The following is a 72,089-nucleotide window of genomic DNA, read 5'->3' on the forward strand; positions in this document are numbered from 1 at the left end:
CACGTAAATTCCTATTTTTCCAGATGACGGAGGGAGCCAGAAGAGGAAGAAGAGGGGAGCCAAGGTGGGCCCAGACCACAGGCCGGCGCGGCCCATGGCCTGGCCGCGCCACCCTGTGGTGTGGGGGCCCCACGGCCCCTCTCGCCTCCTTTTCTTCGCGTACTCCTTCGTCCCGAAAACCTAAGCCACGAGAGAGGACCTCACGAAGGGTTACGGCCGCCTCGCGGGGCGGAGAACACCGAGAGAGAAAGAGCTCTCCGGCGGGCAGGAATCCGTCGGGGAAATTCCCTCCCGGAGGGGGAAATCGACGCCATCGCCATCGTCATCGAGCTGGACATCATCTCCACCATCATCATCATCATCTCCACCATCTACACCGCCATCATCACCGCAGCACCTCGTCACCGCTGTAACAATTTGGGTTTGATCTTGATTGTTTGATAGGGGAAACTCTCCCGGTGTTAATTTCTACTTGTTGTAGATCCTATTGAGTGAAACCATTGAACCAAGGTTTATGTTCAGATTGTTATTCATCATCATATCACCTCTGATTGTATTCCATATGATGTCTCGTGAGTAGTTCGTTTAGTTCTTGAGGACATGGGTGAAGTCTAAATGCTAGTAGTGAATTATGGTTGAGTAATATTCAATGTTATGATATTTAAGTTGTGGTGTCATTCTTCTAGTGGTGTCGTGTGAACGTCGACTACATGATACTTCACCATTTATGGGCCTAGGGGAGTGCATCTTGTATTCGGTTGCTAATTGCGGGGTTGCCGGAGTGACGAAACACTGAGCCCCGTTAGTATATCGATGCAAGAGGGATCGCGGGATCTCGAGTTTAAGGACTGTGGTTAGATTTATCTTAATTACTTTCTTGTAGTTGAGGATGCTTGCAAGGGGTATAATCACAAGTATGTATTAGTCCTAGGAAGGGCGGTGCATTAGCATAGGTTCACCCACACAACACTTATCAAAACAATGAAGATTATTTAGCTACATGAAGCGAAAGCACTAGACTAAAATCCCCGTGTGTCCTCAAGAACGTTTGGTCATTATAAGTAAACAAACCGGCTTGTCCTTTGTGCTAAAAAGGATTGGGCCACTCGCTGCAATTATTTCTCTCGCATTTTACTTACTCGTACTTTATTCATCTGTTACATCAAAACCCCTTGAATACTTGTTTGTGAGCATTTACGGTGAATCCTTCATCAAAGCTACTTGCCAACACTTTCTGCTCCTCGTTGGGATCGACATTCTTACTTATCGAAGATACTACGATACACCCCCTATACTTGTGGGTCATCAGTCACCTCTGAACATGTGAATTTTTGATTGTGCACTAACCCTCTAATGAGTTTGCTTAAAGTTTGGTGTGGAAGAAGTTTTCAAGGGTCAAGAGAGGAGGATGATATACTATGATCAAGAAGAGTGAAGAGTCTAAGCTTGGGGATGCCCCCGTGGTTCATCCCTGCATATTTTAAGAAGACTCAAGCATCTAAGCTTGGGGATGCCCAAGGCATCCCCTTCTTCATCGACAACTTATCAGGTTTCTTCTCTTGAAACTATATTTTTATTCGGTCACATCTTATGTACTTTACTTGGAGCGTCTGTTTGTTTTTATTTTTTGTTTTGTTTGAATAAGTTCATCCTTGTGTGGGAGAGAGACACGCTCCGCTGGTTCGTATGAACACATGTGTTCTTAGCTTTTAATGTTCATGGCGAAGGTTGAAACTGCTTCGTTCATTGTTATTCGGTTGGTTAAGGAAATGTTGCATGTGGTAGTGGTATAATGAAACACTTGCATAATCTTGTAGATCATTGAGCTTTGATAACTTGATTATTTGCAAACATTTTGAGGTATTTATATGGTAGAGCTTGCTGGATAAATAAGTTAAAATTAGTAGTGGATTGTTGTCTTTAAGCTTGTGCCGTACTACAAACTCTATTTAATAGTTGAAGGCGTAGTTGGACTTGATAGCTTTCCATGTCTAAAGGTTCATCGTAATAACTAAGTTGTGCTGAATGTCAGTGAAATTTTAATCATGCTCTTAATGTTGAACCTGCTAGTTGTTTGCAATAAGCTTGTGAGTTCTTTTTGACTAATGTTAAGCTACGGTTTTTGGCACTTCCACCATCCATATTTGCTTGCCTCTTCGATGCTCGTGCATTGCCTTTTGCTCACATTGAGAATTGTGCATACTTCGCCGGTACATCCAAACCCGTGGGAGGACTTTCTCTTGTTCTCCTACACATAAGCCTATACATCTCCTCAAAACAGCCACCATACCTACCTACCACGGCATTTCCATAGCTGTTCCGAGATATATTGCCATGCAACTTCCATTTTACATTACATGCCATGTTGTCATTTATTATTTGTATATTGCTTTGCATGATTCTATACAGCTGATGTGTGGTTTACCCATGTTACGCTAGATCATTGCACATCCTGCTACACTGGCAGAGGCATACAATTTCATACATCATGTTTTGTTCGTTATGAGTTATTTGTACCAAAAAGTGTGTTGTCATATTAGGATGTTGCCCCTAAAAGTGAAAAGAGCCATGGAGGCCATCAAAAAGAAAGAAAAAAATATAGAAAAGAAAAAGAAAAAGAAAAAAAAAGAGAATAAAGAAAAAGGGGCAGCATTACTATCTTTTATCCACACTTGTGCTCATGTTTTAGCACCTGCATATTCATAGTCATCATTTGTGCTCATGTTTAGCGCCTACACTTCATATGAGAGAGTTGTCATGTTTTACTAGTATAACTATGTGGGGAATTTACACTATAGAACTTGGGTTGTATATTCCAATGATGAGCCTCCTCAAAAGTGCTCTAGGTCTTCGTGAGCAACCAAGTTGGATGCACCCCCACTAGTTCCATTGGAGAGCTTTCATACACATATAGCTCTATGTGCATCCGTTGCATGGCAATCACTACTCCTTGCATAGCTTCGATTATAAGACTTCCTCTTGTCTAGTAATCACTTATAGCTTTGTGAGACTTTCTCTCATTGGCCTTCCAAACCCCCATTAAATTTCTTTATGCCATAACATCCTGGTGCTAATACCAAATGCTTGCGCTCACCGGTTGAGTAGACTTCGAAACAGTTGATTCATGACGTTCATGTTTATGTTTACTTGACTGAATCCTTCTTATGTTGTGAAAATTTACTTGATGCTTGGAATGAAGGATAGAACTTCTACGCTGAATACTTAACACATCTTTAATGAACTTTGTACGGTTTCATGTCTTTGAAGCAATAGTTCATGAAAACTTCTAGCTTGTTTAACTCTTGCATTATCATCTCTTATATCAATATAGACATTTGCTTTGAGTGATTTGATCTCGGTTCACATGCTTTACATCATTATTGGATCAAGATTGTGTTGGTAGCATGTCACTTCAGAAATTATCCTTGTTATCGTTTACCTACTCGAGGGCGAGTAGGAACTAAGCTTGGGGATGCTTGATACGTCTCAAACGTATCTATAATTTCTTATGTTCCATGCTTGTTTTATGACAACTAGCAGGGTGGCCCGCGCAAATTGCGCGGCTAGCAATGAGAGATGATTTGAATCTTTGGGTGTTTGATATTATATGGACATTATAGTTTGTTGTCTCATTTTTGTAATTTGTATTAAATATATACATTTTTTTTAGTTTTAGATGTTTGTCGCATTTGTTAACTTATACTAAGGTCATGTTTGGATTATCGGTTATAAGATCTGAAATGTTTCTTCTGTGCTTTGGTTATTCTGGATGTTTGTTATGGGAAATATGACCTCGTTCATGAAATCCTACCTGTCTGGCATGCAGCCAATTTACCGGCGTTATAAACAGTCCGAGAGATGAAAAAGGGCGAACCAAATGATAATGCTGGAAATTAGTAAGTGTTTTATTGCCTTTTTAAATCTTTAAAATGGTATAGCAAGCGTCGTCGTTATATGTAATATGTTTCGAACACTAAATTGGTTTGACGTTTTGTATGGTCTTTTTTCTTATGTTTTATTTAAAATACTTATGTGTACCCCTTTTTTACTCACCTATTTATTCGTTATGTACATTCTCTTGGTCCACTTAGTAATTAGAGCAATGCGACCAGTCATTATTACATCACTGTTGTTGAGAAATCCCCTTTGTATTCTGTATCCTTGAGCCACTCTCCCGACAGTTCTAATCGATCTGGTTTTCTATCCATCTTCCAAGCTTGCCAAGCCATGCTGTTGAGGTCGAATGCTGTCCAAGGCATTGACTCGTGCTGGAGCCTTTGATATGGCGGTTCCCAACCGGGGAGGCCGCACTTTGAGTTTGCATCTTCAGCCCGCAGCTTGGCCATCTTCAGCCCGCAGTTTGCTTCATCGGCAGTTCGGCGCAGGTACTTGAGGCCCCAAGGTCCATGGCCGATTTGTTCATCTGATTACTTTTAAATTTAGCTTTGGCGCATGAGGTGGCAATTTTATGTATTCCCATCATCCCCTTTCGATGGAATAATTTGTTTTGAGAGTTTATATAATACTGTATAGATTAGGATTTTGTGACTATCCGTGATAGATATTATTTTCAGATTTTTAACAGGACAGGGGAGTAGTTACACAGTTTTACTTCTACTTCATACGCTGTCAGACCAAGTACATGTGCAACTACGATTCCAGTAGTGGAAACTAAATCTGGAAAACATAGTTGGCATGGAAAATGGTTAACCAACCAAGATTCAGACATGAATCGCAGTCTTTTAAATTCATTTGTTCTAGAGCAATTCAGTCTTTCTTTAGTGAGATGTAACTCTAGGTAGTTTTTTTACCAATGAATACTAATATGTTCATCACAGACATTTGGTGTTCTTTTTAAACTTTTGTGTCTGCTGCGTCAAATTATTCCACATGTACATAGATAATATTTTTTTAATAGTTCCTAAATACATCTAAATTTATACCAAATTAAGACAGTCTTCATGGGATGGAAGGAGATTGACCCTTGTCTAGAAACATTATAACCTATATAAAAGCTAACCTGGTTTGCTCAAACCATAATTATTTGAGTACAGTTGATGGTAACTCCCTCTCCAATCAGGATTTGCCACGACACTATTTTTTCCTGTAGATGGAACCAGGACTCCGTAGGTGCAAGGATTTGATTCCGTCTCGTGTCTTTTTTTTTACGTGCTAAATCCCTAATTACCGGCAGCCTCCCGTTACTTTCCATTTATCGTGCTGGGTTGTAGCCGGTTGCCACACACTGTTCGTGTGGAGTCGTTTCAGGAAACCGGCCACCGCTTGAGTGCTAATTGGATAAGCATCAGGCCTATCTCGAACCGCCCCGTGCCCCCTCCTCTCCAAATCAATTTCTCTCGCTTTTCCTCTTCTCTCGAACCAACCGATGGGGGCTCCTCCTCACCGCCACCGGCAGCCGCACGACGCCGGCTGAGATCTTCTCCTTCCCAAGCCAACCACCCTCCTATAATCTATGCCGATCCCATGCGAGCGCCCTGGGGAGGAGGCGGTTTGGTGCTTGCCGTCATTGTGACGCCGGTGATGGGGAATCGGCGGGGATTGACCGCCGGCTAGCAAGCTGGAGCGTAGGAGGAGGTTCGAGCTGGCCGGATGCGTGGTGCATAGGCTTCTGGACAAGGACCATCTAGGCGTCAAGGTCATCTCCCCATTTGCAAAGTTTGAGGCCATCGTTGTTCTTGATCCAAAGCTAGGAGGAGGTGGAGGCATGGGAGATGCGTATTGAGGCTGCGGGTCTTCATCCAGAAGAATCATTTGCGTCCCACATAGTGCACCACGAAGAGGACGATCAAGAAGCTGGCCATCTCCTTGCAGGCGGGATGACCTGGGATCTGGCCTTACGCATCGGCAGCTGCCTCCAGCGCTCCTCGGCGGAGTCCATACCCGACGAGTAGGCGCCTTGCATCACGCCCGATGGCTCCATGCTAGCCGCCTCCACGGAGAAGTACAGCAGGCTCTCCCTCGCCGCCAGAAACGCACGTCCGCCGGCTTCCCCACCCCACCAGGTCGCATGAGTAGGAGCCCAGCGAGTCAGGTCTAAGCCCCACCGCGACATCAGGTACTGCGTCAACACATGGAAAGAAGCATCCAATTTCTTTGTGTCAACTATTTTTTTAATATTTCTGTTAGTTTTTGGCTGCTTGGTTGTCTGGATTTTAATGCAACTCTTTACGTTTTGCTTCACTGAATACTCTAATTCCAGCACAATATTTACTTCTTTAGATTTTGCTTGCTGACATTGCATTCTAGCAAGCAAGATATTTTTTTTTGTGCTGAATAGATCCGTGATTGTGCTAGATTGGTCCGTGTGTAATATTCTTCTCACTTCAAATAGGTGCTCGGTCTGTATTGGCTCAGGATTTCAAGTAAATCATTTTTTCTGCCCCTCACAGTAAAGACTTCAGAATACATTACTGGTATGTACTAACCTCACTGTTTCAAGTTAACCATTATTGGAATTTGAATAAGAAGGATGAGAATTAGAAATCCTAGCGTATTTATCATATGTAGTACCTATGGGCTAATATTATATTGCTGCTTAGTGTATCTATGTCAGAATGTACTACTTATTTAGATTCATTAACATCAGTGGTACTTATGGGCAAATATTTCACTGATGTCAGCTTTCTTTGTTCCTTCATGTGCGTATAATTTCAATGCATCTACAGAAATTGAACAAATTCACGTTCTGTATAGGTATGGGTTCGACTGTGTGTCCATGGATCTAAAATCTAATATTATGCACCTTGTTTGTGATGTGGATGGCTGGCGTGAGTAAGTTGGCCCTTCAAGTGTGCTGCTCCCTGTTGTGCTGAAAGATTCTTCTGTTCTCTCTTAGACGCATCAGTTTAGCCTGCCAGTGATGAGGGTCGGTGGCTGGGTGCCCTAGAGCCGCACCGGCTCCTTCGCTCTGGAAGGCGAGCTATTGCCAGTGATGAGGGTCGGTCGCTGGGTCACGAGAGAGACCCTCCACTATTGGTAACTTAGTTTCTGATTCTACTCTGTTTACATTAAAAAATTCAGTATCTCAATTCCAGTTCAAGTTTGTTGCCTATTATGCAAACCATCCGTAAGAGGTGCTTTCAAGTCTCTGATTCTTGGGAGGTGGGAATCAATGGGGCAGGTTCTGTGGCTGGGGAGACTATGGTGCTCAAGCTTATGAGCAGTCCCGTACGGGTGCTGCAGGTGCAGGGGAAGCCAATGGAACAAGCGACATCAGTGATGGTAAAAAGCTTTATTTCAGAAATGTAGAACAAAGAGAATGAGGATAAATAAATGGGTGCACATGCTAGGTCACCTACCCCAGTAATTTTTGTAGTTAGAGTTTAATAGTTTACTAGATGAGAATGACATGTACAATGACTGGAGGCAATTCAATATATCAATTTGAGATAAAGTATCCAACTATTGAGCCCTTGCCATGTTTTACAAGCTTAGTAAAGATCTGTGGACTTTTGACAACACGCCGACTCTGTTGGCAAATCATTAGATGTGTACCTCTGGTGGCTAATTCCTTTGTGCCTAATTACTAAGAGAAACTACATTGCTTTTCTGGAGAGATAGGTTGATATCGCCTGATCTTATCCTACTTATCTGAATATTGCATAGCTAGGTTTACTAGACAAATTAATTCCTTCTTTTTATGTAAATAAATCTACAATCGCATTGAAAAATCTGCAGATATAATTATAAGGAAAAACAACTTCTGCAGTAGGTTTGTACATATAATTAAAGTAATTCTTGCGTAAATGGAATTGTTTTCTGCAAAAGTCAATTGAAATGTTACCTTTCCTATTTTTGGCAAATTTTGTCCTATTTTTGGACTGGACAACAGAGGTTTAGGTAAACAGTTCACTGAACTCTTCCTTTTATGTAGTACATTTCAGGTCTACCAGAAAGGCCTTTGTTTGGTATTGAGTCAAATGCTAGACAATCCATATCTAGCAGCTGCTTGAATAAAATTATTTGATAGATCTTGATGTCATAAAAAATACCACTAGGAGATGACTGACAATCAGGATCTTCTCTTTATGATTATTCCTTTTAAAATTGACCAAAAGGAGTTTTCCCCCTTTTTCTAAGCCGTCGGCTGAAGCCTTCTTTCCCCTATTACTGCCTGGTAATGCGATTTGTGTATGCCAATTAGCTCCTGATCGTAGGATAGTTTGCTAATCTACAACACTATTTTTTTTTTCAGTCGTAACCTATGATCTTAAGGAGGAAAGGTTTGCACAGTTGCACAGGTCTGTCACTCGGATTGTTCAGCCAGGGTGCGATGGAACCTCTCTCCAGGTACATACCCGACCCAATGACTCAATGAGTACACCCATTATTTAGGTTCTGCTACTAGCTTAATTCAAAAGCTATTTATACAACCTCTCAGAATAGAAGTATTGGCCTGCTTTCACGCATGATGTCAAAAAGATGATTTGCTATTTCAACTAGGCGATATCCATCATAACTTATTTTATGTATTTCTTTTCATATTAACGATCATATTAGTGTATGTATTCTTACTTATTGCGCTTCTTGCTCCTATATAGGGCTTTATATTTGCCAGTTTTGTATCATTATTTATATAGTTTCTATCGTTTCTGTAGAGTTTTCCGTCTTTACCATCTTCCAATACTCCGGGATTCCGACTATTAAATAACAGTGTACCACATGGGACTATTAAATAGGTTGATGTGAACTACCAATTGGTGTACATGTATGACCGCTCTTTCAATTGGAGCAATGTATTCCATTAGCAAAGATTGTTGGTTCTCCTTGGTTCTCCTCTTGCTACGCGTGGCCTGCAGGGTAGGTCTTCATGTCTTTGTTTGGATCTATTTGTTGGCCTAGATTGTTCATATCCTCAGCATCCATCCACTCAAATTGATCAATTTACATTTGATTTGCGCGTTCTTGGAACTGGGATCTCTACCTATGTTCGTAGCTATGCAGACATCCTTGGTGAAAGATTTGTCGCCTCATGTGTACAGATACATTGGAAGATCATTGGAGTACAGAAATCAAGTGGCCCAGATAAATTTGTTCGAGCTTGACTTCATTGTCATTGAAGGTACCTTCTAAATGTTTAGGGCCTTAATTCAGATATTATAGCTTATAAACACAAGGCATGCTGTTAACTCAAGCTATCCATCTTATTCTCTATCGATACCCACTCTATTATCAAAGAATAGTGCATAAATACATAAACATTATGATTTTTTTGCCTACAAGCATGCCTACACATTCACTTGCTACACTTACATTTCAACTGACTAAATTTTTACAATATAGCTAACAGATGCTAGATTTCGGTCTACCGTATGACTACTTGCTAGGAAAATTAGTTGTTTTCCACATTGGCATTTTCTCTGACACCTTGAGCGTGACTAAGAAACCACCCAAGATATCCTATTTCCTCTAGATGGGGGCAAAACGAAATGCACTATTGCATCAATATATATACTTGGAATCCTATTTCCTCTAAATGGGGGAAAAATAATAGGGAAGTTTGAACAACATTTGGAATCCTGCGATCCATTGCATACAATTTAGTATCTCCCAGATTTCTTTCTAATGTACTCCACATGAGTTTCTTGAGGGAGCTTAACTGACATGCATGACAAATGCCCTGGGTCTATTGAAGAACCATGATGTAAAACTAGGTGTCATACCTGATTCCACTCGATCCGGTGGGGTGGCGGAGAGCACAGGGGCACGACACCGATGCTCAGCTGAGACTCTGATTTCTGGTGGCCGAGAGCAGGCTTATGATTTCTGAACTCTGGTTTGTGAAGGCGTCAGTGTCCAGGTCGCAGAGTAGCTGGACCTGTGCAAGATGGGAGCCGAAAAAGGAGAAAGAAAAAAAAAGGGATGCTCATGCTTCAGCGTGAGCTCTCCACCAAGCATGAGCTCTCTGGCAAACTGATTCGTGCCACCCATGGCGAAGTACCACAAAAAATTTATCTCAAGGCTTACGAATTTCAGAAGTTCGAAGGGAATTGGAAAAACAGAAAGAAGGTAGGTGTCTTGGGTGAAGAAGAGGGAGAAGAGATGGGGATTGGAAATACTCAGCGGTGGCCTAAAATAATACAATATTATGTGGAGACCAAGGCCTAGGTAGAGCAATGCATGTGCGTGCTGAGAAGACAGCGGATCAGAGTGTGTGTTCGTTACACGTGTATATGTGTACATGTATAACACATACGTCTGGTAGTGTATTTTAGACGTAAATAATAAAGAATACACCTCATGCATTGTATTATTTTATCGTGTTCATTTTTCATCTGTCAGACATTTATTTGCGGTACAATCTTATCACATAGTTATAAAATTTAGCTAGACATATGGTAGTTTTGTGTTGATGCTACTAATTAAACTCTTCTTTATTTGGATCTTACACATCATTACCTATCGCCTGACCGTAATGTAACAAAATCCTTCGTCTCACGGGCGAGCGGAATAATCAGGTACAGTAAAATCTTATTAATTTCTGTTTTATCTATGATCTGATCAACTAAAATCTTATTAATTTAATTATACATATAACATCTATCAGCGGTATAATCAAGTACAGTAAACAAATAAACATCCATGTTAGTACATGTCTGTGTTCCTTGCAAGAGCACTGAAATTTCAACAAGCTGTTATGCTGAATTTATTTCAACTGTGCCTACTTGGCCAACGAATAAATAGCTAGCTTTGAGAGATCCGAGTGAAACACAATGGAAGACTATATACCAAGAAACCGCATCGATCAATTGAGAGAACAATTAAAAGAAGGATTAACCCATACATTTGAGACCTTCATGATACATGCGATTGATCGTGCGGATGCTTCCAGCTAAATTGCTACATTTTGCCAAACTTCTTGACATGGCGGAATTCACAAGCACCTCAGTAGTAATCTTGCATCACTCTGACATGTTATACTGAAGTAAATATGCATTATTATCTATGAGTCAAGCTGTTAAATACTAGAGCATTCCTGTTATACTTTATTTAAGAGTGTCCATACATTCATGTACAAACTATTATATATTTCGTTTAAAAGATGGATTTATAGTGAACTGCGTACAATATACTTACTTAGCTCCTTTTGCTTTTGTCAAGACACATATTTCAACAACCGATAAAAGTGATTCAGGTTTAGGTAATGCAGTTACTACTTACGAATGCTCGGTATGGTATATAGCTGTGTCGGACTATTGCATATATGGTCACTGATGCATCGTAGTCACCCTACGGGTGCGGCGTGCCGCCGCGCCATATATAAAAGCTGAGAGCTTCTGCTCTCACCTCATTCGTTTGAGCACTCTTCACGTGCATGAGCAGTGTATTTTTTTTTCTTTTTTGGATTTTTTGAAAATTCCTCATACTATTTTTTAGAGAATCTGATGGTAATTCCTCGCAGTGGATCATCGGTTTTCGTAACAATTTGTCACGCTAACAATATTTAAACTCTGATGGTAATTTCTCGCAGTAGATTATCGGTTCAAATAGTTAGTTTTCGTAATAATTTGTCGCGTTAACGATATATCAGTGATTTTTTGCAAGGCGGTGACTACCTATAATTTCCCAAAAATAATTTCTCGGTGCAATCCTTGAACGTCAACATCAATTTTCCGGTGTCAACTACGAAATAGATCGTTGATTACCTGATATTTAATTATTTGAGAGCGCATATTCCAGCTACGATAACTTCTCAACGATGCAACAACGTGGTTCTTTCAACCTCAAGTTTAGTTTCGGCAGTAATTTTTCGTGAGGCGGCAACTACCTATATTCTTCTAAAAAGCAATTTCTGAGAAGACAACTTAAATATTGCCGATGTCAACTAAGAAACACGCCGTTAACTACCTTTTAAGGCCACATATTTCTCTGTCGGTCATTTTGCAACGAGGCACAAGGGTATTAACTTTTACACGAACCTTCAACCTCAACCGTTGATCTGGATAGTAATTACCCACCGATATTTCTTTAGTAGTGCATAATTCCTCAACGACGATTCAAATAAAATCCAACATCCGCCCCTCTTTTACTCAGGAAATAATGTTGTGTTCTTCTACGGTAACATCGAAAAAATATACTTACTCTATCACCTGTCACGTTTTCACCTGGGATGTACTTCTTCTACGGTAACTTTAGAAAGATAGATTTATGCCATCACCTGTTGCCTCTTTCGGCCGGAGAAATACTACCATTTCCTTTTGTAGTAACACCGAAAATTAAAGCACTCTACCATCCGCCACCTATTTCACCGGCGCTTCTGCGGTACTTCAACAACCCATATATTGTTTTATTTCTACAATATTTTAATCAACGATCTAGAAACAAAAACACTTCACCATCTGCCGCCTATTTCACTTTCACTTCCGCGGTACTTCAGCAACCCCGATATTGTAATTTCTACAAAATTTTAACCAACAACCCTGATACCAACAGCACGGTCAAATTTTTGATTTTTCTTTAGCTGTTTTTTTAAATCCCGCACTTTTAAACCTAAAACACGTTGTTTTTTAAAAATAATGCCGCATCGTATAAAATAAGGGCGCGGCGTGCGCCGCGCCGCAAACTTCCTAGTGAAAGTTACTTGCACGTAGCTTAGGAAAAGTTCTTTGTCCTGCTTACATTTATAAATATCTTCTATTCGTTTGTTTATTACAATATCTCCTTATAAACAATATTCTTTGCTCTGTCTTCACTTGGACATTATTTGTCATCGATCAGGAGCTTTAATCCTTCTTTGCTTGTGACTATTGATAATGCCACATATAATTGCCCATGGCAGAATACTTGCTTATTCAAGTATATTCCTACCTTGTTCAAGGATTGACCTTGGCTCTTATTTATGGTCATTGTGAAGCATACGGATAATGGATATTAATTGCCTTCGTTTCACCACGAATGGCCATTTTGATTCGCTAGGTGACATGATCGATCCGAGGTATGTATACCTTTTCGCCAACATGTGTTCCAGTAATAATTTGTGCCTCGATGTACTTGTTTCCAAGTTGTGTTATTGTCATTCTTGTACCATTGCATAAACCTGCAGCTTGGTTGATATTGCGTAGACCATCACTGGCAAACCTACCTTCAGTTTTAGCTGATGGTCTGGGATTTCTGGGAACTTCAAGTTGTTTAGGAACTCAGTAGGACACATGTTCTCCATTCTACTGTTGCTAGTAGTTGTCTTGCACACAGTATCCAGGCTTCGGTATATCACCTCTTCACCTTGTATCTGTGTCATAAACACTTTTCTTGATTTTTGGCAGTGCTTTTTCTGCTGTTTTGGATTGACTATTTTCATTTCCTTCATCTTCCGAGCCATCAGATACTACAATAGATCTTCGCCTCCTCTTTCTGGCATTGACACTTGTTGATAACTTTTTATATTGATGCTCTTTTCCGTGGCTTTTATCTTGTGGCTCTTCTTTCACACGGACCAGCTCAACTGTGCTTTTTTTAGTTTGGTATTTGTTGTTCTGTACCTGCAAATATACAATACATTGATTTAGTAAGAGACTTGTTCATAAAAAGTTCATATTGTCAAGTATTACGTCACCTGATTAGCTTGCTCATCCAATTTGATTGTTCCCTGTTTTAACATGCTGTCCACTTCTTCGTCCATCAAATCCTATTTTACACAATAATGAAGATTTTTAAATATTTTTCTTTAGAAAATTAAGCAATATTTAATATTAAACTTTTAAGATTCACCATTACCTCTTCTTCTTTATCAACCAAGTTTTGTATCTCAAGCTTATCATCAGGAATAAATGTTTTCTTTACCGCATAGTTTTGCATACCTAGAGTGAGATTCTTATTGTTTAGCTTGAATCGAAAGATTAGTCTTCGTCCACATAATTGTTGAATAACCTTTGGAACTTCCTGGGATTTTCCATCTAAAGAGTCCAGCAACATTGAGACTGTTGTATTGAGCATTCTTTTGGCCTCTTCATCAAATAAAGTGCAACTTGTAGTAGTTGTATGATCACTAATCTGGAGCCGAATGCGGTACCTAATATCCAATTTTATTAGTGTAACTAAAATATGATAGTAAACATTGTTGGTGAAATCAGTAGAATATTCTTACCGTGGTGTTGCACGCTCTGGATATTTGTTGCAGTAAGTGCAATAATAACTATCAGATTCTTTGGTACAATTTTTTTGCATACATCACATGACATGTACCACCATTGATTATTTTCTTCCAACCGATCAATGGTAGCTATTGTTGCGAACACAAAGTCCTAAAATTTCATTAAAATGTTAGCTCTTCAAATAGTATGGTTATAACTCACAAAAATATTTATTTACTTTATCAGGTCTTGTAGGCTTATAAAGTAACATATCTTAGAAGATTTGTGATGCAATCACCTGGTCTGTTGGGTTGTCATGCCTGATTGCGGTAAGTTCTTGTATTGTTCTCCTTCTGTAAAACATTTGTTCTTCCATTGTGCCTTGAGTGCTTTTATCTATCTCCATCATTTGGGGTATAATTTCTTCCGTCGAATGACTGCAAAAGGAAGATCTATTTGAATTAATAAATGAAGATATGTTATGATATGTTACTCAAAAACTAACTACTAACTCTATTTCGCACCTATGAAGAAGTTCCCAAGTCTCAGGTATATCTAGATTTGTATATAATCTTGTGGCGCTAGTTGACTTTAGGGACAAACCTATTTAATGAACAACAAATCTGTCAGTTTTTGTGTGTGGGGGAATAATAGAATGTATTCTATCATTGATTGACTTACCATAGAATTTTTGCACCATTGTTGATGTAACAATAACAACGGTTTGATGGCCAATTACGTCCTCACTTAAATGATCAGCCAATCTTCCCCATAATGTTATTCTGATTTTACCACCCCTACATATTTCATTACAAAGTACTCCGTATTTTATAGAAAAAATATGGTTAATGAAAAAAAACAATCTCTATTTCTTAATAGAAAGAGGTCACGTGGATATGCACTTACTCTGGTATCATAATTTCGATCTCGCGTATATCTGCAGCTGTGTTCCTCTTTGTTATTTTTGATTCTATAGGCTTCATATGGGTAAGTAATCCAATGACATCTACAAATTGAAGATAAATGAAATTATAATGATTAACATTGCTAAACCAAAAACATCAACATATGTCTGAAAAATCCAAGAGTAACCACTTAGAAGTCAGTAGTAGTATGACTATCACATACCCGAGCATTGTTTGTCTTTTTCTTTCCTTTCTTCTAGGGTATACTTGGTAGCAAACTCAAAGTAGTAATCTGAAAAATCATCTGATGTTCCCTTCACCTCCTTTACCTTTGTATTGTATGCGAAAGTAATTTTATTTTCATTGCTGATCGGGCGATATTTTGTAGATCGTGCAACTTTAAAGTTGCTAAAAACATATACAGAACCCTCATTGATCTTTGATTTGTATGTATCTGTCATATTCTTCCATATATTAGCGTGCATTGTATCAACCTTTAAAAAAGAAGGAAAAGAAAATCTTAGCAGTAATAGAGACAGTAGAAGCAAAACCATTGTTAAATATGTATAAAAATACCTGGTCGTCCATCAATATCATGTCAATGCTTATAAGTTCATCCGTCGAAGGGTTGATTGAATCCCACATTCTTATTACTTTAACTTTGATGTTCCATGTTTGTCCACTTGTGGTAAGGTCGCTTAAATTCTTATATGCCATATAGTTGCTGCATTAGAAACAATATTCATGGGTACATATGAATGTTTATACATTGATTTTTAAAAATTGGGAGTGGAAGAGACCAAAATTGCAGTTGTTACCGGGAGATTACACTTGTTGCCTGAAGGTGATGGCGTGCCTTCGATCTACCGACGCCGTGCTGCCCTGTTGATTCATATGCAAGCTTTCAAGACTAAGTCTATTCGCAAGAGAACTTCATGTTGGAAGAGGAAGATCTAAACACACACCAAGATTGCAGCTATTACCGGAAGATTGTGGCGACGTCCCGCTGGCCTGCCGTGTTGTTGATTTCCGGCTTCTACCCTGTCATGTCATCAGTTTAAGATGTAATCAATTCGAATACAGACGCCAAGACTGCAGTTGTTACCAGAAGATTGCACTTGTTGCCTGAAGGTAATGGCGATTGCAGGTATTACCGGAAGATTGTGGCGACGTCCCGCTGGCCTGTCGTGCTGTTGATTTCCAGCTTCTACCCTGTCATGTCATCAGTTTAAGATGTAATCAATTCGAATACAGACGCCAAGACTGCTGTTGTTACCTGAAGATTGCACTTGTTACCTGAAGGTAATGGCGTGCCTTCGATCTTGCAAGAAAACTTTATGGTAGAAGTGGAAGATCGAAACACATACCAAGATTGCAGATGTTACCTGAACTTTGTGTCAAAGTCCTGCTTCTACCCTGTCGTGTCGTACCCTGTCGTGCGATGAATTGGGTCACTTACATATGCATCCTTTTTTGATTGGACGTGCATGGAGACCTATCCCTTTACCTTTTAAATATTATTATTTGTTGGATCGGTGGCTGTTCTGTTTTAAGATTGCGTGTACTGTTTTAATTTTCTACGTGGTGGCTCTCGGTTCTATCTGGTGGCTCTTTTAAATATTATTTGTTAGATCCGCGTCCGTTGCGTGTGTTCTGTTTTAAGATTGCGTGGCTGATCCGCGTCAGTTCTGTTTTAAGATTGCGTGCCTCTCGGGCCATTATGTACGTGCTTGTAGCGTGACAAATCTTCACCGTTGTTTGAGGTTGATAAATCTTCACCATTGGTTCTCTTGTGTTTTAATTATATAATAGATACCTACATGTTTTATTCACACTTTATGATGTTTTGATGCATTTTCCGGAACTAACCTATTAATGAGATGCCGAAGTGTCAGTTCCTGTTTTCTGCTGTTTTTGGTTTCAGAAATCCTAGTAAGGAAATATTCTCGGAATTGGACGAAATCAACGCCCAGTATCTTATAATTGCACGAAGCTTCCAGAACACCCGAGAGCCGCCAGAGGGGGGCCACAGGCCCACCAGACAACAGGCCGGCGCGGCCAAAGGGGGGCCCGCGCCCCCCTGTTGTGTCGTCGCCTCGTTGACCTTCTGACGCCGCCTCTTCGCCTATATAAAGGTCCCTGACCTAAAACACGATACGAAAAAACCACGGTACGAGAAACCTTCCAGAGCCGCCGCCATCGCGAAGCCAAGATCTGGGGGACATGAGTCTCTGTTCCGGCACGCCGCCGGGACGGGGAAGTGCCCCCGGAAGGCTCCTCCATCAACACCACCGCCATCTTCATCAACGCTGCTGTCTCCCATGAGGAGGGAGTAGTTCTCCATCGAGGCTCGGGGTTGTACCGGTAGCTATGTGGTTAATCTCTCTCCTATGTACTTCAATACAATAATCTCATGAGCTGCCTTACATGATTGAGATTCATATGATGATGCTTGTAATCTAGATGTCATTATGCTAGTCAAGTGGGTTTTACTTATGTGATCTCCGGAGACTCCTTGTCCCACGTGTGTAAAGGTGACAGTGTGTGCACCGTGTGGGTCTCTTAGGCTATATTTCACAGAATACTTATTCACCGTTATGAATGGCATAGTGAAGTGCTTATTTATATCTCTTTATGATTGCAATGTGTTTTGTATCACAATTTATCCATGTGCTACTCTAGTGATGTTATTAAAGTAGTTTATTCCTCCTGCACGGTGTAATGGTGATAGTGTGTGCATCGTGTGGTACTTGGCGTAGGCTATGATTGTGATCTCTTGTAGATTATGAAGTTAACTATTTCTATGATAGTATTGATGTGATCTATTCCTCCTTCATAGTGTGATGGTGACAGTGTGCATGCTATGTTAGTACTTGGTTTGGTTATGTTGATCTGTTATGCACTCTAAGGTTATTTAAATATGAACATTGAATATTGTGGAGCTTGTTAACTCCGGCATTGAGGGTTCGTGTAATCCTACACAGTTAGTGGTGTTCATCATCCAACAAGAGGGTGTAGAGTCTAGCATCTATCTATTTATTCTGTTATGTGATCAATGTTGAGAGGTCCACTAGTGAAAGTATAATCCCTAGGCCTTGTTCCTAAATATTGTTATCGCTGCTTGTTTACTGTTCTACTGCATGTTTACTTCCTGCAATATTGCTACCATCAACTGCACGCCAGAAAGCTATTTTCTGGCGCCGTACTACTGCTCATATTCATTCATACCACTTGTATTTCACTATCTCTTCGCCGAACTAGTGCACCTATTAGGTGTGTTGGGGACACAAGAGACTTCTTGCTTTGTGGTTGCAGGGTTGCATGAGAGGGATATCTTTGACCTCTTCCTCCCTGAGTTCGATAAACCTTGGGTGATCCACTTGAGGGAAACTTGTTGCTGTTCTACAAACCTCTGCTCTTGGAGGCCCAACACTGTCTACAAGAATAGAAGCACCCGTAGACATCAGTACGCTACATGTGCTACTTGGGGTTGGAGAGACGGCCATTACACTTCATGGTTACTCATCTCATCTGCAAAAACGTAACGGCGCGTCGTTAGCACAAACAGGTTCCCCCAAGATTAAACAAGAACTTGCAGGCAAGCAATAGAAAAGCGACGAGTAGAAGAGTTTAGATCATGCACGGCGCCGGTGAAGCAGATCCGGTTCATGCACAGCGGTGTCGGTGAGCAAGATCCGATGCGGTGGACGACGGATCCGGCGAAGCGGCTCCGGTGGGGTGGACGATACCGCAGCTGGAGCGACTGCGGTAGACTGCTGGATGAGCATATGGTTTCGAGGTTCGGCGGGGATGATCCGGTCCGGTTGATGACGGCGTCGATGAAGCGGCTCCGACAGGCAGCCGGATGACGAGGATCGCGAGGCCTCGGGTAGGCCAGGGAAGTCCGGCGGGGATGTTCCGGTGCGGTGGTCGTGGAGGTGGGAGAGAGGGACTTGGGAAGTTCCGGTGGGTGGTCTGAGGGAAATGAATTTTTTTGCGAGGGTTTCCGGGCTAGGGAGGTGGTGATCCAAAAAATGACGGGCAGACCCCCCCACCAACCGACTTTGCTGTCATCTCCATAGGGGTAGAATGGTAATTTGGAAGCATGTGAAATTTTTGTATTTTATGGTCGGGAAGTTTTGCCGCTATGAGATTTTGAATTTGGCTACGGTCAAGTATGATGATAAAAAATTGTGACACCGTACTAGTACCTCTGTTCAAGGCCGAGTGCAAAATCAAATCATCATCACGTTGAATATAGGTCACTACCATGACCATGATCTATCTTCTGGACAGAGATCCAGTGCCCCCACGTTCACAGGGCACAGCGTGACCTGAGGCTTCCCATCCACCATTCGTTTCAATCCAACGGCAAGGAAAGCAACAGCGTGACCTGATTAATTTCTGCTGAACTGAAGAGCTGATGTGTTCTCTCGAACCTAAAGAAATAGAGAAGGGAACAGAAGATGATTTCGGTTCCGAGCGCATCTGTCCAGGCCAAAAATGCGTCTGGTACAAACTCCAGCGGGACGACGCATAGTGACTGGGCCGTTCGCAGCGACGCAAACATGCCCAAATATGGGTCTCGGATCCATCGCGCGGACGCTGCGTGGACGCGTAAAGTGTCCGCTCGCGTCTGGCGAACGTTTCGTCGGGCCCACTTGGCAGTGACCTAGCGTCGATGCGTCTTCTCAGTGGCGCCGCTTCGGCAGTCTGCGGCCGCGTAATGGCGATGCCTCGCGTGGCGCGCGCCGTCACCTACCTCTGCGAATGGCGATGCCACTCGTGCAGCGGCCGTCGCCTGTCTCCGACATAAATATACAGGGGTGCGCGCATATCGTCTCCTCCCACACTAAACCCTAGCCGCTGCCGCTCAACCTCCTACTCACCGCTGTTTAGTGTGGGAGGAGATGATATGCGTGCGCTCCTGTTTATATAGGTCGGAGGCACGCGACGGCCGCGACACGCATGGCATCGCTATTCGCAGAGGTAGGTGACAGCGCGTGCCACACGAGGCATCACCATTTTACGCGACCGCAGACTGCCGAAGCGGCGCCGCTGAGAAGACTCATCGACGCTAGCTAGGTCACTGCCAGGCGGGCCCAACGAAACATCCGCCAGACGCGAGCGGACACTTTACGCGTCCACGCAGCGTCCGCGCGACGGATCTGAGGCGCATATTTAGGCATGTTTGCGTCTCTGTGAACGACCCAGTCACTATGCGTCGCTCCGCTGGAGCGTGTACCAGACGCATTTTTGGCCCGGCCAGATGCGCTCGGAACCGAAATCATCTTCTGTTCCATTCTCTATTTCTTCAGGTTCGAGAGAAACAACAGCTCTTCAGTTCAACAGAAATTAATCGGGTCAAGCTGTTGCTTTCCTTGCCGTTGGATTGAAACGAATGGTGGATGGGAAGCCTCAGGTCACGCTGTTCCCTGTGAACGTGGGGGCACTGGATCTATGTCCCTATCTTCTTAATCCCATTCAAAAATGCGTTTGAAATATTTCAGGATTGGTGGGAGATTTTCCCGCCCGACTGAGATTAAATTAAACCACACGTTCGACAATTCAAACTTGCGACCAAGGCTATGATACCATTTAAGTTCGAACTGATTGAAAAAGGCTATGAAATTAATTTATATAACATCCACAGGAACAACTACCAAGTTGATCCCAACCGCAGATAAATGCATTCACCAACAAAAGTGGGAACGGTGCCTTATTCTAAGGAAACATTTCACAAGACCAATGTACTCACTATGTAGTGTTCATCTCCAATTATCTATGGCATTTTCTTAGTCTTTGGGAGATTATAACGAACTTAATTGGCCTCGTGCAGTAGGGCATCACATGCTTCTAATCTCGATCTCAACATGTCAACTTTTGTTCTTAGCATAGCTGTTGCAACTCGTTCTACTTGGAGTTGTTCCTCCAAAACTTGAGCAGAGAAAGACTTGGATTTGGGCTTCAAAACCCAGCATTTCGCAGGAAAGAGTTTTTGGTGATATCTTTATCTTTTCCAGGTTTTGCCATCTCGAATTTCATATTAGCATGACAAGTTTTGAGTTGTGTAAAAAGAAAAGTTATTACAGAGAAAAATGCAGATGGTAGATTTAATGTGTATGAACTACTTTTAATCATACAAGTTGGCATGTCTGACTATAATAAGGATCATCTATCTTGCTAGCAGGCATAATTATTAAGGTACTATTAATGGGCTACCATGTTCGTAGTCTTCGAAGAAATAGCCTTTATTGCATTACGAGCAGAAAACAGTTCACACGTGCGCTCAGATTCAAATTTTCAGCATGCAGCCGATTTATGGTTTAATTGAAGTACACATCAGGATATTATTTCACACAAAATACAGCAGCCACATGGAACATATCTAATTTTAGTACAACAACAAAATTTGCAATTATTACAGACCACGAAATTTTGAACAAAATTTTGAGCAGTAATTAATTACAGCATTTGCATCAGCAGTCCACTTGACTGAACAACAGAATCAAAGTTTATTTAGACACCTTCAATTCCCAGACACATCACAACTGGCTTACCATGACAAGTGCATAGGAGATTCTTTAGAACATTTTCTATCAAAGTTTGCCTATTTTTCAATTCATGTATCTCTTGGCGTGTGTTGGCAATTATTTCATCAGCATCTTTGTTTCCTACCTAAATATATTAAGTGCTTCTTGGAGTGCACCCCCAAAATCCCTTTGTGCCGAATTAAATTGAGCAATAGATACCATGGGCCTATGCGAGCAATATGCACTCTCACTGCTGCTTTGTGAAACATCAATACTTGAGGCATTGGCCCTTGCTTCTGGCTTTGAAGCTTTATTTGAAGCCTGAAATTTAGATAAAACAAGTTACGACATCATATGATGCAATAAAAGACCTCCAATTTCAAGAGCATCATTGAGCTGATATAACATAGCAAGCAATCAAAAATAGAGCCTCGTACATCTATTTCTTCTGGAACGGTTGGTGTACTGGACTCGGTGGACCAATGAGAGCACGTGCCATCATCATCTGTTGCTCTATGAAATGACAGCAACACTTGATAAATTGGTTGTCCCTACTGACATTACAGCTTTGTTTGCAGGCTGAAACTAAGACAAAACAAGTTAAAATGCAATACAATACACGGCAAACAAACATCACTGTTGACATGATTTTGAAAGAACCATGGGCAGATATAACAAAGAAACCAGTTAAGCCACATGCCTCTTAGAACAAACCAAACTAGATCACGGCGATGATGTATACAATGAACCAAGCAACTAGACATCATGTGCCCAATAACGAAGCCAGGTCATTGCACAGAAGAAATCTAGCAAATAGCCAAATACAGTCAAAACATGTGCATGTTGGATTGGATACAATTAGGAAAATAATGTATGATTGATTTAAGCATGACTCAGATAGTGCCTTCGACAACGTAGAAGGTCAATGCAACAATTAATTGTATGGCTTGTATGAAGTGCCATAACATTTAAATTAAGCATAACGAGGCATTGCTTAATCTGAGAACTGAGTGCTAGCTCAGTGGCAAGGCTTGCGAGTGCGCAGCCAGCCCACCCGGGTCCGAGTACCAACGGGACCGAATTAAACATGAATGAAGCGAGATGCCAGTACAAGTAGTGGCAATAGAAATGCAAAATCCATAACAGGGCCAATGACAAGATTCACTTGCCAACAAAATCTAAGGCTTTAGCTTTCATATACCCTCAAAATTTAAAATAGTGTAATCCCCCGAAAGGGTATCATGGTATCATTTAATCTCAGCCATCTCACCCCTAATACCAAACATGTATCATTTAATCTCAGCCGTTCTTTTGTTTTACTCAAGAAAACATTTTTGTTTTGGGAGTTTACAGAAGCACAAGCCATCGTCTACATTGGCACTGTGTTATGAAAAATATAATCTTCATCGTACATGGTTATGTGAAGATATTGATATATAATTTTGTGCTAGGAAAACAAATAGCAATTACTATGTTACAAGAACCATCTTCAAGCTCGAAGATACGAAGTTCATTGGTCCACCAACCAAGGCTGATAAAATATTATATATTAATTTAGTACTAATATTTCGTATTTACTCATATTAAGGTCTAACTTTTTCCCCCATGACAAACCAGTTTTGATATAAAATCTAATGGTGGCCATGTGTGGGTCACATAAAAAGTATTGAGGTAGTAAATTTATACATAGATATTGGATATTGTATTTTAAATTTCAAAAAATATGGTAGAAATATATAAATTAGATAGTCTTGCCGTGCAATATGCATGCCGCAAAAGGTAAGATAGATCCATAAAAATTCTTGACTCTAATCACAAAAATATACATAATCCTAATGGGGTGTCCATGAAAAAGTTGTGTTACTTTCGTATTAGGGTATACTTCTATTCATACTGACTAAAAAACTTAATTGTAGTGAACTCACATATTAATCCGTCCATTACTTCTTTTAGGGTGTATTAGTTTTTCAAAAGCCAAACTTTAGGCTTTGTGACTAATTTTAGCAAAAAATAATAATTATCAACATCAAATAAAATATGGAAATATATTTTAAAATTATATATGTCGCGACGTGCAAAGCACGTGCTACTTACTAGTAGATTACTAGAAAATGAATGAAGCAATTGAACATGGAGCGTATTATATAAACAGACAGATCATTTGAATATGGATATACCACATCATGTCAATGGGACTCAGAAAAACAAAGCTAGACATTTAAACAAGTAATATAACTAATTTTTTCACAATGTTTCAAGTAGAATAGGAAGCTAGGTTAGGAATAAAGCAATCATGTTTCAAGTAGAATAGGAAGCTAGGTTAGGAATAAAGCAATCATGTTTCAAGTAGAATAGGAAGCTAGGTTAGGAATAAAGCAATAAAAAAACACGAAGTGCATCATTTCAGCTAGGATCATTTCTATCAAACTTCATGCACTAGCCATGGAACAACAGGCAAACTCAATGAAGCAACATGCAAAAAATTAACATAATAGAATTTCAGGACTTGTTTAACATAGCCAAATCATGTAACTTATACCCAGGCATGCCGGATGCCAGATGGGTCAAAGGCAGTGTGCAATGTTCCATATGGTCATTGTTTATATTTTATTAGATTCCATTAGGCAACTTAGGTAGTGCAACATACAGAAAATGATGCAATTGAACTACGCACAGGAGGTAAATTAACATTCCAAAAAAACAGGGAACTTACGTAAGCTTTTTTTTGAGTCACACGGACCTCATCAGGTACTTGGACAGAAGAATCTGGTGCCTCACTGTTTCTCCTCTGCATGAAGGAGATGCCAATTGTAAACAGAAACATGATCCAAGATATAGAAGTTTGCCTTAAGCAATATACAAAAAATAGCAGGTACTTACATGATTATAGGCGAGCTTTACTCTACGTTTCTGAGTGTAAAATGTGCCTGCTGCACGTGTAATAACAACAAACAGTTACGAGTCACGGCTTTGCTATAATTAAATTGACACCAAACAGTCGTAGAAGCATTATGACGTGCATAAACATGTCCTCACAGCCTCACATCTCCATTTTCTCCTCACTTCCACTCGGATGGCTGATATCCCACAAGTATAGGGGATCGTTTGTAGCCTTTTCGATAAGTAAGAGTGTCGAACCCAACGAGGAGCTAAAGGTAGGATAAACATTCTCTCAAGTTCTATCAACCACTGATACAACTCTACGCACACTAAGCGTTTGCAATATCTAGGAAATAAAACTAGAGCGATAACGGGTATGAGAGGTGACTTTGCAGAACAATTAAATACACGGAATAAATGTTAGTGCTGCAGCAATAAAACAAACTAAACTAACAGTACCATGAGTGTGGAAAGGCGGTGATAATAGTGGTGGCTTTGTCTAAGATCAATTAGTGAAGACATTTAGTTCATTGTCTTTGATGTAGTTTTTAATGTGGGAGAGGCTAAATATACAAGCGCTCCACTACTTGGGATTACAAGTACTATATGATTGGATTGTTAGCAAACATCCGTAAATACTAACAATGCATTAAGGTTTCCCCAACCATAGCCTTAAGTTTATGGTCCTCTTACTCCCATAAATGCAACTAACCGGTTTGAGCCCTCAGTGTTTCTGTCACTCCGGCAGGACTACCCCCTTCCTTTGCACATACTACTAACCCTATGGTGTTGATCCATGCGCGCACAAGTATAATGGACACCAAAGGACAGTACCATATCAACATACAACTCTAATGAACCATAGACATTCAACAAAGCAATCAAAAGACAAATATACTACATAAACATGACATAGATCATAGGATAAATATTATAGCATCAAACACCATGTTACATAGGACGGTACAGAGGTTTGTGGGAGGATGAACCGCTGAATACAAGGAGGAGATGGTGATGGAGATGGCGGTGAAGATGTTGGAGAGGGGCAGCGCGGCGGCGCAGGGCGGCGGTGGCGCCGGCGGCGCGGGGAACTCCTTTCCCCGCCGCCGGCAAGCTTGGGGAGCGCCGCCCCTTAGCCTCCCTCCTTCATGGCTTCTTGGGAGCCCTCCCCCATGGAGATGGGATCCATGGGGGAGGCAAAAACGTGGCTTTGGTGGCTAGAAATTCGTGGGTGGAGGTGTCCTCCACGAGTTAGGTTTTCCTCCTTTATATAGACTCTCGGATTTCCGTCATCCCATCTAGGGCTTCAGTAAAACTGGTCCCTAGGCCGCATACGGACTCCGATTGGGCCGAATTTTAACTCTAGAACGTTCAGCAGAAAATTATCTACAACTTCCTCTTCAGGCCCAACTCCGTTGGAGGTCATCTTCGAGGGTCAAACAGACAATCTTCGAAAACAGTTCTGGGACAGATTTCAGCAAAGTTCCAATTCGACTCCAACAAGGTTTCCTCTTATATTCTTGATAATTCCTACACATCAAAGTGTAAAACAAGAACATTGTGCACTTTTGCAACTATTAATAGGTTAGTCCAAATAAATCATAAACTTAATATAAAAACAAGTGTCAAAGGCATAATATTAGCATGAAACAATCAAAAATTATAGATACGTTTGCGACGTATCAACATCCCCAAGCTTAACTCCTGCTTGTCCTCGAGTAGGTAAGTGATAAAAAGAATAATTTTTGAGGTGACATGCACCTTCAAAGTTCAAAGGATGACTAGATACAAATAATTTAAGAACAAGTAATAACACATTCATGATTCAATCAATAATAATTTTGGGACCATGCACATAGAACTAAGAATGACAACTATGCTCTCATAAGATGGTGCATATAACTTAGAAGATTAAGACTCAACATAAAAGTAGAAGAATGACCCTTCGCAGAGGGAAGCAGAGATTAAACATGTGCTAGAGCTTTTTATTTTGAAAACATAGAGATATAAAATTTTAAGAGAGGCAATTGTGTCAACGGTAGCAATAAGTAATATAGGTTATGTATAAAACTTCCTACAAGTTGCAAGCCTCATGCATCGAATACTAATAGTGCCCGCACCTTGTCCTGATTAGCTTGGATTTTCATGGATTATCATCGCATTACATATGTTTCAACCAAGTTTCACAAAGGGGTACCTCCATGCCACCTGTACAAAGGTCTAAGGAGAAAGTTCGCATTGGATTTCTCGATTTTGATTATTCTCAACTTAGACATCCATACCGGGACAACATGGACAACAGACAAATGGACTCCTCTTTAAGCTTAAAGCTTTTGGCAACATAAATTTCTCATAAGAGATTTTTGAGGTTTTAATGTCCATGCTGAAACTTCCACCATGTAAACATGGCTTTGGTTAGCGGCCCAATGTTCTTCTCTAACAATATGCATACTCTAACCTTTTATCATGATTATCTCCTTTACTTCGGACAAGACGGACATGCATAGTAACTCACATGATATTTATCAAAAATATGATGATGGTGTCCCCATGTCAGCATGGTTGCCACACAACAAGCAACTTATAAGAACTAAGATACATAAGTGACATATTCCTCAACACAATATTTTTTAGGCTACTTTCCCATGAGCTATGTATTGCAAAAACAAGAAATTATTTTGAAGGTTTTAAAGGTAGCACATGTAAATTTACTTGGAGTGGCGGTGAAATACCACATATAGGTAGGTATGGTGGACACTTTTGGCATATTTTGGTTTTTGGTGGTTGGATGCACGAGTAGAGATCATACTCGATACGAGAATGAAGGCTAGCAAAAAGAAAGATAGCGACCAACTAAGAGAGCAATAATGGTCATAATCATGCATAGCGACAAAACTTATTAATTAAAGCATATGGTGATATTAAAAGTCTAAACTAAATGATCAATTCAACCCAATTGAAACATTAGAGGAGATCTTCCATTTGCATCACTATTAATATGAAACCTTTTTACTCGTATCCAACACCAATCAACTTATTTGAAACAACTCTCATTTATAATATTCACTAAAGATCAGAGAGCTAATCATATAGAACTGAAGCATACTAACAAGCTCTGAACAAAATAGGAGTGAAAAACCAGAGCTAAACGCAGTACTAGCAAAAATAAAACGCTCGTTGAACAATAAGAGTGAAAACTAGAGCGTTAATACAATTAAAATGGAGCGTGTCTCTCTCCCAAACAAACATGGTATGATGGTGCCCACTTTATTGAAAATAATATACACAATAAAAAATAAAGACGCTCCAAGAATAACACATAGTATATGAAGCAATAAAAATATAGTGAACAGAAACAGGACCTGATATTTTTATTGATGAAGAAGGGGATGCCTTGGGCATCCCCAAGCTTTGACGCTTGTACTTCTTGAATATATCTTGGGGTGAAATGGGCATCCCCAAGCTTGAGCTTTTGTCCATTCTTCATCTCATCTCATCATTCTTCTTTCCTACACTTGAAAACTTCCTTCATACAAAACTCATCACAAATCTCATTAGCAGCGTTAGTGCAATGATAATATTAATCAAATCTAAAAAGTTCAGTATGACATATGAAAAGCATTTTAATAAGCATTAGCTACTGTAGCACAACTTCAATAAGATTCTTTGATCAAGAGAACTCAAAAAGGTGGGCAAAAAGATGCAAATGCAAAGCAGTGCAAGAATCTGTCAAAACAGAACAGTTCGTAAAAATTGATTTTTGAAAAATAGTTACGCTGCGTAACTCGAAAAACTCTGAACTAATGAAAGTTAGATAAATATCTGGGGAAGACGCTCGTAAATTGGCAGATCAAACTTACGTTCTTGTGATTTTTGGCGATTTTTCTCGTGACGAACCAGAAACAGTAAACAAGATTGCAAATCCCCCAAATACCACTTTCTTACCATTAGAGGCAATTCTTGGCACAAGAACAAAACAAAAATGATAAGGAGAGGTCATTACAGTAGTAATGACTTCCAAGACTCAACAAAGCAAACATATTGGGTTGTCTCCCATAAAGCTCTTTCTTTATAACCATTTAAGATGGGCATGATTATTTGATGGAGCTCTCAAACCCCCTTTTTTTGTTTTCCAATTATAAGTGAAACTAACAAAGAAACAAGAACCAAATAAAGAACCTAATAAAACTAAATAGGATAAAACCAAAGATAATAAAAGCAACTATATACAATGCTTACATGTGGATGGGTAATATTGAGTTTGAAGGAGACAACCTCATGTTGGTTGATGAATAGGGGGATGCCTTGGGCATCCCCAAGCTTAGATATTTGCATCTTCTTGAATATTCTCTTGGGATCCATCTACACATCCCCAAGCTTGAGCTCTTGCATCCTCTTGCTCATCTCATATCACCATATTGATTGAATCTTAAAAACTGCATCCACATAAAGCTTCACAAAACTCATTAGTAGGTTAGTACTCATTAAATAAAATCCACAAGTGTTCAAGTATCCCTAATTTCTATAAAATCTATCAAATATTTAGCCACTGTAATACTGAGGTTTCTTATTATTTCAATCGTACGTCGAAAACGAAGGAAACTTTTGAATCCTAAGTACAATATTTAAACAAAGAGAATAGAAATCTGTCAAAACTGAACACTCTGTAAAGATGTCACTCAATGAGATAGTTACGTAGCTCAAATCGCAAAACTCATGATTAATGAAAGACAGATCATAACCTCAGGTATATGCACAAAAAATTTCAGATCAAAATGCCATACTGAGATTTTTCACGAATTTTTGCAGCACAGCACAGGAAATCTGTCTCAACAGAATTAGTTCGTAAAGATTGAATTATTAGATCTGTCTACGTACCTCAAATCAGAAAAGTCATAACTAACGAAAGTTAGATAGCAAGCAGTACTATGCACTCAAGAAATTTCAGCTCAAGATCACGTTCTGGTGATTTTTAAAATTTTCTGCAGTGGAGAACAGGAAATCTGTTTTCTAGGCAGCATAGTGACAAACTTGCATAACAAACTAGGGGTTATCTATACATTCTATTTACAGCGTGATATGTACACTATATACACTATATACACTATTCACAAGTTTTTAATGAAAAGCTTCCATGGAAAGAATTGTTTTGGTTTTGCAGGCATGAACACAAGTGTTCAAGGTCGACCCCCACTTCACCATTACTCATCTTTCCAATCACTTTTCTTTCCTGAAAACATTTATTTTATTTTTTATATATAAGAAGTACAACTAATTTTTTTGTAATTCGCATTCCCTATCCATACAAGAGATAGAGAACAACTAGGTACATGAAGTAAAACTACTTAGAGATAAAGCAAATAAGTTCACACGAAAATATTCACCTACGCTATGGCTCCCCGGCAACGGCGCCAGAAAAGGTCTTGATATCCCACAAGTATAGGGGATCGTTTGTAGCCTTTTCGATAAGTAAGAGTGTCGAACCCAACGAGGAGCTAAAGGTAGGATAAACATTCTCTCAAGTTCTATCAACCACTGATACAACTCTACGCACACTAAGCGTTTGCAATATCTAGGAAATAAAACTAGAGCGATAACGGGTATGAGAGGTGACTTTGCAGAACAATTAAATACACGGAATAAATGTTAGTGCTGCAGCAATAAAACAAACTAAACTAACAGTACCATGAGTGTGGAAAGGCGGTGATAATAGTGGTGGCTTTGTCTAAGATCAATTAGTGAAGACATTTAGTTCATTGTCTTTGATGTAGTTTTTAATGTGGGAGAGGCTAAATATACAAGCGCTCCACTACTTGGGATTACAAGTACTATATGATTGGATTGTTAGCAAACATCCGTAAATACTAACAATGCATTAAGGTTTCCCCAACCATAGCCTTAAGTTTATGGTCCTCTTACTCCCATAAATGCAACTAACCGGTTTGAGCCCTCAGGTTTCGTCACTCCGGCAGGACTACCCCCTTCCTTTGCACATACTACTAACCCTATGGTGTTGATCCATGCGCGCACAAGTATAATGGACACCAAAGGACAGTACCATATCAACATACAACTCTAATGAACCATAGACATTCAACAAAGCAATCAAAAGACAAATATACTACATAAACATGACATAGATCATAGGATAAATATTATAGCATCAAACACCATGTTACATAGGACGGTACAGAGGTTTGTGGGAGGATGAACCGCTGAATACAAGGAGGAGATGGTGATGGAGATGGCGGTGAAGATGTTGGAGAGGGGCAGCGCGGCGGCGCAGGGGCGGCGGTGGCGCCGGCGGCGCGGGGAACTCCTTTCCCCGCCGCCGGCAAGCTTGGGGAGCGCCGCCCCTTAGCCTCCCTCCTTCATGGCTTCTTGGGAGCCCTCCCCCATGGAGATGGGATCCATGGGGGAGGCAAAAACGTGGCTTTGGTGGCTAGAAATTCGTGGGTGGAGGTGTCCTCCACGAGTTAGGTTTTCCTCCTTTATATAGACTCTCGGATTTCCGTCATCCCATCTAGGGCTTCAGTAAAACTGGTCCCTAGGCCGCATACGGACTCCGATTGGGCCGAATTTTAACTCTAGAACGTTCAGCAGAAAATTATCTACAACTTCCTCTTCAGGCCCAACTCCGTTGGAGGTCATCTTCGAGGGTCAAACAGACAATCTTCGAAAACAGTTCTGGGACAGATTTCAGCAAAGTTCCAATTCGACTCCAACAAGGTTTCCTCTTATATTCTTGATAATTCCTACACATCAAAGTGTAAAACAAGAACATTGTGCACTTTTGCAACTATTAATAGGTTAGTCCAAATAAATCATAAACTTAATATAAAAACAAGTGTCAAAGGCATAATATTAGCATGAAACAATCAAAAATTATAGATACGTTTGCGACGTATCAACATCCCCAAGCTTAACTCCTGCTTGTCCTCGAGTAGGTAAGTGATAAAAAGAATAATTTTTGAGGTGACATGCACCTTCAAAGTTCAAAGTATGACTAGATACAAATAATTTAAGAACAAGTAATAACACATTCATGATTCAATCAATAATAATTTTGGGACCATGCACATAGAACTAAGAATGACAACTATGCTCTCATAAGATGGTGCATATAACTTAGAAGATTAAGACTCAACATAAAAGTAGAAGAATGACCCTTCGCAGAGGGAAGCAGAGATTAAACATGTGCTAGAGCTTTTTATTTTGAAAACATAGAGATATAAAATTTTAAGAGAGGCAATTGTGTCAACGGTAGCAATAAGTAATATAGGTTATGTATAAAACTTCCTATAAGTTGCAAGCCTCATGCATCGAATACTAATAGTGCCCGCACCTTGTCCCGATTAGCTTGGATTTTCATGGATTATCATCGCATTACATATGTTTCAACCAAGTTTCACAAAGGGGTACCTCCATGCCACCTGTACAAAGGTCTAAGGAGAAAGTTCGCATTGGATTTCTCGCTTTTGATTATTCTCAACTTAGACATCCATACCGGGACAACATGAACAACGAGACAAATGGACTCCTCTTTAAGCTTAAAGCTTTTGGCAACATAAATTTCTCATAAGAGATTTTTGAGGTTTTAATGTCCATGCTGAAACTTCCACCATGTAAACATGGCTTTGGTTAGCGGCCCAATGTTCTTCTCTAACAATATGCATACTCTAACCTTTTATCATGATTATCTCCTTTACTTCAGACAAGACGGACATGCATAGTAACTCACATGATATTTATCAAAAATATGATGATGGTGTCCCCATGTCAGCATGGTTGCCACACAACAAGCAACTTATAAGAACTAAGATACATAAGTGACATATTCCTCAACACAATATTTTTTAGGCTACTTTCCCATGAGCTATGTATTGCAAAAACAAGAAATTATTTTGAAGGTTTTAAAGGTAGCACATGTAAATTTACTTGGAGTGGCGGTGAAATACCACATATAGGTAGGTATGGTGGACACTTTTGGCATATTTTGGTTTTTGGTGGTTGGATGCACGAGTAGAGATCATACTCGGTACAGAATGAAGGCTAGCAAAAAGAAAGATAGCGACCAACTAAGAGAGCAATAATGGTCATAATCATGCATAGCGACAAAACTTATTAATTAAAGCATATGGTGATATTAAAAGTCTAAACTAAATGATCAATTCAACCCAATTGAAACATTAGAGGAGATCTTCCATTTGCATCACTATTAATATGAAACCTTTTTACTCGTATCCAACACCAATCAACTTATTTGAAACAACTCTCATTTATAATATTCACTAAAGATCAGAGAGCTAATCATATAGAACTGAAGCATACTAACAAGCTCTGAACAAAATAGGAGTGAAAAACCAGAGCTAAACGCAGTACTAGCAAAAATAAAACGCTCGTTGAACAATAAGAGTGAAAACTAGAGCGTTAATACAATTAAAATGGAGCGTGTCTCTCTCCCAAACAAACATGGTATGATGGTGCCCACTTTATTGAAAATAATATACACAATAAAAAATAAAGACGCTCCAAGAATAACACATAGTATATGAAGCAATAAAAATATAGTGAACAGAAACAGGACCCGATATTTTTATTGATGAAGAAGGGATGCCTTGGGCATCCCCAAGCTTTGACGCTTGTACTTCTTGAATATATCTTGGGGTGAAATGGGCATCCCCAAGCTTGAGCTTTTGTCCATTCTTCATCTCATCTCATCATTCTTCTTTCCTACACTTGAAAACTTCCTTCATACAAAACTCATCACAAATCTCATTAGCAGCGTTAGTGCAATGATAATATTAATCAAATCTAAAAAGTTCAGTATGACATATGAAAAGCATTTTAATAAGCATTAGCTACTGTAGCACAACTTCAATAAGATTCTTTGATCAAGAGAACTCAAAAAGGTGGGCAAAAAGATGCAAATGCAAAGCAGTGCAAGAATCTGTCAAAACAGAACAGTTCGTAAAAATTGATTTTTGAAAAATAGTTACGCTGCGTAACTCGAAAAACTCTGAACTAATGAAAGTTAGATAAATATCTGGGGAAGACGCTCGTAAATTGGCAGATCAAACTTACGTTCTTGTGATTTTTGGCGATTTTTCTCGTGACGAACCAGAAACAGTAAACAAGATTGCAAATCCCCCAAATACCACTTTCTTACCATTAGAGGCAATTCTTGGCACAAGAACAAAACAAAAATGATAAGGAGAGGTCATTACAGTAGTAATGACTTCCAAGACTCAACAAAGCAAACATATTGGGTTGTCTCCCATAAAGCTCTTTCTTTATAACCATTTAAGATGGGCATGATTATTTGATGGAGCTCTCAAACCCCCTTTTTTTGTTTTCCAATTATAAGTGAAACTAACAAAGAAACAAGAACCAAATAAAGAACCTAATAAAACTAAATAGGATAAAACCAAAGATAATAAAAGCAACTATATACAATGCTTACATGTGGATGGGTAATATTGAGTTTGAAGGAGACAACCTCATGTTGGTTGATGGATAGGGGATGCCTTGGGCATCCCCAAGCTTAGATATTTGCATCTTCTTGAATATTCTCTTGGGATCCATCTACACATCCCCAAGCTTGAGCTCTTGCATCCTCTTGCTCATCTCATATCACCATATTGATTGAATCTTAAAAACTGCATCCACATAAAGCTTCACAAAACTCATTAGTAGGTTAGTACTCATTAAATAAAATCCACAAGTGTTCAAGTATCCCTAATTTCTATAAAATCTATCAAATATTTAGCCACTGTAATACTGAGGTTTCTTATTATTTCAATCGTACGTCGAAAACGAAGGAAACTTTTGAATCCTAAGTACAATATTTAAACAAAGAGAATAGAAATCTGTCAAAACTGAACACTCTGTAAAGATGTCACTCAATGAGATAGTTACGTAGCTCAAATCGCAAAACTCATGATTAATGAAAGACAGATCATAACCTCAGGTATATGCACAAAAAATTTCAGATCAAAATGCCATACTGAGATTTTTCACGAATTTTTGCAGCACAGCACAGGAAATCTGTCTCAACAGAATTAGTTCGTAAAGATTGAATTATTAGATCTGTCTACGTACCTCAAATCAGAAAAGTCATAACTAACGAAAGTTAGATAGCAAGCAGTACTATGCACTCAAGAAATTTCAGCTCAAGATCACGTTCTGGTGATTTTTAAAATTTTCTGCAGTGGAGAACAGGAAATCTGTTTTCTAGGCAGCATAGTGACAAACTTGCATAACAAACTAGGGGTTATCTATACATTCTATTTACAGCGTGATATGTACACTATATACACTATATACACTATTCACAAGTTTTTAATGAAAAGCTTCCATGGAAAGAATTGTTTTGGTTTTGCAGGCATGAACACAAGTGTTCAAGGTCGACCCCCACTTCACCATTACTCATCTTTCCAATCACTTTTCTTTCCTGAAAACATTTATTTTATTTTTTATATATAAGAAGTACAACTAATTTTTTTTGTAATTCGCATTCCCTATCCATACAAGAGATAGAGAACAACTAGGTACATGAAGTAAAACTACTTAGAGATAAAGCAAACAAGTGCACACGAAAATATTCACCTACGCTATGGCTCCCCGGCAACGGCGCCAGAAAAGGTCTTGATATCCCACAAGTATAGGGGATCGTTTGTAGCCTTTTCGATAAGTAAGAGTGTCGAACCCAACGAGGAGCTAAAGGTAGGATAAACATTCTCTCAAGTTCTATCAACCACCGATACAACTCTACGCACACTAAGCGTTTGCAATATCTAGGAAATAAAACTAGAGCGATAACGGGTATGAGAGGTGACTTTGCAGAACAATTAAATACACGGAATAAATGTTAGTGCTGCAGCAATAAAACAAACTAAACTAACAGTACCATGAGTGTGGAAAGGCGGTGATAATAGTGGTGGCTTTGTCTAAGATCAATTAGTGAAGACATTTAGTTCATTGTCTTTGATGTAGTTTTTAATGTGGGAGAGGCTAAATATACAAGCGCTCCACTACTTGGGATTACAAGTACTATATGATTGGATTGTTAGCAAACATCCGTAAATACTAACAATGCATTAAGGTTTCCCCAACCATAGCCTTAAGTTTATGGTCCTCTTACTCCCATAAATGCAACTAACCGGTTTGAGCCCTCAGGTTTCTGTCACTCCGGCAGGACTACCCCCTTCCTTTGCACATACTACTAACCCTATGGTGTTGATCCATGCGCGCACAAGTATAATGGACACCAAAGGACAGTACCATATCAACATACAACTCTAATGAACCATAGACATTCAACAAAGCAATCAAAAGACAAATATACTACATAAACATGACATAGATCATAGGATAAATATTATAGCATCAAACACCATGTTACATAGGACGGTACAGAGGTTTGTGGGAGGATGAACCGCTGAATACAAGGAGGAGATGGTGATGGAGATGGCGGTGAAGATGTTGGAGAGGGGCAGCGCGGCGGCGCAGGGCGGCGGTGGCGCCGGCGGCGCGGGGAACTCCTTTCCCCGCCGCCGGCAAGCTTGGGGAGCGCCGCCCCTTAGCCTCCCTCCTTCATGGCTTCTTGGGAGCCCTCCCCCATGGAGATGGGATCCATGGGGGAGGCAAAAACGTGGCTTTGGTGGCTAGAAATTCGTGGGTGGAGGTGTCCTCCACGAGTTAGGTTTTCCTCCTTTATATAGACTCTCGGATTTCCGTCATCCCATCTAGGACTTCAGTAAAACTGGTCCCTAGGCCGCATACGGACTCCGATTGGGCCGAATTTTAACTCTAGAACGTTAAGCAGAAAATTATCTACAACTTCCTCTTCAGGCCCAACTCCGTTGGAGGTCATCTTCGAGGGTCAAACAGACAATCTTCGAAAACAGTTCTGGGACAGATTTCAGCAAAGTTCCAATTCGACTCCAACAAGGTTTCCTCTTATATTCTTGATAATTCCTACACATCAAAGTGTAAAACAAGAACATTGTGCACTTTTGCAACTATTAATAGTTTAGTCCAAATAAATCATAAACTTAATATAAAAACAAGTGTCAAAGGCATAATATTAGCATGAAACAATCAAAAATTATAGATACGTTTGCGACGTATCAATGGCGCCTCGTCTGCGCGCCCTGGCCAACCTGGCAGACCGCACCTGGCCACATCGACCGGCTCGCGCTGGTCAACGTCCAGCACCAACCTCCGGCTCCGCCCTGCGCTCAAAGGCTCGCCCCACTCCGCACGCCTCCAACATCTCCCCCTCGCACGGATCCAGATCTCTCTGCCACAGATTCACTTCCTCTTCTCTCCTTTCTAAACCAAAAGGATCTTCACCCTCTTCTTTGTCCCCGCGCGAGTAGCTGCCGATCACACACAACTCACATCGCTGTGTGTGATAGCCGCAACCCACGCAGAGCACCTGATGCGGCCTCCCGCCGCCTGGATTTCTACATCTCAACGGTGGTTTTTGTGGTCAAATGAAGAACTTGTATGTAACTGTTTGGGGCGGCTAGCACTAGCAGGAAGGAAACCTAGGCTCTGATACCATGTAGAGTTTCAGCAAATGGGTGGGTTAGGTCACGGAAAAAAATACTTATGCGTCGTGTTTACACTACTAGGAAAAGGCCTAGCCGTAAGAAGGGTATCAGTGGCGCACCACAAAAGTAGTGCGCCACTGCTAGTTAGCAGTGGCGCACCAAAAAATGGTGCTCCACTACTAAAAAAATAGCAGTGGCGCACTAGTGCAGTGATGGGCCACTACTAATTTGTAAACTGGATATAAATAGGTTCTCAAGTTAGCAGTGGCGCACCGCATATACGTGCGCCATTGCTATTTTAAATAGCAATGGCGCATGTATATACGGTGCGCCACTGCGTTCAACTGGTAGTAGCGCATTATATCGTGGTGCGCCACCACGCCGCACGCCTCGCTCCCACCACGTGCCGCCACGCGCCTAGCACCAGCCACCAGCCCACCACAGTACCACACACACGCGCGCCTCCCCCACGATCCATATTCTCTCTCCTCCTCCCCGCAAGCCCTCCCCACGATTCTCTCTCCCCCCTCGATCCAAATTCTCTCTCCTCCTCCCCACGATTCCCTCGCCCTCCCCCGCCGGCTCGGCGGCTCGGCGGCCACCTCTCCTCCCTCCGCTACCTCGGCCTCAACGGCAACAAGCTGTCCGGCGCCATCCCCGCCGCCCTCGCCACCCTCACCCTCCTCTCCAACCAGTACGACGGCGGCGTGCCCCCGGAACTCGGCCTCCTCTCTAGCCTCCATCTTCCTCCCTCTCTCCCATCAACCAATGGCTCCCAGGAAGGTGCTCGTCGCGGTTTTCTGGAGGATGGACGCGCCACGCGGCGGCGCGCTCGGGAAGCGGAAGGAGCCTGAGTACTTCTCGCCGCCGCCGTCGTCTTTGTCGGAGCAGCACAAGGCGCCGCTGCCTAGGAAGCCCGAGCAGCACAACAAGCCGCCGCCATGCCGTCGCCAGCAAGCCCACCATGCCGTCGCCGTCGCCTCCCCAGGGCGTAAACAGCAAGCTCCTCGAGGTCTGCCAACGCCGCAGGTCGCACACCTACGTGTGCCGGCGTCGACCGCCGGGCGGCGGGAAGCCGGCGTCGACTGGCGGCGTGCAAGAAGCCGGCGAGCTCCATCTGAGGGACCTGATTGCTTTTTTTCCTTTTCTGTTAGGGGTTTACCTGCAAAGTTCAAAAACTGGTTGTATATCTTATGTAATAACTCTGATTTAAATACTATAATAAAGGTTCAGTCGGTTATTCTTATATAAATATAAATATAAATAGAAATAAAAAGGTACGGAAAGGGAAACATGCCAGAGCACCACGACGTCCACTTTTTTTTTCTTTTTCCTACACAGCCAGTGGCGCACAGCTACTAGTCCCTGTGGCGCACCTAGTACTAGTCCCTGTGGCGCACATATGCTGCTGTTTGTGGCGCACCGCACAGTGCGCTATTGGTATCCATCATAGTAGTGGCGCACCACTAGTGCGCCACTGCTAATTGTTAGCAGTGGCGTGATAGCAGTGGCGCACTACTAGTGCGCCACTGATAGCAAAAACTGGTGCGCCACTGATAACCTGTTTTCTAGTAGTGTTAAATCTAAAGGATGAGGTGGTTACCAACAAAAGCACTTGTAAGATAAAAATATAGCACGAATTCAGAAATACAGTCAGCTGCAATACTCCTAACAGAACAAAACACGCAGGGATGTCTGGTTACCTATTTCTGGGCGGCGTTTAGACGTGTTCCGCGTTCTTACGGGTGACGTGGAGGTCGGCGAGGGGACTGCTGTTGCGGTGGGTGCCGGGGAAGCGGATCTTGGGGGGTCGGAGAAGGACATGCTGGGCGGTCGATGAAGTGTTCAGCGCGCCGGCCGAACTAGAAGGTCGGTGAAGCAGATGATGTGCAGTGCACGGGGGCGTCGGTGTCGGGGAAGCTGGTCAGGTGCGGTGGTCGATAGAGTCGGCGAATGAGATACGGTGCGGTGGACGCCGAAGTAGGTGCGGATCAAGCGGATAGGACAGCCTCGGGGTTTGAAGCCGTGACAGCTTGAACGGCGAAGTGCGGCGGTGATTTTCCGGTGCGGCGGCCGTGAAGGTCTGGAGGTAGGTAAGAGGGGCGGTTTCTCTGAGGGCTTGCGGGCGGAACTAGGGCGAAGCTGGGCGATAGAGGAGTCGAAGGGAATTTCGCAGTCCTTATTTTGAGGGAAAAAAATATTCGCAGATCTGAAACTTTGCGGCGTGAGATATTTGGGCGTTGGCGGGGAATTTTACCGCTCGATGATATTAAATTTTGGCTGCAGTAGGTAATAATAATAATAATAAATAGTAGGCCCTACTAGTACTGTACGTCTGTTCAGGAATCCAAGGGGGTAGAGGTAGAGGTATAGATATATAGACAATATAGAGATATAAGCAATGGCGGGGGCTAGGGGAAATGCACTTTGGCTCATAGGAGCATTTTTTTCGATAAAGGATGCTTTATTACTTTTAGAAGCAATTACATCCAGCCTCTGCATAACCAGGATGCACACAGCCGTTTTGTTGTCTCAAGTCCAAAAGGAGCATATGCTCCCATTATGTGAATCCATATTTCAAAGTGTCAAAAAATTCTAAACTAAAATTTTACATGTATATCTAGACATTTTATGTTGGTACACAAGTTTTCTCAAAAAAAAATTATGTGGCTCCTGTAAAAAAGAAATTTTTTGATGTTGTAATACGACTATGTACAGTACATTTTTTGCCTTTTTTGTACACGCCACACAAAATGTCATTTTTCCATGAAAACTTATGAACGAACATAGGATGTCACAATGTATACCAAAAAAATTAACATTTATATAATTGTTTTTTATTATTTTATATAATGGGTGCATATGCACGCGTGTGCCAAAACGACACCTCCGGGGGCTAGGAGTTTCTAAACTTCCACATCAAATAAAATGTTGTTCAATCAATAATAATAATGTGGTTATGATTGTTACTCCCTTCCACCATGAATAAAGTCCACATCGGTTTCGTGTCAAACTTTGACTCGAGATTTAGGTACCCACATGATAGTGCTAGTATCATACACATTGGTCCCACAAAAATGTTGATGTGGCAGCTAATTAAGTAGGAGAGAGGAGATTAGTGTAACATAAGTAGATACTGTATCATAACGTAAACAAAGAGAAAAGTTAATGCTAAACAAATTTTGTACAGAAATTTGCATTGAGATTCTAAAAAATAATAAATGTAGCATGACTATGATACTACTCCATGATACTACCCACTATAGAAATAGTATGACCAGCCTAATTTTATGACATCCGCAAAATATACCATTGGAAAGTTCATCGAAATAAGCATCCGATGATATAGTTCTGAATGACATGCAACTCATAATTGTCGGGCCCAAGTATTAGTCTAAGTTTGCCCCTGAAAACAAATTGGCATTGTACTCTAGGACAAAGGGAGACTACTCACAATGGCAATATCATAAGTAGTATCATGAACTACACATGCATGCAAAATGTTGATGTGTCATATCAATTAATGATGAAAGAGACGATAGTGGTATCATAGGTAGATATCGTATCATAGCATGTAGAATTAGAAAAATTACTGCCAAACAAATCTTGTACACACATTTGTATTGAGATTCTACAAATCACTAAATACATGTAACATATTATACTACTACATGATGATACTATGGATTGTGAAAATAATATCGTACATTAGTATCATATGCATGCTACTATTATATGATACTCCCTATTGTGACTAGTCTAATAATAACAATAGTACTCAACTTTGTCTTGTCCCTCAGGTGTTTAGAAGTCTATGTTCGGTCCCTCAAATATTTAAGAATTATGTTTGGCCCCTCAACTCTAATGTGGTCAAAATCGAGCACTTGAACACTTAGTTAGGTTTAGCAATGATTAAAACTTGATTGGTCTGTTTATTACTTGTTACGTGGCACGACGGCAAAGCATTTTGCCAAATCTCAAGCACACATAGTTGGGGTCCATTAGAGGGACTAATTAAATCAAAGTACAATGGATGTATAAAAGCAGGTTTTATCATTGATTAGCTTTGCAACGACCTATCAACTGTAAGTGTTGCATGTGTTCTAAAGAACTATGTTCATCGTCAGAGATCAAGAGGAGTACGCAGTGGAGGACGCACAAAACAACCGTAGGCCGGGTGGGCACACCTTACTAAATTTTTTTTGCACTTTTATATGTGATAATTTTTTACATAAATAACTAACTAAAACATTTTTAAATAGGGTGGGCCATCCAACCCAAACACCATGTTGCGTACATCGCTGAGGGTAAGGGGTTTCATCTTCGTTCTATGGTATGAGTATGTAATGCGCGTGATACTCATCGAAGACAATATATATAGCAGACATCACATCAGATGAGCCTATGGATAAAAATGGGCCAAATCATATCTACTAGTGCACAAATGAAGTTAAAAATAGGTCAATTAAACTGATACTACTTAAAAGACCATTGTTTGACGTAAGTAAGCGTATATATGAGGTCACTAATACTAGTCATAATGCATAGTATCATATATAAAAGTATCGTGTATATGATACAATACTACATGTTACTATGTCAACGATGCAAGGTATCATGTACTAGTATCATAATCTTCCTATATTAATTGATTTGTAGAATCTCAATGCAGATCTATGTACAAGATGTATTTAACATTAAATTTTCTAGTACTACGTGCTATGATACGGTATCTACCTTTGATATTATAATCCTCTCTCTCATCTTTAATTACAGTGCCACATCAGCTTTTTTGCAAGCATGAGATGCATGATACTATACTACCTATGATACTCCCATTGTGGGTAGTCTAAGGGGGCAATGTTAGACCTAATTAAGTGTTTGAGGTTAGTTATGGACCGATGTTATACCTAACACTACAAGGAAAAGCCTTATTGCCGGCGCACCAAAAACGGCTATTGCCGGCGCACCAGAGCCCGCCGGTGCGAACAGGCCGGTGGTAACAAGTTACCGCCGGTGCACCAGCTGGTGCGCCAGCAGCAACATGAATTATCCCCGGCGAACCAGGCCTGGTGCGCCGGCGGTACGTTTTTTCGAAATTCAAAAAAAGCCCGATCCAGATCTAGATCTAGATCTAGATCTAGCTCGGGTTCATCTAGCTCGGGTCCTCGAAAATAGTGGCCGTGCGTCGCCTTGTCGTCGTTGTCGCGCCGGAGGAGAATGAGGCCGGAGGTGGTGGTGGTTTAGGAGGAGGAGGAGGATGAGGCCGGAGGTGGTGGTTGTGGTTTAGGAGAGGAGGAGGAGGAGGAGAAGATGGCCGAAGGTGGAGGTGGTGGAAGAGGAGGAGAAGGAGAAGGCCGGAGATGGAGGTAGAGCCCCGAGGTGGAGGAGTTTACCGGAGGAGGAGGAGGAGGAGGAGGTCATCGGAGCCGGAGTAGTAGGAGGTCACCGAAGTAGTAGGAGGTCACCGGAGTAGTAGGAGGAGGAGGCCGTCGGCGAGTATTGCAAGGAGAAGAGGGGGAGGGAAAGAGAAGAAGGGGGAGAAGTGAGGAAAGAGAAGAGGGAGGAGGGCCGGCATGAAAATATAGTACAGCTTACCGCCGGCGCACCTAGTATGGTGGTGCGCCGGGGGTAAATTTTTTATTTTTTTCACCCAAATCTTAAACCTGAAAAAAGTCCTGTTTCCGTTTTCCAATTGACGAATCCATTTTTTCTCCAAAGGGCCGTAGGCGGTTGAATTCGAATAGGAAATTTCGCGTAGATAGATTTTGATATAAAAAAGTTTTTCATCGGAGGTCGTATGCAACCAGAAATCCCGTTTTACCGAAAGATGACGCCATTTTGCATAATATATCGAAATTCATTTTTTTCAAATTTTTATTAAAGCTAGATTACATAATACATGGGCAGTTCAAAGGATTTTATTTTTTGAATTTTCTATCATTTTCTTTTATTTTTCCGAAAACTGAAAAGGCGATTCCCGGGGGGGGGGGGGGGTGGAGAGAAAAATGTAGGCACCTTACCCCCGCCGCACCTCTATGGTGGTGCGCTGGTGGTAAATTGTGTACCGGCGGTATTTTGCCACCGGCGCATGGAATTGCTGGTGCGCCGGTAGTGCTATTTTCATCTATAGGCCCTTTCCTAGTAGTGTAATTGTGTTTGAGGTCAGTTAGGGACCTTATTATACATAATTAAGTGTTAGAGGTGAGTTCAAATAATAATATATAGTTGGGGTCTAAAGTTCACCAACGTATGCAATACACGAGCTGCCAAATTTGTACTTAATTAACCCTATTAGGGAAACATAAGATTATGTCATTCAACAAAATATTAGGAAAGTGTATCACAATTGTATTTATCCCTTATCTCTTTCATGTTAATCGAGACAAGAGTTTGTTCTAGGTCAGCTCTACGACCATTAGCGTCGCATGGGTGGTAACATAGGTGTGTAGTTGCGAAAGTTTTTGCCCAAGTTGTCGACTTCCTCAATCCACACTTAATATTTGTGCATGTGGGCCTAAGTATATGGTACTACTCGTACTTAGTTCTAGTCCTAGTACGGAGTATATATGTTGGGTGACTTAGAAAAATCATACTCCGTACAGGATTCCTTCGAAAATCCTTTAGGGCTTCTTTGATTCATATTAAGTTGGTATAAGAATAACAGGATTTAGATCTTATAGGAATATTTCCTACACTAGTAGTTTGATTCATATGAACATATCCAATAGGAAATAATCCTATAGGAATCATCAAGTAGTGCAAATCCTATTATAGGATTAAATATTTGGTCCTACCTAATGGAATAATTCTTTTGGCGCAATCAAACGCAACTCATCTTCCTATAGGATGTAACTACCCATGGCATCCCAAATCCCAATCCTACTCCTATGATTTCCCTATCCTGTGAATGAAAGGAGCACTTAAAATCAAACTATCCCGCACCTCGTCGATTCGTATAAAACCGACTCTAGCAAAGAACTCTTCGCCCGACCTTTCTTCTTCACCATCAGGCCACCACACACTGTCATTTTCCATTGCAACGCATCTTACTAAAATCTTCTTGTTCCACCTCCCAGTTTAAAGGCCTACTCGCATAACCCTACATCATCAATGCCCCGCGTACTTATCCGCACCGCCTACAGCTCTGCACTCCTATGACCTATCCATGGTTGGGCAGTCAAAAAAGCTGCGTCACCTGGGAAATCAACAAGCCACGCAAGCAAGTCGCAAGCATCATAAATTCCGAATCGATGCCTAGCTACAGTCCTGGAGGCCTTGACAAAGCCTTCTAAAAGGGTTTTATCAAAATATTCCATATGGATTAGTAAAAAATACGCACCTGCTAAAGATTCATATATGCTCCCTAGGGTAAAAATATGCATCTCAAATTTATATTCCCCTTTTCATTTGTGCACAAGGAGGGCAAAACGAGTGGTCTTTTGTGAAGTGTCTCTACCAATCTACAACCACTTCAATTTTCACATGTACGCTAGACCCTGAAAGATGTCCAAATCAAGTTGCAGTGTTTTATCTCGATCCACATCTACATATGGTTTTATAATTGAGCTTTATCCTATTGAATTCAAAATTAAACAGTATGATTTTGCATGTTTTTGTACCCACTTGGGAAGGGTTCATGCAGGATCTGTAGCGAACTTTCTTGTGAAGACATATTTTGGCACATATGTGAATCTTCTCACGGCCATCAACTTTGCATACTCAAGTTTTTTAATCCTATATATGCAAAATGATATCAGTGTATTTTCCATTTTACTTATTCACAATGTTGGCAAAAAATTGAATTTTTATGCCCATTTATTTTCATTTTTTGATTTCTTTTTTGAATTTTCATGCCCATTTGAATCTTGGTAAAATCCTAGGTTTGACCAAGATTTAAACAAGTTTAACACATGAAAAATGAAAAGGTAAGCATGGATCCTTCTTAGACACTTTAAAATGAAGCTTTTGAGAGGTTCTTGAAATTTCCAAGTTGATAAACAAGGTCTAGACATATTCAAACCAAAAAATCATGTATCTACCCCCTAACACTAAACTATGTCATATGAAGTCAAGCATATGAAGAGAAGTGGTTTTGGGTTCCAAACATGAAAATTTCAGAAACCCTCCCAAAATTAGTTTCATTTTGGAGTGAATAAGAAGGATCAAGGCTTACTTTTTCATTTTCATGTTTTAAACTTGTTTAAATCTTGGTCAAACCTAGGATTTGACCAAGATTCAATTGGGCATAAAAATTCAAAAAAGAAATAAAAAAATGAAAAACCAAAGCACATAATTAAGCTTCTTATGTCATATAGTAAGCATTCAAGTTGATCAACGAAGTCCATACATATTTAAACAAGAAAAATCACATATATATATATATATATATACCCCTAACCCTAAACTCTGTCTTATGAAGTCATCAAGCACAAAGAGAAGTGGTTTTGGGTTTCATTTTTTGATTTCTTTTTTGAAATTTTATGCCCATTTCAATCCTGGTCAAATCCTATCAGGTTTGACCAGGATTTAAACAAGTTCAAAACATGAAAATGAAAAGTAAGCCTTGATCCTTCTTATTAACTCCAAAGTGATGGTTTTGGGAGGGTTTTTGAAATATCCATGTTTGAAACCCAAAACCACTTCTCTTCGTGCAGATACATGAATTTTCTGGTTTGAATATGTCTAGACCTTGTTTATCAACTTGAATGCTTACTATTCATATGACATAATTAAGGAGACTACATGCTTTTTGTTTTTCATTTTTTGTTTTCTATTTTTATTCCCGTTCTTATGTCATATAGTAAGCATTCAAGTTGATAAACAAGGTCTAGACATATTCAAACCAGAATATTATACTTCATTAGTACAAAGTTTCCTATGGATTCATCAAGGGTAGTAAAGCCAAGTTAACTCATTTTCATGCATGACTAAGAAGGATCCATGCTTACTTTTTCATTTTCATGTTTAAAACTTGTTTAAATCTTGGTCAAACCTAGGATTTGACCAAGATTCAAATGGTCATAAAAAATCAAACAAAATCAAGAAAATAAAAAACCAAAGCACATAGTCTTCTTATGTAATATAGTAAGCATTCAAGTTGATCAACAAAGTCTAGACATATTCAAACCAGAAAAATCATGTATCTACCCCCTAACCCTAAACGCTGTCTTATGAAGTCAAACATGAAGAGAAGAAGTGGTTTTGGGTTTCAAACATGGAAATTTCAAAAACCCACCCAAAAGCTTCATTTTGGAGTGACTAAGAAGGATCCAGGCTTACTTTTTCATTTTCATGTTTCAAACTTGTTTAAATCTTTGTCAAACCTAGGATTTGGCCAAGATTCAAATGGGCATAAAAATTCAAAAAAGAAATCAAAAAAATGAAACACCAAAGCACATAAGCTTCTTATGTCATATAGTAATTAAGCATTCATGTTGATCAACGAAGTCTAGACATATTTAAACAAGAAAAATCATGTATATACCCCCAAACCCTAAACTCTGTCTAATGAAGTCAAGCACGAAGAGACGTGGTTTTCGGTTTCAATTTTTATTTCTTTTTTGAATTTTTATGCCCATTTAATTTGAATCCTGGTCAAATCCTGACAGGTTTGACCAAGATTTAAACAAGTATAAAACATGAAAATGAAAAGTAAGCCTGAATCCTTCTTATTCACTCCAAAATGAAGCTTTTGGGAGGGTTTTTGAAATTTCCATGTTTGAAACCCAAAACGACTTCTCTTCGTGCTTGACTTCATAAGACAGAGTTTAGGGTTAGGGGGTAGATACATGATTTTTCTGGTTTGAATATGTCTAGACCTTGTTTATGAACTTGAATGATTGCTATATGACATCAGAAGACTATGTGTTTGGTTTTTATTTTTTTGAATTTGTTATGCCCATTTGAATCTTGGTCAAATCCTAGGTTTGACCAAGATTGTCAAATCCTAGGTTTGACCAAGATTTAAACCAGTTTAAAACATGAAAATGAAAAAGTAAGCCTGGATCCTTCTTAGTCACTCCAAAATGAAGCTTTTGGTAGGTTTTTGAAATTTCCATGTTTGAAACCCAAAACCACTTCTCTTCATGCTTGACTTCATAAGACAAAGTTTAGGGTTACGGGGTATATATACATGATTTTTCTTGTTTGAATATGTCTAGACTTCGTTGATCAACTTGAATGCTTACTATATGACATAAGAAGCTTATGTGCTTTGGTTTTTGATTTTTTGATTTCTTTTTTGAATTTTTATGCCCATTTGAATCCTGGTCAAATCCTTTGTTTGACCAAGTTTTAAACAAGTTTAAAACATGAAAATGAAAAAGTAAGCCTGGATCTTTCTTAGTCATGAAAATGAGTTAACTTGGCTTTCCTTCCCTTGAATTCATAGGAAACTTTGTACTAATGCAGTATAATAATCACCCGAGTTTTTACACCAACAGGTCTGTCACTTACGTGTGGTGCCCATGCGTGAGGTCCCACACTTCAGTGAGCATAAGTCACGTGCGGTAGGTACGCAAACTCCCAGCCATCTTCTTTGTCAAGAGAAGACGCATCAGCATGCGTATCGGAAAGTCTCTGGGTCCTTCAGGATCCTTCGGTTGTCCCTCTCACACACAAAAAAAAATCTCTCTCATTCTCGGCCTCGCTCGACTTGCTCGCTCGCTCGCACCTCCTGCGCACTGACAAACCCTGCACAACAGTCAACGTCACCAGAAAAAGAATATACACCATAAATAAGAGGGCCCCATGACTGCTATCCCTTCTTCTCCTTCTGTGTGATTCCTCTTCCTCCGAGTTTCACTCGACGGGCAAACACACATGTGCTGCATAGTAATAATAAAAAAGTAAAAGAATCGACTACGAATCTATTATTAAATAGGTTAAACTAGGGTTTTGCCCAGTAGTACAGATCAAGTTGAAAACAAAAATCCAACGACGGGGTTCGATTTTGGCCTACAAATAAAAAATTAAATAAGTTGAACTAGTATTCCTCTAAAAAATCGTTTTGGTTTGCATTGTTTGATACTTTTCATATAGACTTTTGGAAGGTTTTTGAAATTTCCATGTTTGAAACCCAAAACTCTTGATGCTTGACTTCATAAGACAGAGTTTAGGGTTAGGGGGTATATACATGATTTTTCTTGTTTGAATATGTCTAGGCTTCGTTGATCAACTTGAATGCTTACTATATGACATAAGAACCTTATGTGCTTTGGTTTTTTATTTTTTGATTTCTTTTTTGAATTTTTATGCCCATTTGAATCCTGGTCAAATCTTTTGTTTGACCAAGATTTAAACAAGTTTAAAACATAAAAATGAAAAAGTAAGCCTGGATCTTTCTTAGTCATGAAAATGAGTTAACTTGGCTTTCCTACCTTGAATCCATAGGAAACTTTATACTAATGCAGTATAATAATCACCCGAGTTTTACACCAACAGGTCTGTCACTTACGTGTGGTGCCCATGCGTGAGGTCCCACACTTCAGTGAGCATAAGTCACGTGCGGTAGGTACACAAACTCCCAGCCATCTTCTTTGTCAAGAGAAGACGCATCAGCATGCGTATCGGAAAGTCTGTGGGTCCTTTAGGATCCTTCGGTTGTCCCTCTCACACAAAAAAAATCTCTCACATTCTCGGCCTCGCTCGACTTGCTCGCTCGCTTGCTCGCTCGCACCTCCTGCGCACTGACAAACCCTGCACAACAGTCAACATCACCAGAAAAAGAATATACACCATAAATAAGAGGGGCCCCGTGACTGCTATCCCTTCTTCTCCTTTCGTGTGATTCCTCTTCCTCCGAGTTTCACTCGACGGGCAAACACACATGTGCTGCATAGTAATAATAAAAAGTAAAAGAATCGACTACGAAGCTACTATTATTAAATAGGTTAAACTAGGGTTTTGTCCAGTACTACAGATCAAGCATACATAGGCAGGACTCAATTTCTTTTCGTGCTTTCATCCCGAAGAAGAAATCGCGTATCCCGCAGACAGGAGACGAGTAAGGAACTCTTTGCCGCTGTCCGATCTCCTCTGCCGCCATGACGTCTGCCATGCTCGCAGGGATCTCGCCCGCACACTCCGTCTCCATCGGATCCCAGCGACTAGCCGTCGCAGATGAGCGCCTCTCGCTGCCGGGTCTCCGCGACCCCGCACGACGCATCGCCCAGAAGCTCTGCGTGGCCTCCCAGAAGCTCTGCCGCCACCTGGTCTCGGCGTCCAGGGAGCTCTACCGCCGCCCAAGATCCTATGGTACCCCAACGCCTGCCACGCTCTTGAGGAGCTCCGCCCGTACGTCCGCTCTCCTCTGAATCGAGCCGCCAAACACCTCCTGTTGGGCTCCGCAGTCCCGCGCGACTGGCACAAGCTTCACCAGTAACGCTCGCCAACATGCTCTCAGGTCTGCCTTTTCCCCAGCTCATGTCCAGTAGCGACACGATGGATGCTTCTCTGCTCATGTACACATCAGGTTTCTCTGCTCCGCTGTTCCATTTTCCCCCATGTGATTAGAGTCTAAGATTTGTTAATGGACTGGGTCTGCAATTGCCTCACGAGTTACAAAATGCCATCGGTTCCTCTTTGTCATCTTATGAACAGAGTTTAATTGCATTCGAACAAGTCCAAATCTCTCTAGAGACTAGATACCTGATGCGTAGTTTTCTAGAATATGGTGCGTGTATATAAGCTATATTGTTAACTGAATCTTGATTTGAAATTATGTTAAGACTACAATCTCATACTAAGTTTCATGAATCTGATATTTTCTAGGCATGGCTTCAAATCTGTCAATTAATTTTCCAAAAGGATACAACCAAGGTTACTTTCATATATTGTGAAAATATTTACTTAGTAGAAGTCCAATCCAAGTCGTTACTGGCATGTTCGACGCTCGGCTAGCTGTCCGCCGCAGCACTTGCCATCATCGCATCATCGGAGTTTGTCATCTAGCCTAATTAAAGATGGCCGCAGCCAGGCCAGGCCAACACCCGTCAACGCACGGTGCCAAATTCGCCAGCACAACCTAGGTAGTGAAGTCAACGCCTATTCTGGTCGTGAGGTCGCCGGAGGCTAGGATCCAGGAAGATAATGCCAGCACACAATACACTCTTATAATCACACCAGGCCGCCGGGATGCCAAAGGCATAGCTGATCAGGCTAATGCGCTTCATCGGCGTAAAGGTACAAACCTACAGCTTGGCACGCAGGGATATCTCGGTATACATATATATTCAAAAGTAGTAGCAGATACTACCAGATAGTACGGGCAAAGACACTACCTTCGAGCTATGCACTGCCGAACTAGCTAATGTGCGTTCATGACCAAACCATCAACCATATGTGATGAGAATTTTCAGTGTATGCTCTATGCAAAAATATGGATACATCCTTCGGCAATGCAGGGCATAAGGCCAACGAGTTTCGCCGGGGAAAACCTGCACTGCGCTCTCTCAACAACTTGTCGCTGGCTACGGTATAGTGGCGATCCGATGCGAGGTCAAACGGATGAGCGACACTACTCCAGAAGCCCGGACGGCGCCCCCGACTATGCTGTCACTGAAAATTTTGGTCAATCCCGTTCCAATCTCCTACAATCATAATCTTCTATCGTGATATGTTTTCCGAACTTCCTTTCGCTCCAGCTCCTTTTATTTAGAAACTTCAAAATTCATATCTATAGGTTTCAAAAGAATCTAGATGTATAGTTGTATCCTGCGAGCATGTAAAATCGAAATTCTTTATATTGTAGGCCACATATACAATGAAAAATCCGATAAAATTCAAAGTATTGAAAATAAGCACCGTTCACTATACTTAGATTCATATCCTTTACATTTTTGTGCATCTCGAAACATAAATTATTTTAACTTGTTATTTTAGAAGTTTGTAGGATACACCATTGGGTACTTCTAGATTATTTTTTTATAATTTTCAAAAACTTATAAAGTCGATCTCAAATTGTTTAAGATAAATGGATCACTAGAACTCGAGCAAGAAATCCCTACTCATATGTTTAAGACGGAACTGGAAGAGCATATGATGGAGGAATAGATGAGACATGGGTGTCTATTCTTCGATTCAACAAAGGAACATTTTGATCAAATGCAACTTAAAATATTATTTTCTCGCATAGCAACACATGAACTTCCCTACGATCGATTTTGTTATTGTTAAATTGGTGGCATATATACTGATGCACATGATTTTTATATGTGCATCGCAGAAGAAACTTGAGGACCCGTAGCAACGCACGGGCATTCACCTATTTGTATAAGTTTTATTGGCACAGCTAGCCAGGCAGAAAAAATTGATATGCCTCGTCATATTGAAAGAGGGGGTACTGAACTGGCACATCAGCTCGAATATAAACATGTAAGTTGTTTGCGTTATGCAAATACACATATTTTTGTCACCTGATGGCCCGTTTCCGTGGAAGATCTGCACATGCTTCCTAGTTTAGCACGTACATGACCAGAGGTGCGGGCAAGTGGCCAACTACAAAAGTAATTTAATCATGCTTCAAAATAGGATTCGTCTGAAATATGATTCAGAAATCACAACTCGATCTGGAAACAATTCATGCCTTTAAATCATTTGTTCAATCAAGAAATCGCATCAAGTATCATGCAGATAAATAAAAGAGAAATACATGATGGAATTTTTTTATCATTTAGAAAAGTTGGTAGTCCAACATACCATCTCGGTACAGAAAATTAGACTTATCCATGAGACATGCAGGTAAGATGTATCCACTGTACATTTATTAAGGAGTCGCGACTTCAGAGTATGTTGTCAACCACATCAATATATGATGATGTGGTAGTGCCCTAGCATCGTGAGGCAACCCTATCATTGTCGGACAAAACGGTGGTGGCCATTGATATTGTTTCTCCAGAAAGACAAAGACCGAATCAATGGTAACAGGAATCACGGATCAGCTAAAAGGAAGTGACAGGAGATGAACCTGAGTACATACATAGATTATCTTAGACTTGACGACTGGCTGGTGCCGCCGCTGGCCCGGCTGATTTGTGGAGTCATCAGTGTAGAGTTGTATATTGATCATGCTGACCAACAGTTGGTGAATAAATATCCTTTGATCGACAATTCTTCAATCCCAAACTGCTTAATCAATCTCGTGGACCATGAAAAAATAGAAAGAATTAATTAGCACTGACCAAAAATAACATTGCACTTTAGCTTACCAGATTTTTCCAAGGAAACACTACATGGCGTACTCCACCTCCACGACAACATGGACGTGTCTCAGCCTTCCATGCTATGGTCTCCTTTGTCCCTACTTGCACATCCTTTGATCAACGATTCTTCAACCCCAAACTGCTTAATCAATCTCTTGGACCATAAAAAAATAGAAGCAATTAATTAACACTGACCGGAAATAACATTGCACTTTAGCTTACCTGATTTTTCCAAGAAAACACTACATGGCGTACTCCACCTCCACGACAACATGGACGCGTCTCAGGCTTCCATGGTATGGTCTCCTTTATCCCTACTTGCAGCAGGTTGATACGTAGGAAAACCCATCTGCATGGATCGATCTGCACGGATAAGCTAGAAAGAGTGGTGACTGGCCACCGCCATGACCGGTTGCATGGATCAATCTGCACGGCTGCACCTCCCCATGGCCGGTAGGAAGGCCCATGTATATTAGTACATCATCCTCAACTTCTCGTAGCCAATAGAAGAGCAACTGGCTCTGCCCGGAAGTCGGGAGTGGAGGCAGTGGCGTACCAATCTAGTAGACCGGCGACGATGCGGGAATTTTCTGGGGCAGCGCTCACGCAATGGGAGGACCGGAGAACCTAGGGCAGGGAGAGAAGGGGGCTTGGGCACAATGAGTTCTGCCAGATTAGATCGCATGGCTTACGCGCTGAGGGGTTATTACGGTTTCGGTAATAGTTTTTAAATCTGAACCGTTTATATTTAGGAGGTTAATCTAAGCCATTAGTTGTCTTGTGTTTTAATAATAGATAGATAGATAGATGCTTACTATATGACATAAGAAGACTATGTGCCTTGGTTTTTCATTCATTTTGAGTTATTTTGAATTTTTATGCCCATTTGAATCTTGGTCAAATCCTAGGTTCGACCATGATTTAAACAAGTTTAAAACATGAATATGAAAAATTAAGCATCTATACTTCTTAGTCACTCCAAAATGTAGCTCTTGGGAGGGTTTTTGAAATTTCCATGCTTGAAACCAAAAACCACTTCTCTTCATGCTTGACTTCATAAGACAAAGTTTAGGGTTAGGGTGTAGATACATGATTTTTTTGGTTTGAATATGTCTAGACCTTATTTATCAACTTAATTGAATGCTTACTATATAACATAAGAAGACCTTTTTTGGTTTTTTTTTGAATTTTTATACCCATTTGAATCTTGGTCAAATCTTAGGTTTCACCAAGATTTGAATAAGTTTAAAACATGAATATGAAAAAGTAAGCATGCATGTATGCTTTTTAATTAATCACTTCAAAATGATGCTGTTGGGAGGGTTTTTCAAATTTCCATGTTTAAAACCAAAAACCACATATCTTCATGCGCTTGACTTCATGAGACAGAGTTTAGGGTTAGGGGGTAGATACATGATTTCTCTGGTTTGAATATGTCTAGACCTTGTTTATCAACTTAATTGAATGCTTACTATATGACATAAGAAGACTATGTGCCTTGATTTTTCATTTTTTGAAATTATGCCCATTTGAATCTTGGTCAAATCCTAGGTTTGACCATGATTTAAACAAGTTTGAAACATGAATATGAAAAATTAAGCATGTATCCTTCGTAGTCACTCCAAAATGAAGCTCTTGAGAGGGTTTTTGAAATTTCCATGTTTGAAACCAAAAAACCACGTACTTCTCTTCATGCTTGACTTCATAAGACAGAGTTTGGGGTTAGGGGTAGCTTGATACATGATTTTTCTGGTTTGAATATGTCTAGACCTTGTTTATCAACTTAATTGAATGCTTACTAGATGACATAAGATGACTATGTGCATTGGTTTTCATTTTATTGTTTTTTATTTATTTTTATGCCCATTTGAATCTTGGTTAAATCCTAGGTTTGACCATGATTTAAACAAGTTTAAAACATTTATATGAAAAATTTAGCATCTATCCTTCTTAGTCACTCCAAAATGTAGCTCTTGGGAGGGTTTTTGAAATTTCCATGCTTGAAACCAAAAACCACTTCTCTTCATGCATGCTTGACTTCATAAGACAGAGTTTAGGGTTAGGGGTAGATACATGATTTTCCTGCTAGTTTGAATATGTCTAGACCTTGTTTATCAATTTAATTGAATGCTTACTATATGACATGAGCAGACCTTGGTTTTCATTTTTTTATACCCATTTGAATCTTCGTCAAATCCTAGGTTTGTTGACCAAGATTTGAACAAGTTTAAAACATGAATATGAAAAAGTAAGCATGTATGCTTCTTAGTCACTCCAAAATGAATCTCTTGGGAGGGTTTTTAAAATTTCCATGTTTGAAACCAAAAACCACTTCTCTTCATGCTTGACTTCATAAGTCAGAGTTTAGGGATATATAGGGGGTAGATACATGATTTTTCTGGTTTGAATATGTCTAGACCTTGTTTATCAACTTAATTCAATGCTTACTATATGACATAAGAAGACTATGTGCCTTGATTTTTCATTTTTTTTAAAAATTATGCCCATTTGAATCTTGGTCAAATCGTAGGTTTGACCATGATTTAAACACGTTTAAAACATGAATATAAAAAATTAAGCATGTATCCTTCGTAGTCACTCCAAAATGAAGCTCTTGAGAGGGTTTTTGAAATTTCCATGTTTGAAACCAAAAAACCACGTACTTCTCTTCATGCTTGACTTGATAAGACAGAGTTTGGGGTTAGGGGTAGCTAGATACATGATTTTTCTGGTTTGAATATGTCTAGACCTTGTTTATCAACTTAATTGAATGCTTACTATATATATGACATAAGAAGACTATCTGCATTGGTTTTTCATTTTATTGTTTTTTTAATTTTATGCCCATTTGAATCTTGGTCAAATCCTAGGTTTGACCATGATTTAAACAAGTTTAAAACATGAATATGAAAAATTAAGCATATATCCTTCTTAGCCACTCCAAAATGAAGCTCTTGGGAGGGTTTTTGAAATTTCCATATTTGAAACCAAAAACCACTTCTCTTCATGCATGCTTGACTTCATAAGACAGAGTTTAGGGTTAGGGGTAGCTAGATACATGATTTTTCTGGTTTGAATATGTCTAGACCTTGTTTATCAACTTAATTGAATTCTTACTATATGACATAAGAAGACTATGTGCATTGGTTTTTCATTTTATTGTTTCTTCTGAATTTTTATGTCCATTTGAATCTTGGTCAAATCCTAGGTTTGACCATGATTTAAACAAGTTTAAAATATGAATATGAAAAATTTAGCATCTATCCTTCTTAGTCACTCCAAAATGTAGCTCTTGGGAGGGTTTTTGAAATTTCCATGCTTGAAACCAAAAACCACTTCTCTTCATGCATGCTTGATGCTGCGTGTAGTTAACACACGTCCGTTGGGAACCCCAAGAGGAAGGTATGATGCGTACAACAGCAAGTTTTCCCTCAGTAAGAAACCAAGGTTATCGAACCAGTAGGAGTCAAGGAACACGTGAAGGTTGTTGGTGACGGAGTGTAGTGCGGCGCAACACCAGGGATTCGGCGCCAACATGGAACCTGCACAACACAATCAAAGTACTTTGCCCCAACGTAACAGTGAGGTTGTCAATCTCACCGGCTTGCTGTAAACAAAGGATTAAATGTATAGTGTGGAAGATGATGTTTGTATGCGAAGAACAGTAGAGAACAAGTATTGCAGTAGATTATATTTCAGATGTAAAAGAATGGACCGGGGTCCACGAGTTCACTAGTGGTGTCTCTCCCATAAGATAAATGGCATGTTGGGTGAACAAATTACGGTTGGGCAATTGACAAATAGAGAGGGCATAACAATGCACATACATATCACGATGACTACTATGAGATTTAATCGGGGCATTACGACAAAGTACATAGACCGCTATCCGAGCATGCATCTATGCCCAAAAGTCCACCTTCGGGTTAGCATCCGCACCCCTTCCAGTATTAAGTTGCAAACAACGAGACAATTGCATTAAGTATGGTGCGTAATGTAATCAACACAAATATCCTTAGACAAAGCATTGATGTTTTATCCCTAGTGGCAACAAGACATCCACAACCTTAGAACTTTACGTCACATCGTCCCAGATTCAATGGAGGCATGAACCCACTATCGAGCATAAATACTCCCTCTTGGAGTTACAAGTATCAACTTGGCCGAGCCTCTACTAGCAACGGAGAGCATGCAAGAACATAAACAACACATATATGATAGATTGATAATCAACTTGACATAGTATTCCATATTCATCGGATCCCAACAAACACAACATGTAGCATTACAAATAGATGATCTTGATCATGATAGGCAGCTCACAAGATCTAACATGATAGCACAATGAGGAGAAGACAACCATCTAGCTACTGCTATGGACCCATAGTCAAGGGGTGAACTACTCACGCATCAGTCCGGAGGCGATCATGGTGATGAAGAGTCCTCCGGGAGATGATTCCCCTCTCCGGCAGGGAGCCGGAGGCGATCTCCTGAATCCCCTGAGATGGGATTGGCGGCGGCGGCGTCTCTGGAAGGTTTTCCGTATCGTGGCTCTCGGTATAGGGGTTTTCGCGACGAAGGCTTTAAGTAGGCGGAAGGGCAGAGTCGGAGGGCTGACGAGGGGCCCACACCATAGGGCGGCGCGGGCCCCCCTCTGGCCGCACGGCCCTATGGTGGCGGCGCCTCGTCGCCCCACTTCGTATCCCTTTCGGTCTTCTGGAAGCTTCGTGGAAAAATAAGACCCTGGGCGTTGATTTCGTCCAATTCCGAGAATATTTCCTTTGTAGGATTTCTGAAACCAAAAACAGCAGAAAACAACAACTGGCTCTTCGGCATCTCGTCAATAGGTTAGCGCCGGAAAATGCATAATAATGACATAAAGTGTGTATAAAACATGTGAGTATTGTCATAAAAGTAGCATGGAACATAAGAAATTATAGATACGTTTGAGACGTATCAAGCATCCCCAAGCTTAGTTCCTACTCGCCCTCGGGTAGGTAAACGATAACAATGATAATTTCTGAAGTGACATGCTATCATAATCTTGATCAATACTATTGTAAAGCATACGAGATGAATGCAGTGATTCGAAGCAATGGTAAAGACAATGATTAAACAACTGAATCATATAGCAAAGACTTTTCATGAATAATACTTTCAAGACAAGCATCAATAAGACTTGCATAAGAGTTAACTCATAAAGCAATAAATTCTTAGTAGAAAGCTTTGAAGCAACACAAAGGAAGATATAAGTTTCAGCGGTTGCTTTCAACTTCAACATGTTTATCTCATGGATAGTTGTCAACGTAAAGCAATATAACAAGTGCAACAAGTAAACATGTAAGAATTAATGCACACAGTTGACACAAGTGTTTGCTTCTAAGATAGAAAGAAGTAGGTAAACTGACTCAACATAAAGTAGAAGAATGTCCCTTCGCAGAGGGAAGCGTGGATTACTACTTTTATGCTAGAGCTTTGATTTTGAAAACATAGAAACAATTTTGTCAACGGTAGTAATAAATCATACGTGTTATGCATAATACATCTTATAAGTTGTAAGCCTCATGCATAGAATACCAATAGTGCCCGCACCTTGTCCTAATTAGCTTGGATTCACATGGATTATCATTGCATACATATGTTTCAACCAAGTGTCACAAAGGGGTACCTCTATGTCGCCTGTACAAGGGTCTAAGGAGAAAGTTCGCATTGGATTTCTCGCTTTTGATTATTCTCAACTTAGACACCCATACCGGGACAACATAGAAAACAGATAATGGACTCCTCTTTTAATGCTTAAGCATTCAACAACAGATAATATTCTCATAAGAGATTGAGGATTTGTGTCCAAACTGAAACTTCCACCATGATTCATGGCTTTAGTTGGCGGCCCAATGTTCTTCTCTAACAATATGCATACTCAAACAATTTGATCATGAAAATCGCCCTTACTTCAGACAAGACGAACATGCATAGCAACTCACATAATATTCAACAAAGGTGAAATAGTTGATGGCGTCCCCAGAAACATGGTTACCGCTCAACAAGCAACTTATAAGAAATAAGATACATAGCAACATATTCAATACCACAATAGTTTTTAAGGCTATTTTCCCATGACCTATATATTGCAAAGACAAAGAGTAGAATTTTAAAGGTAGCACTCAAGTAATTTACTTTGGAATGGCAGAGAAATACCATGTAGTAGGTAGGTATGGTGGACACAAATGGCATAGTTTTTGGCTCAAGGATTTTTGATGCACGAGAAGTATTCCCTCTCAGTACAAGGCTTAGGCTAGCAAGGTTGTTTGAAGCAAACTCAAGTATGAAGCGGTACAGCAAAACTTACATAAGAGCATATTGCAAGCATTATAAGACTCTATATTGTCTTCCTTGTTGTTCAAACACCTTAACCAGAAAATATCTAGACTTAGAGAGACCAATCATGCAAACCAAATTTTAACAAGCTCTATGTAGTTCTTCATTAATAGGTGCTAAGTACATGACGCAAGAGCTTAAACATGATCTATATGAGCACAACAATTGCCAAGTATCAAATTATTCATGACAATATACCAATTACCACATGAAGCATTTTCTGTTTCCAACCAAATAATAATGAACGAAGCAGTTTCAACCTTCGCCATGAACATTAGAAGTAACACTAAGAACACATGTGTTCATATGCAACAGCGGAGCGTGTCTTTCTCCCATACAAAGAATGCTAGGATCCGAGTTTATTCAAACAAAGACAAAAATAAAAGCAAACAGACGCTCCAAGTAAAGCACATAAGATGTGACTGAATAAAAATATAGTTTCACTAGAGGTGACCTGATAAGTTGTCGATGAAGAAGGGGATGCCTTGGGCATCCCCAAGCTTAGATGCTTGAGTCTTCTTGAAATATGCAGGGATGAACCACGGGGCATCCCCAAGCTTAGACTTTTCACTCTTCTTGATCATATTGTATCATCCTCCTCTCTTGATCCTTGAAAACTTCCTCCACACCAAACTCAAAATAAACTCATTAGAGGGTTAGTGCATAATCGAAAATTCATATATTCAGAGGTGACATAATCATTCAAAACACTTCTGGACATTGCACAAAGCTACTGAAAGTTAATGGAACAAAGAAATCCATCAAACATAGCAAAACAGGCAATGCGAAATAAAAGGCAGAATCTGTCAAAACAGAACAGTCCGTAAAGACTAATTTTTCTGGGGCACTTAACTTGCTCAGATGAAAAGGATCAAATTGAATGAAAGTTGCGTACATATCTGAGGATCACGCATGTAAATTGGCATAATTTTCTGAGTTACCTACAGACGGGGCTGCTCAATTTCGTGACAGTAAGAAATCTGTTTCTGCGCAGTAATCCAAATCTAGTATCAACCCTACTATCAAAGACTTTACTTGGCACAACAATGCAATAAAATAAAGATAAGGAGAGGTTGCTACAGTGGTAACAACTTCCAAGACTCAAATATAAAACAAAAGTGCAGAAGTAAAATAATGGGTTGTCTCCCATAAGCGCTTTTCTTTAACGCCTTTCAGCTAGGCGCAGAAAGTGTGAATCAAGTGTTATCAAGAGATGAAGCATCAACATCATAATTTGTTCTAATAATAGAATCAAAAGGTAACTTCATTCTCTTTCTAGGGAAGTGTTCCATACCTTTCTTGAGTGGAAATTGATACTTAATATTACCTTCCTTCATATCAATAATAGCACCAACAGTTCGAAGAAAATGTCTTCCCAATATAATGGGACAAGATGCATTGCATTCAATATCCAAGACAACAAAATCAACGGGGACAAGGTTATTGTTAACCATAATGCGAACATTATCAATCCCCCCCAAAGGTTTCTTTGTAGAATTATCAGCAAGATTAACATCCAAATAAAAAAAATTCAATGGTGGCAAGCCAAGCATATTATAGATTTTCTTAGGCATAATAGAAATACTTGCACCAAGATCACATAAAGCATTACAATAAAAATCATTTACTTTCATCTTAATGATGGGCTCCCAACCATCTTCCAACTTCCTAGGAATAGAAGTTTCAAGTTTTAGTCTATCTTCTCAAGCTTTTATGAGAGCATTTGTAATATGTTTTGTAAAGGCCAAATTTATAGCACTAGCATTGGGACTTCTAGCAAGTTTTTGTAAGAACTTTATAACTTCAGAGATGTGACAATCATCAAAATCTAAACCATTATGGTCTACAGCAATGGGATCATTGTCCCCAATATTTTGAAAATTTTCAGCAGTTTTATCACAAGCAGTTTCAGCAGTTTCAGGCAATTTTGCACGCTTTGTACTAGGAGTAGAAACATTGCCATCACCAAATTTTTTACCATTGATAGTAGGAGGTGTAGCAACATGTGAAGAATCAACATTACTAGTGGTGGTAATAGTCCAAACTTTAGCTACATTATTCTCTTTAACTAGTTTTTCGTTTTCTTCTCTTTCCCACCTAGCATGCAATTCAGCCATCAATCTAATATTTTCATTAATTCGAACTTGGATGGCGTTTGCTGTAGCAAATGACTTAATATCTTTAGTTTATTTAGGCATAACTTTCAATTTTAAAAGATCAACATCAGCGGCAAGACTATCAACCTTAGAAGCAAGAATATCAATTTTATCAAGCTTTTCTTCAACAGATTTGTTAAAAGCAGTTTGTGTACTAATAAATTCTTTAAGCATGGCTTCAAGACCAGAGGGTACACTTCTATTATTGTTGTAAGAGTTACCATAAGAATTACCATAACCATTACCGTTATTAGAAGGATATGGCCTATAGTTGTTACCAGAATTATTCCTATAAGCATTGTTGTTGAAATTATTATTTTTAATGAAGTTCACATCAACATTCTCTTCTTGAGCAACCAATGAAGCTAAAGGAACATTATTAGGATCAACATTAGATCTACCATTCACAAGCATAGACATAATCACATCAATCTTATCACTCAAGGAGGAGGTTTCTTCAACAGAATTTACCTTCTTACCTTGTGGAGTCCTTTCCGTATGCCATTCAGAGTAATTTATCATCATATCATGAAGAAGCTTTGTTGCGGCGCCTAAGGTGATGGACATAAAAGTACCTCCAGCAGCTGAATCCAATAAGTTCCACAAAGAAAAATTCAGTCCTGCATAAAAGGTTTGGATGATCATCCAAGTAGTTAGTCCATGGGTAGGACAATTCTTTACCAAAGATTTCATTCTTTCCCATGCTTGAGCAACATGTTCATTATCCAATTGCTTAAAATTCATTATGCTACTTCTCAAAGATATAATTTTAGCAGGAGGATAATATCTACCAATGAAAGCATCTTTACATCTAGTCCATGAATCAATACTATTCTTAGGCAAAGATAGCAACCAATCTTTAGCTCTTCCTCTTAATGAGAAAGGAAACAATTTCAGTTTTATAATATCACCATCTACATCCTTATACTTTTGCATTTCACAAAGTTCAACAAAATTATTAAGATGGGCAGCAGCATCATCAGAACTAACACCAGAAAATTGCTCTCTCATAACAAGATTTAGTAAAGCAGGTTTGATTTCAAAAAATTCTGCTGTAGTAGTAGGTGGAGCAATAGGTGTGCATAGGAAATCATTATTATTTGTGCTAGTGAAGTCACACAACTTAGTGTTTTCAGGAGTATCTATTATATATTAAAAGTAGATTACGGTCAACCAGAAATTAGAGAATTAGCTAGAAAATCCCACAATAATCAGAAACATCTGTCCATTGATTTTACTAATTAACCGGCTACAGCCAATGGATCTTGGAGATAAATTACCGACACTAGAGTTAAAAAAAATTACCCACCAATGCCCTCCATAAGTTTTACATACCCCTTCGATACTGCATCTAACTAAAACTACGAGTCCGCGAAAGAACTAGAGAAAACCTATCTTCCTCACGCACGCCGCCAACACCGCCGTACTACACAATGTCAATGCAAATAAGCGGCTCATCCTGCAATCTAGCTTGCCCGTGGATGAAACAGGTCACCAGCAGACTTGCATACTTGCAAGATGGATCGAATATTTATATCAGCGTCGTCGGCCGCGTTTCCTCACCTCATGCGATCTGCATCTGCATCTGCCACCATATTACGATCCACTTGCATACAACATGTATGATGCCGCCCGCCGGCCCATCGGCCGATTTTCTCCTCCCTGTGCAGGCGTGTATACACACCAGCGCCGCCAGGTTACTTCGATCGATCGAGGACTTACCACATGTATGTATCATGTAGTCGTGAAAAATATGGATCCACGAATCGAGAACTTTTCTCATGCATACGCCATGAAGCTAGCTGGGCAATTGATGGACCGATCGATGGAAAACATGCCTGAAGCACACATTCTACAGACTAGGGCCAGGTAATGGTACGTGCCTATTTTATTCATAGATTGCTCTATGTATTTCTTTTCAGTACAATATATAGTCTCTAGAACTTTTGTCAGATGTAAGTAGTCAGCTCCTATCAACCGGCAAGAAAAGGATTACATACAACCACAAATTGCTCTGTTGTGAAGTTCTCCCTCTGATTAGAAAAGATGGACGCGGAGAAGGCATAGTTAGCATATACGTAGGTATAGTACCACGTCGATTAAATCTGATAGAAGGTAGTATTAGTTTTGTGGAGGTGCATATGCACCTATTAAAAAAACTTTAAAATGTTAAAAAATCCGAAATAAATTATGTGTTTATATCCAGACATGTATATATTCTGGAGATTTTGGTATTTGGCTAAATGTGGCTAGGTACGATAAAAACTTGCTTCATAGAGACAACCCAGATGTATACACGTAATATGACGTGATATGTAGTTGCGCCATATATATCTGAAATTCCGCTGATCGGTAATGTATGCCGCTGATGGTTGCTTTCCTAGGACTGCAGGGCATGTGATCACGATTTGGAGGTGCATGGATTGTGGACGAGGCATCTCACTTCTGGAGTTTGCAATTCATCGCCAGTCCTTCTCGTATATTTATCTCCCTACTCCCCATGATATGGATGTTAAAGCAGGTAATCACGTTTTTCCTTCTAGCTTCTAAAAAACCAAATTGTTACAATGACCCCTGTCTTCCACTATTCAGAGTATCTTTGTGAGTGCTATGAAAGTAGAGAAGCAAGCAAGTAAGCAACATATTAATTTGTGCATAGTTTTTAGGATAAATATTATTTGTAGCCATGTTGCCCATTCACGGCACCGAAGCGCCCAGGCGTTTGGGACAAAGAGAAGTGAAAAAAAGGATAGGAAATCTCAGCTCTTCTGTCCTAAAGCAAACATATGAAGATGTGTATTTGATTGATTTGTGAGTAATTCGTATGTAATTAATTCTTGATGTATGCACTCCGACTGGTCTTCTTAATCAATTCTTGATTGATGTCCAATGGTGTTGACCAAATGATTTATCCCAAAGGTAATTAGTCAATAAATATGTCTGTTGTAATCTATTCTCCGTTGTGTTTTTCTCTAACGATGAATCTTAAATTTAGTTGGCAGTAATATCCGTAAGTTGCTTACCACTTTTCAGATATGTTTTTCAGATATCAAAGTATACCCTCTACTGTTCTTGATGCATGCTACCAGCAGGATAGCACTGCTAGATCGTGTTTTAACTGTTGGTTGCTTTCAATGATAGTGTTTGAAATTTAATATAAAACCTGTTTATAGTGATTTGGGAACAAGAAGAAAACAAGTGCTTGGAGCGTTTGTTTAAAAAAGCTTATTAAAATGGTTAATACATTCTGTAGCTTTAATTTGTGGTCCTACATAGATTGTCACCAAATAATTTATAGGATGTGAAAAAAAATATTACGACCTAAGAAAATTATTTCCGAGCTCACAAATATGCACCGTTTTGTAGATATTCTTATCACTTGCAAGTTATTAGTTTATACCCATATTCCTAGAATAAGAGTTTCTGTGTGTTAGTTGATAAATTCCAATGCAAGGACTTTGATATGCTTAGGCCAATATTTTCGTATGATAACATAGAACAACAGGACATCTGATTGAAATGTTGCCGATGTTTTTTCATAGGTTCCCTTTAAGAAACAACAAAAGCTATTATCCATTATGGGTGATATAAACAAAGCATTTTTTTTGTTAGCAACTCTCCGTTAATTTATATATTTATTTTTTGGTTTTTATAATGTACAAATTGTGTGTAGTTGAAGATGCGCCTATGGATATTGAAGATTTTCTCTTTATATTCCAACATGTAGTCTTGCTTCAACGAATTAGAGGAGGTCATTTCATAAGTTGACATAATGTGTCTCCATGTATGATTATCGATCACTTGAAAGAGATGAATGTTTTGAGACTTTTATCACATTAATAATTCAGCATGTTCATGGTCTATGAAGACCATACTCCATATATGGTTTGTTGTGAATGATTGTAAGATCGATAAACTTTATAATTAATTAGTTTAGTAAAAAACAGTAACGATGTTGCCCGTCATAGTAAATAAAATACCAATATAGTAAACGTGATGCCCTCGCATTTGCGAGGGCCACTGTGCTAGTTCATTTTAACAGTAATAAAAATAAACTAAGCAGAACAGAACTAAATAAAGTAAAGCTAGTAACTAATTTTTTGTGTTTTTGATATAGGAAGCAAACAAGACAGTAAATAAAGTAATGCAAGTAACTAATTTTTTTTGTATTTCTAATATAGCGAGAGCAAACAAAGCAGTAAATAAAATAAAGTAAGCAAGACAAAAACAAAGTAAAGAGATTGGATGTGAGAGACTCCCCTTGCAGCGTGTCTTGATCTCCCCGGCAACGGCGCCAGAAAATATCTTTGTTGCGTGTAGTTAACACACGTCCGTTGGGAACCCCAAGAGGAAGGTGTGATGCGTACAGCAGCAAGTTTTCCCTCAGTAAGAAACCAAGGTTATCGAACCAGTAGGAGTCAAGGAACACGTGAAGATTGTTGGTGACGGAGTGTAGTGCGGCGCAACACCAGGGATTCCGGCGCCAACGTGGAACCTGCACAACACAATCAAAGTACTTTGCCCCAACGTAACAGTGAGGTTGTCAATCTCACCAGCTTGCTGTAAACAAAGGATTAAATGTATAGTGTGGAAGATGATGTTTGTATGCGAAGAACAGTAGAGAACAAGTATTGCAGTAGATTATATTTCAGATGTAAAAGAATGGACCGGGGTCCACAGTTCACTAGTGGTGTCTCTCCCATAAGATAAATGGCATGTTGGGTGAACAAATTACAGTTGGGCAATTGATAAATAGAGAGGGCATAACAATGCACATACATATCACGATGACTACTATGAGATTTAATCAGGGCATTACGACAAAGTACATAGACCGCTATCCGAGCATGCATCTATGCCTAAAAAGTCCACCTTAGGGTTAGCATCCGCACCCCTTCCGGTATTAAGTTGCAAACAACGGACAATTGCATTAAGTATGGTGCGTAATGTAATCAACACAAATATCCTTAGACAAAGCATTGATGTTTTATCCCTAGTGGCAACGAGCACATCCACAACCTTAGAACTTTTCGTCACTCGTCCCGAGATTCAATGGAGGCATGAACCCACTATCGAGCATAAATACTCCCTCTTGGAGTTACAAGTATCAACTTGGCCAGAGCCTCTACTAGCAACGGAGAGCATGCAAGAACATAAACAACACATATATGATAGATTGATAATCAACTTGACATAGTATTCCATATTCATCGGATCCCAACAAACACAACATGTAGCATTACAAATAGATGATCTTGATCATGATAGGCAGCTCACAAGATCTAACATGATAGCACAATGAGGAGAAGACAACCATCTAGCTACTGCTATGGACTCATAGTCCAGGGGTGAACTATTCACGTATCAGTCCGGAGACGATCATGGTGATGAAGAGTCCTCCGGGAGATGATTCCCCTCTCCGTCAGGGTGCCGGAGGCGATCTCCTGAATCCCCCGAGATGGGATTGGCGGCGGCGGCGTCTCTGGAAGGTTTTCCGTATCGTGGCTCTCGGTACATGGGTTTTCGCGACGAAGGCTTTAAGTAGGCGGAAGGGCAGAGTCAGAGGAATAACGAGGGGCCCACACCATAGGGCGGCACGGGCCCCCCTCTGGCCGCGTGGCCCTATGGTGGCGGCGCCTCGTCGCCCCACTTCGTATCCCTTTCGGTCTTCTGGAAGCTTCGTGGAAAAATAAGACCCTGGGCGTTGATTTCGTCCAATTCCGAGAATATTTCCTTTGTAGGATTTCTGAAACCAAAAACAGCGAGAAAACAACGAATCGGCTCTTCGAGCATCTCGTCAATAGGTTAGTGCCGGAAAATGCATAATAATGACATAAAGTGTGTATAAAACATGTGAGTATTGTCATAAAAGTAGCATGGAACATAAGAAATTATAGATACGTTTGAGACGTATCACTTGACTTCATAAGACAGAGTTTAGGGTTAGGGGTAGCTAGATACATGATTTTTCTGGTTTGAATATGTCTAGACCTTGTTTATCAACTTAATTGAATGCTTACTATATGACATAAGAAGACTATGTGCCTTTGTTTTTCATTTATTTTGATTTATTTTGAATTTTTATGCCCATTTGAATCTTGGTCAAATCCTAGGTTTGACCATGATTTAAACAAGTTTAAAACATAAATATGAAAAATTAAGCATCTATCCTTCTTAGTCACTCCAAAATGTAGCTCTTGGGAGGGTTTTTGAAATTTCCATGTTTCAAACGAAAAACCACATCTCTTCATGCTTGGCTTCATAAGTCAGAGTCTAGGGATAGGGGGTAGATACATGATTTTTTGGTTGAATATGTCTAAACCTTGTTTATCAACTTGAATGGTTACTATATGACATACGAAGACTATTTGCTAACGGAGGGAGTAAGAACTCTAGCTATGAAAAGTACCAAACGATGCATACCAAAATTATTTTTTTAGAGGAATACTAGTTCGGATTATATAATTTTATATTAGCAGGCCAAAATCGAACCCCGTAGTTGGATTTTCTAAAATTGATCTGTAGTACTGGGCAAAACCCTAGTTTAGCTTATTTAATAATAGATTCGTAGGTCAATTTTTTCGTTATTATTATTATTACTAGGCAGCACATGTGTTTGCCCGTCCAGTGAAACTCTTTCATTTCATTTTTCTTTTCCGCAAGGTCGGGAGTCGGAGGAAGAGGGATCACACGGGAGGAGACGAAGGGAGAGTAGTCACGGGACCCCACTTATTTATGGTGTCTACCCTTTTTCTGGTGATGTTGACTGTTGTGCAGGGTTGTCAGTGCGCAGGGGGTGCGAGCGAGCGAGGCCGAGAATGAGGTTTTTTTTGTTGTTGTTAGAGGGACAACCGAACGATCCTGAAGGACCCAGATTTCCAATACGCATCAGAGCGCAGTTTACAGCAGGACACAAAATAAACAGGAAATTACGTCTAAATCCCTAAGATTTACATGGTAGACCCCAAGCTGAAAGCAAGAAATGCGATCGGGTCCTTAACAGCCACCGTCCGGATTGATCCTCGTCGCAGCCGGGGACGAACCACTTGGCGCGACCAAATCGCCATGGCTACAGAGCCTGCACACCATGGCCTACGAGCTGAGATAGAAACGCCCTGCCAAAACCGGCAGCCAACGGAGGTGGATAATTGGAGAGATGGAGAGAGAGAGAGTCTTGATGCCTCTCTCTTGACAAAGAAGATGGCTGGGAGTTTGCCTACCTAGCGTACGTGACTTGTGCTCACTGAAGTGTGGGACCTCACACATGGGAACCACACGTAACTGACAGACTTGTTTCTCTAATAACTTGGGTGATTATTATACTGTATTAGTACATAGTTTCCTATGGATCCTTCTTAGTCACTCTTAAATGAAGCTCTTTAGAGGGTTTTTGAAATTTCCATGTTTGAAACCAAAAACCACTTCTCTTCATGCTTGACTTCACAAGACAGAGTTTAGGGTTATGGGGTAGATACATGATTTTTCTGGTTTGAGTATGTCTAGACCTTGTTTATGAACTTGAATGCTTACTATATGACATACGAAGACTATGTGCTTTGGTTTTTCATTTTTTGAATTTTTTTGAATTTTTATACCCATTTGAATCTTGGTCAAATCATAGGTTTGACCAAGATTTAAACAAGTTAAAAACATGAGTATGAAAAACTAAGCCTCTATCCATTTTAGTCACTCCAAAATGAAGCTCTTGGGAGGGTTTTTGAAATTTCCATGTTTGAAACCAAAAACCACTTCTCTTCATGCTTGACTTCATAAGACAGAGTTTAGGTTAGGGGGTAGATACATAATTTTTCTGGTTTGAATATGTCTAGACCTTGTTTATCAACTTAATTGAATGCTTACTATATGACATAAGAAGACTATGTGCCTTTGTTTTTCATTTATTTTGATTTATTTTGAATTTTTATGCCCATTTGAATCTTGGTCAAATCCTAGGTTTGACCATGATTTAAACAAGTTTAAAACATAAATATGAAAAATTAAGCATCTATCCTTCTTAGTCACTCCAAAATGTAGCTCTTGGGAGGGTTTTTGAAATTTCCATGTTTCAAACGAAAAACCACATCTCTTCATGCTTGGCTTCATAAGTCAGAGTCTAGGGATAGGGGTAGATACATGATTTTTCTGGTTGAATATGTCTAAACCTTGTTTATCAACTTGAATGCTTACTATATGACATACGAAGACTATTTGCTAACGGAGGGAGTAAGAACTCTAGCTATGAAAAGTACCAAACGATGCATACCAAAATTATTTTTTTAGAGGAATACTAGTTCGGATTATATAATTTTATATTAGCGAGGCCAAAATCGAACCCCGTAGTTGGATTTTCTAAAATTGATCTGTAGTACTGGGCAAAACCCTAGTTTAGCTTATTTAATAATAGATTCGTAGGTCAATTTTTTCGTTATTATTATTATTACTAGGCAGCACATGTGTTTGCCCGTCCAGTGAAACTCTTTCATTTCATTTTTCTTTTCCGCAAGGTCGGGAGTCGGAGGAAGAGGGATCACACGGGAGGAGACGAAGGGAGAGTAGTCACGGGGCCCCACTTATTTATGGTGTCTACCCTTTTTCTGGTGATGTTGACTGTTGTGCAGGGTTGTCAGTGCGCAGGGGGTGCGAGCGAGCGAGGCCGAGAATGAGGTTTTTTTTTGTTGTTGTTAGAGGGACAATCGAACGATCCTGAAGGACCCAGATTTCCAATACGCATCAGAGCGCAGTTTACAGCAGGACACAAAATAAACAGGAAATTACGTCTAAATCCCTAAGATTTACATGGTAGACCCCAGCTGAAAGCAAGAAATGCGATCGGGTCCTTAACGGCCACCGTCCGGATTGATCCTCGTCGCAGCCGGGACGAACCACTTGGCGCGACCAAATCGCCATGGCTACGAGCACTGCACACCATGGCCTACGAGCTGAGCTAGAAACGCCCTGCCAAAACCGGCAGCCAACGGAGGTGGATAATTGGAGAGATGGAGAGAGAGAGAGTCTTGATGCCTCTCTCTTGACAAAGAAGATGGCTGGGAGTTTTCCTACCTAGCGTATGTGACTTGTGCTCACTGAAGTGTGGGACCTCACGCATGGGAACCACACGTAACTGACAGACTTATTTCTCTAATAACTTGGGTGATTATTATACTGTATTAGTACATAGTTTCCTATGGATCCTTCTTAGTCACTCTTAAATGAAGCTCTTTAGAGGGTTTTTGAAATTTCCATGTTTGAAACCAAAAACCACTTCTCTTCATGCTTGACTTCACAAGACAGAGTTTAGGGTTATGGGGTAGATACATGATTTTTCTGGTTTGAGTATGTCTAGACCTTGTTTATGAACTTGAATGCTTACTATATGACATACGAAGACTATGTGCTTTGGTTTTTCATTTTTTGATTTTTTTTGAATTTTTATACCCATTTGAATCTTGGTCAAATCATAGGTTTGACCAAGATTTAAACAAGTTAAAAACATGAGTATGAAAAACTAAGCCTCTATCCATTTTAGTCACTCCAAAATGAAGCTCTTGGGAGGGTTTTTGAAATTTCCATGTTTGAAACCAAAAACCACTTCTCTTCATGCTTGACTTCATAAGACAGAGTTTAGGTTAGGGGGTAGATACATGATTTTTCTGGTTTGAATATGTCTAGACCTTGTTTATCAACTTAATTGAATGCTTACTATATGACATAAGAAGTCTATGTCTTGGTTTTTCATTTATTTTGATTTATTTTGAATTTTTATGCCCATTTGAATCTTGGTCAAATCCTAGGTTCGACCATGATTTAAACAAGTTTAAAACATGAATATGAAAAATTAAGCATCTATACTTCTTAGTCACTCCAAAATGTAGCTCTTGGGAGGGTTTTTGAAATTTCCATGCTTGAAACCAAAAACCACTACTCTTCATGCTTGACTTCATAAGACAAAGTTCAGGGTTAGGGGGTAGATACATGATTTTTCTGGTTTGAATATGTCTAGACCTTATTTATCAACTTAATTGAATGCTTACTATATAACATAAGAAGACCTTTTTTTGTTTTTTTTGAATTTTTATACCCATTTGAATCTTGGTCAAATCCTAGGTTTCACCAAGATTTGAATAAGTTTAAAACATGAATATGAAAAAGTAAGCATCCATGTATGCTTCTTAATTAATCACTTCAAAATGAAGCTCTTGGGAGGGTTTTTGAAATTTCCATGTTTGAAACCAAAAACCACATATCTTCATGCGCTTGACTTCATGAGACGGAGTTTAGGGTTTTAGGGGGTAGATACATGATTTCTCTGGTTTGAATATGTCTAGACCTTGTTTATCAACTTAATTGAATGCTTACTATATGACATAAGAAGACTATGTGCCTTGATATTTCATTTTTTAAATTATGCCCATTTGAATCTTGGTCAAATCCTAGGTTTGACCATGATTTAAACAAGTTTAAAACAATATTATGAAAAATTAAGCATGTATCCTTCGTAGTCACTCCAAAATGAAGCTCTTGAGAGGGTTTTTGAAATTTCCATGTTTGAAACCAAAAAACCACATACTTCTCTTCATGCTTGACTTCATAAGACAGAGTTAGGGGATAGGGGTAGCTTGATACATGCTTTTTTGGTTTGAATATGTCTAGACCTTGTTTATCAACTTAATTGAATGCTTACTATATGACATAAGATGACTATGTGCATTGGTTTTTCATTTTATTGTTTTTTTTGAATTTTTATGCCCATTTGAATCTTGGTCAAATCCTAGGTTTGACCTTGATTTAAACAAGTTTAAAACATGAATATGAAAAATTAAGCATCTATCCTTCTTAGTCACTCCAAAATGTAGCTCTTGGGAGGGTTTTTGAAATTTCCATGCTTGAAACCAAAAACCACTTCTCTACATGCATGCTTGACTTCATAAGACAGAGTTTAGGGTTAGGGGGTAGATACATGATTTTCCTGCTAGTTTGAATATGTCTAGACCTTGTTTATCAATTTAATTCAATGCTTACTATATGACATGATAATTATGCTCCTATTATTCATGATAATCCATGCTATTTTGATAAATCTTATGATAATGCTTTGTTTGTGCCTGATGTCGATATGCATGGTACTAAAGAGTTTTGCTTAGCAAATGTTTATGATAAATCTCTAGATGATGGTCCTATGTTACTTGATACTATTAATTGTACTACTAATGAAAATGGGATTGGAGAGTTCTTGACTTTATCTATGAGTCCCATATCTTTTGAGATTGATCAATCATCTTGTTACATTATTGATAAAAGTGGGTTTGAAAGTTTTAATCCTATTATTTTTGAGCTTGATAAAAATTATGTGTTTATGGATCATGAAAAGCATGCTTCATGTGATA

This window comes from Lolium rigidum, chromosome 1 (assembly GCF_022539505.1).
Source record: "Lolium rigidum isolate FL_2022 chromosome 1, APGP_CSIRO_Lrig_0.1, whole genome shotgun sequence".
Lineage (NCBI taxonomy): Eukaryota > Viridiplantae > Streptophyta > Magnoliopsida > Poales > Poaceae > Lolium > Lolium rigidum.